This window comes from Pinus tabuliformis, chromosome 4_1 (genome assembly GCF_031772625.1).
Source record: "Pinus tabuliformis cultivar Carrire ecotype Pingquan chromosome 4_1, CPIR1, whole genome shotgun sequence".
NCBI lineage: Eukaryota > Viridiplantae > Streptophyta > Pinopsida > Pinales > Pinaceae > Pinus > Pinus tabuliformis.
In genome coordinates, this window is record NC_142303.1 from 962,352,025 (window position 1) to 962,424,113 (window position 72,089).

At 35.4% G+C, this 72,089-nt stretch overlaps 1 protein-coding gene across 12 annotated transcripts; it reads left to right on the top strand.

The window, feature by feature from the left end:
• Positions 1 to 21,636: 21,636 nt before the first annotated feature.
• LOC149179356 (uncharacterized) lies at positions 21,637 to 44,246 on the top strand. 12 transcript variants are annotated; one of them, XM_089420619.1, is made up of 11 exons: positions 21,637 to 22,161; positions 26,735 to 26,813; positions 27,176 to 27,328; positions 27,476 to 27,969; positions 28,127 to 28,228; positions 28,347 to 28,529; positions 28,748 to 28,813; positions 42,519 to 42,584; positions 42,673 to 42,741; positions 42,888 to 43,381; positions 43,740 to 44,246. In XM_089420619.1, the coding sequence occupies exons 3-10, from the start codon at positions 27,178 to 27,180 to the stop codon at positions 43,338 to 43,340; spliced, it is 1,584 nt and encodes a 527-aa protein (XP_089276745.1). In that variant the 5' UTR covers positions 21,637 to 22,161; positions 26,735 to 26,813; positions 27,176 to 27,177; the 3' UTR covers positions 43,341 to 43,381; positions 43,740 to 44,246. The 12 variants fall into 12 exon arrangements, with proteins under 12 accessions (XP_089276745.1, XP_089276744.1, XP_089276741.1 ...); XM_089420618.1 differs by having other exon boundaries at positions 21,637 to 22,157; XM_089420623.1 differs by having other exon boundaries at positions 21,640 to 22,161; positions 27,213 to 27,328.
• Positions 44,247 to 72,089: the final 27,843 nt, after the last annotated feature.

Consider the following 72,089-nt stretch of genomic DNA (forward strand, 5'->3'; position numbering starts at 1 on the left):
AAAGTAAAAATGGACTAGTTTGCTCTTGATAATTCAGAAGTTCATTACGTGTGAAGGAAGGTATGGGTCTATGTACATGTACCATATAAGGTTATTAATGAATTTTCTGGAGAATCAAAACATCAATCTACCTTATTTCTTGTTGGGTAGCGTGAAAAATATGTCTACCACTGTACAAAAGAATCTGGATGATGTAGAGCCTTGTCTTTATCATCATGGCCTTGTTAAAGTTCTGATTGAAAAACAATTGAAGGAAAGAAAGGACACATGGGAACAATTCATGATTACAAATTTCTTTCAGGACCCACCTAAACGTAGCTCAACAAGAAAAAGTAGGAGAAGAAAAACAAGTGTAAATATTCAAGATACGCCTACTAGTATAACTAAAGAAACCAATAAGGAAGAAATGTTGTCTGAAACTTTGACTGAGGTTAGAAAACAAGCAAAATAGAAAGGGAAAAGAAATATTGAAGACATTTATCAGACCCTAGAACCTTCTTCTTCAGAAGAGAAGATACTTTTTGAAAGGCTAATTCATCTTAAAGAACAGTTAGTTAAGGCAAAAGAAAAAGGAAAGGAGAAACAGAGTGTAGAAAAGGGAGATACCAGCTCACAGAATTTAAGAAGGAGCTCAAGACTTAAAGGAAAATTGAAGAAAGTGTAAATCAGAGGGGCTCACTTCATATACTTAGGAGGAGAAACACCAGAACGGTCACCAGCAATCACTCCTCCTGACCATAGTCCACAACTTTCTCCTTTTCCTCAACCAGATTTTGAAATCAGTCCAAGAAAGGCCGCGCCAGAAATAGATCCAACTCAGCAACAGATGTATGATTTTATTGAATCATTGGAAAAGATTGCAACAGAATAGGGCACTTCATATAATCAGCTTGGTACAGCTCAGGAAACTTTGATCCAATCATTAAAACAAGAATTTTTTGAACTAGAAGTCCTGAATAGACATATCAAAAGGGAAAATGAAACATTGAAAGAACAGAACAGGTTGGACAAAATCATCCATGACAATGCCATGCTGCATTTAAGATTATGGCACAAGAAAAATAGGAAATTGAAGAGGAAGAACAAGAGGTTGAGCAGAGCCCTCATCAACCTCAAATAGAGGTGCCTAATGATGAAGCCCAGGATGACAGTAACACCAAGGAAGAAGAAGAGAAGGCTAGATGTATTAGCAGAAGTCTCAGAGTAGATGAATTGAAGGAAGGGTAGTCACAGTTTTGGTTGCATGAGGACATGCAACATCTTCACAGTGGGGGTATGTTGAGCCCCAGAACTACCTCTCTTCTACATATTTTCCTAGACCTTTTCTCTTCCATTTTCCCACAACAGTGCCTCATAAGCTATCAAAGATTATTACATATTGATTCTAGGAGTGCATTTAAGTGGTTTTCTAACTATATCCTTGTGTGTGCTATTTGATTTAGATTTTGTTTATCAGCTATGGAATGTAGCCACTTTCCGCAACTGACTCGCAATTCTGTAGTTGTTTTCATTGTTCTGTAGGTTAAAGTTGTCGGCAGGTGAAACAAGGCACATGGGCAGCTCGGAAATGATCTACACATGGACAAGGTCCTATCTGTTCAACTGAATTCGTGAAGAAAGGCATTGGTCAAAGGACGGTCAAACAAGGAGTCCTACATCAAATAGGTCTTTGTTTCAGTACGTGAAAAGTCCGAGACCGTTCCTAGGTTCATGGATCCGCTTTTGACAGTTGCAGGCCATCTCCATGATGCAAATCCAACACCCACCTTCTGTAGATTGAACGTTTATTGCAACCAAGAGGCCGAACTTACGGGTTCTGTCCTGTTTATGTGTCCTCTGTTGAAGATTTTTCTCAGAAAAACAGTTATCTATTTTCCTGTATAAATAAAGCGTTTGCAACGCAAGTAGCTAGTGCAGATATTAGGATTGACGCTGTTGTTTTAGCTTTCATTTTGCTGTTGTAACGAGAAGACACTCTTTGTTTTGCAATATAAAAAATCTGTTTTCTTATGAATGTGTAAAGCGTGGTTTTGAGGTGACGGTGTGTTAACCAAAGGTTGTGCAGAGGGCCCCTGCTGGCTGAGGTTTTGCTTTTCGTTTTTGTAAAGTTTTCATGTTTCCACTGTATATTTCTCATAATTTGTTTATGGTGTTAATCGTTTTATTCCTGTACATGATTTTGCAGCATTGCATACTTTTTCACTAACATTGATCAGTGTGTTTCAGGATAGGTTATGCTTGAGCTTTTTCATATAATTTTTGCATCAAGTAGTGATATGAGATTTGCTTCTCTGCTGAACTTTTTAAGCTTTTCAATTTCAGTTGTTATGCTTTGATTTCAATGAGATTTGTTTGCTGCTATTAGCTAGTTTAGATATCAAGTTCTTCATGTTATTTGACGTTATCTCCGGTGCCATGGCTTAACCCGAGAAGTTAATTGGCGAGCTATCGGATTATAAGTGAAGTAATTTGATTTTTCTTTCATTAATCTGCAAGTAGGTAGTTTAGATATCAAGTTCTTCATGTTATTTGACGTTATCTCCGGTGCCATGGCTTAACCCGAGAAGTTAATTGGCGAGCTATCGGATTATAAGTGAAGTAATTTGATTTTGCTTTCATTAATTTGCAAATAGGTAATTTAGATATCAATTCTTCATGTTATTTGATGTTATCTCTGGTGCCATGGCTTAACCCGAGAAGTTAATTGGTGAGCTATCGGATTATAAGTGAAGTAAATTGATCTTGCTTTCATTAGTCTGCAATTTTTGGTTTTGAGTGCAATAGTTTAGATTTTATTTCTGTAATTAGATGGGTAGCAGAGACAGTGACCTCATGATCAATATTTCATCTTTTGTTTGATTTAAGTAGCTGCATATTTACATTCCTGTTCAAGTACTGATTTTATCAATAGCATGTTTTGAGATCTTTTGAAGTGCTTAGTTTTGGAAATTATCATAAGAGACATAAACCTTGTCTTAAATCTACATCCATACTTGCTCTCTAAAAATATTCTTAAAACCTGAGAATGGGATTTCCATTTGCATTAGACACCTTAGGAGACCAACAAAGACAAAACCCCAAAAACAAGATAAAAACTGAAAACAATACAAGTAAGAAAGAGGTTGCCTTGCACATACAGTGCGCCACACTTCATTAGTTTACGACTCTCGGATTGATAATTAATGTAGCAATTTAGGACATACTAAATTGACTAAACAACATTCCCTGAAGCTTTCTGTTAAACATTGAAAGGTCCCTTCTAGGAGTATTTAGAGGGGCATTGAAGTTTTAAAGTTTCCCTAAGACATAGGAAAATACTTGATCTGATTTCAAAAACATAAATCTGGTAGTGAAGGCATATTGAACCACCCGAACTCATGGGATTGAGTCATTGTGGGATTCTTAAATGTTTTACATGTTTTTCATTTTTGTTTACTGTTGGTCTCGTATTTTATTTTATTGTATTAACTATTGGATGAGGGTATGGTCATGCTATATTGTTTTGAAAATTTATGATTACTATCATAATACTCTTTTTTCCTTTATCGTTACCCTCATTCCTTTTTATTTTTTCCTTTCATTTTTCATGCTTTGGGGCCTTGGGAAAAGCAGTTAAGTATGGAAAGAAAGCCATGGAGTTTCAGGAAAGGCCTGAGAGGAACCCAACAAGGAGTATAAAACCCAGATGAAGCCTAATGCATGAATAAAGGGGTAGTGACGGTAGGCAGGATGGATGTGATAGCCAAGTGCATCAGTTGAGTCCATGAGAATAAATGGACAACAACATGAAAACCATGTGAATGCCATAAAAAGGGAAGTTTTCTAAAATTTAAAACTGCATGGCTAATACATACACACACAAATGTATTATTTGTATTATGATGTGGTGAAGGAAAAATATGTTGTCTCGTATTACATGATTTTAATCGAGAACCATCATAGTAATAAGACAAGCAAATTTATCTTTAAAATTTTATGATTATGTGGATGGAAAGAAAATAGTAATTATAATTTCCATGTTTGGGTAACCTGGTAAGGTTACTCAATGGGTTCCAGGAAACCTAGAACATCATTGGGCATATGGGCAGGAAAGGTCATTGTTAGAAATCATGAGTAATGGTGATCCTAAGAGCTACAAAGGCATTAATAAAGAAAAATATATGTAAGCTGAAAATTGCCTATATGTGAACAACATGAACAAGAAATGTTGAGTGTAATGAATCACTAAATATTGCAACAACAATAATATTAGCTAATAGTACTGATGGTGGCAACAAGGTGGAAAAAGGTAAAAGGAAGGAATTTGGATAAAAAAATTCCTTTGACCAGGTTGGAAATTGTTGTTTCACTTCTATGCATTCTTTGCATAAATGCAGGGAGTTCTCTAAACTATGATCACATTGACATATGTGAATATATGTTATGATCATAAACATGTTGATGGTTAAATGAAGGTACACAATGCCATTATATTTGATAGGTGGTTGTCAAGAATCATTCTTGTGGAAGGATGATTGGTTGTGCTCATAAAATTTGACAAATGAATATATATATGAATGGCATGTTTGGGATAACATAATACAATTATCCAATGAGATTTCACGTTGTGTGAGGAATCCATTGAGCAAGTGGGATTTCTTGTTGTTAATTGTTTTATTATCATGTGATTATGACTTTTATGTGCCCATTATGTATTATGTCTTGACAAGGAAACACTGATGGGAATCCTCGGTTGCAGGATTGGGCACATACACCACTAAGCATCATGTTGAAGCCAAGCGAGAGTTCAATGGAGCAGGGATGCTCTGATGATAGCTAGGATGAGAAAGCCCGAAGGGCTTGCTGGTTGAGAATCACAAAGCTACAATTGTACTCCCAAGGCTTATAAAACCACTAGAGACTATGCTAGTTGAGAACTTCTGAGAGGTTGAGGCACCCAAGGGCTATTGGACTGATAACAATTGATGTAGCCTATGGGGAGGGTTGAGAGAAAACGTGTGCACCACAGAGAAGTTGTTGGAAAGTGTGATCTTATTCCTATAGAAGTAACATAGTTGAAAAACCTCCTTTTTATTTATATATATATCTCTCTCCAAAAACTAAAATGGGACTCTATGTGCTCCACATGAACCCCTGTGTTATTTTGTTGCTAAGCCACTGTGGTGTAACAACAAGGAGTTGTTGAGAACACCTAAGAAATGGGATTTATTAATTATATGTGCATGAAAGGCTAAGGATTCAGATGAGCCAAGTTTAAAGACAAAGTTAAAAAACTATAGGTAGTTATGCTGAGTGCTTGCCTTGGGGCTTAGAAACCCTCATATAGTTTAGCTTAAGTTTCTGATTTACAAGAGCTTGATTTTATGATCTAATTTTAGTTTAGTTGTGATATGAAGTGAATTACTAATGCAAAGTTCACCTCATGAACAAAACTGTTGATAGAAGTATGATTTAAAATTGTTGAGAATTTCCTTATGATGAATCTCATGAAAAATTGAGTGCTTATGATGAAGGAAAATCATGGAACTGTTAGCACGAGCATATGAGGCCAATTGTAGGACAAACTACAATAGATTGAAGATATCAGAGTGTGAAATAATGCATTGGAGATGAAGAATTCAAGAAAAGGGAGAAGTTATCAAGTTGGACAAGGCATGTAAATAGGAATAAAGATCCACTGAAGAGTGGTTGAACTAATAAATTTTATACTCATTAAGTAGTTTGGAAAGCAATTGCACATGTAAAATATGATTGTCACGGAGCTGCATTTATAAAATTCACAATGATTTTATGTTTGGAGATAAGCACATTTTGTAATTGTATTTGGGTATAGAACACTGAGGATGGTGTTCCTCTAAGGGAGTGGGGTTTGTGATAGCCTCTTTGGGTTAATCCCCTATTGTAAACAATATTGTCATTTTATTATAATTAAAAAAATAGTTGAGATATGGGACACACATTTTAGAGCTTGGGGAAAGAGATTGCTTGGGAAGCTGACTGGTGTACCTTAAATGGGTTGAATGTACATTGGCTTTATCTGGAAAGGGAAGGGAAAGACCCAAACTCCTCTTGGAAAAAAATATGCAAGGAACGAGGATAAAAAATACACCACGTAGTGGACTATGCTAGCATAGTCATTGCACTGGTCAGGTGCATGTCCATGCAACCAATATACAATTGCAAGAATAATTGTGGAAGGCATAAGAATGAAGCTTCTAAAGGAGTGGGGGTCATTAATGGATTCATTTGTTTCATGGAGAGAAGAGTGTGATTAATTATGGGGATAAGCGATATGGAAGTAAATCATTGAGGGGGAGAAATTCCTGAGTATAGGAGGAAAAATGAAAAGAAAATAACACAAAGAGAGTTTGGAAGGAGGAATTCGCTTTGGTGATAGCCCAACTGAAGAAACCAATGAGGGCTTGCTGGCTAAGAATCATAGAGCAATGGATTGCCTTAAGGCTGATGAACCCACTAAAAGTGGTTTGCTTAAGGACTGATGAACCCATTGGAAAGCTTGTAGATTAAAGCAATGACTTACCTAAGGATCGATGAACCCACTAGAAGTGGCTTTCCTTAGGACTGATGAACCCGTTGGAAAGCTTGTACATTGAAGCAATTGATTGCCTAAGGACTAATGAACCCACTAGGAGTGGCTTGCCTTAGGACTAATGAACCCATTGGGAAGCTTGTGGATTGATAAACCTACTAGGTAGGAGAGAAACACCTAGGTACTTGGGGGGGATGATGAACCACTAGGTGTAGCCTTGGGGCTAATAACACTAGTGCTTGCTCTCACTGATGAACTACTTGGATAAATGGTTTCTATGATTCTACAATAACTTTTCTAGCTAATGAACCTTCCCATGTGAGAATGGAACTCCTCACCTGGAACTAAGCTGAGACTCCTTGTGTTGGAAAGAACCCCCTTTGTGGATATTGACCAAGTTAAAGGCCATGTGGTATGACAACGAATAATTGTTGAGGAAACTTGAGAGAAATGGGTCTTGTTTGTTGTGTCTAGTAGAATTGATTTGTTCCTTTAATGACTCTTCCTTGAGCTCTAAAGTTGGCTTGGGGGTGTTTGGCTGCAAGAAGGATTACAATGCAAGCTAATCTAAGGTTGGGTGGAGACTTGAAGTCCCAATCTCAATTTCCAGTTCTTATTTCAATGCAAGATAAGTGTTTACTTATGTGTTGATATATTTGAATGTTACGTACATGTTCGTTGTATTGTTTAAATGTCTAAGCTAATGATGAGGAATGTGATTTCTTGTGGGAATATGGAATGCTAATTCCTTTTGTAAAGTTTCTGAGGAATGGTTGATTCCTGTATTTGCTTCATGAGCTTGAATCTCATTAACTTCCAATCCTAAGAGATATGTGAATCTTTGTGTTGGTATGAACCTGAAATTAGTCTATGTTGTTTCATTGAATTTAATGAACACAATATTTTAGTAGGAATCACTATATATGCTTTGTGCATGTGAGCTGTCATGAATGGACATGGTTTTTGGGCATGTATTGCTATTAAATCTTAGTTCTATGCTTTGGGATTTTTGGGTTATTTTTCAATAAGTAAGGTTAATGTTTACTCATGTCTTCGGGAGAAGGATGAGCTTCCCTATGGTTATGTTGTCTATGTCAATCATGTATGTGATCTGTGCACTTTAATGATCTGAGTTATATTGTTGGTCGGGAAAATACGTTGAATCACTATTATGGTGTGCTTACATAGATTAGCCGAATAGTGATTCACAATAGTGGTTCACTCTTTCCTTTGAGTTCATTCACAGGGATTCACCCAAGGTTCAGATGGGGTATTGATTAGTCTTAAGAGTTGGAATCAACCATCTAGGTGCTTTATCAACTGTCTTTTCATAACAAGCACCATAGTGGTTTGATTCCCATTGTCTAGGTGGTCTATAAGCTATTCAACAAGCACTAGAATGACCCAAGATTTCCATTTCTAGGTGGTTTATTAGCTATATAACAAGCACCACAATGATTCAATCATACACTAAACATCTCACTAATCACACAGGCTTAGATAACACATTCCAATGACTTCACATAGTTCAAAGGGATTTCGCCCAAATTCGCAAGGGTTTAATCCTTGCATAGTGCACTATACAACATCTCATACATCACTCTGCCTTCTCCTACCAAATCCCAACCATGTACACACACTTCAATGATCAACAATGTGCTTGGAATACCATTCCACTAAGAATGCCAACACCAAAAACTATCAAATTCTTGAGAGAGAACTCGTTCTCTTCACCTGTGCACTCCTATAATATTCCTAGGATCCCCCTATATGTCATAGATGTCGAATGCTTGTCTCCTCAAACTGCTAGGGGAATGGGCACTATCCTCCAATACCTCTAGTCACATGTCATCAATTATTTTCTAATGAGTAATTTGCCTCCAATCACATCACATAATTAATTTATAGCAAGTTGAATTGCCCAAGTCTACCAACAGATTACTCGTTAACTTCAGTGATTAAATGAAATCCTAGTTTCATGGCCTTTCAAGGAAGCAAGCAATCTCCCTTAGACATTGGGATCTAAAAGTTCTTCCCCTCCTTCAGTCGATAGTCATAAGGATAAAAATTAAATTTTTAAACCACATTCTATCAACTAGTTGTGGCTATGGTGCTCATGCTGGCATTATAGTCATATTTCATATTACAAAAACAAGGCTTAATGAGGGGGTGTTACACTTGGGTCTACTTTTTCTTATATCAGCAAGAGGATATTTTGAGGATTGGGTTACATTGTAAAAGACATATTTAAGAAAAAATACTTATGATTATCATCAATTTCACTTTTAGAGAGATTGGGTGTTAAAATTGCAAATATTTATTCCAAAGTGTTTTTTTTTTTTATTATATATTATTGAGGATTTTTTTTGTATGGTTATTGATATCCTAAAAAGGATTGAATACATACTTATGATTGTTGTTAATTTCACTTCTTAGATAGTTTAAGGGTAAAAGTAGTAACTCTTGATTTAAAAGTGTTATCTTTAGATCACCGAGGATTCTCTTTGAATGGTTATTGATATTTAGAAATATATTTCTTTCATTGCATAACTTTGAGAAAGATCTTAGAGAGATCCACCCCATTAAAAATGAAGGAGAGCTTTCATTTTATTAAAGAAAGGACTTTCATGGCTTAACATGCTTATGCTTGTTGATTCTTGAGTTAAAAACATGTCAATGTTTGACAACTCAACTGGGGACACTTAATATTTATGATCTCAATGACTCTAATGATATTTCAAAGGAAGGACAACAAAAAATACAAACAAATTATAGAACTATTCCAACATTTTAGACCTTGTTATTACCTTGGCAAAAAAGGGGAAATAATTGGGATTATCCTAAGGGACTCTTTGTCAAGAAGGAAATCTTGTTCATGGAATCAATGAGTAAAGAATCAAGGATAGAAGGATCTTCATAGATACTCACAATGAATCAAAAATCCAAATAATTTCAAATAGCCTATCTTTTGCAATCTTAGAAGCCCACGAAGAAACCAAGTCCCAAACATAACAAAGGAAAACATACATAGTGGCCATAGAGAATAAGTATATAAAGAATAAACCCTTTGAGATTATAAGGTGAGAATCATCTTGCCCCAAATGTATTGGTAAAAATATTGCTTATTTTTTATGGGGATGTGATTAAATATCTATACATGCAAATTCACAAATTCTTGGGTGTATGTGACGCCCACTTCATTTTAGAAGACAATGATGTGGTGATGAGGTTTTTCCTTCAAAATCTTAGAGGGACCAAGGAGTGATTGGATTGTTTGCTTTTCAGGAATGTATATAACAAATTTCAATAACTTAAAATATGATTTTATGGATAAATATGCAAGGTTAATAGCATATTATGTTTTTCTCACAAAGGCTACTCATATTCATATGGCATGGGATGAGTGCATAAAGGATTTTAACATTTAATTTTCTTCCTTGACCTAACAAAAGGTCCTAGAAGAAAAACAACTCGACAAACCAATAATAATGATTTCTTATGATAATGTAATGCCATCAATTGTAAAATATGCTATAATTATTAGAAATATTGACACATTTGAAGATGTAATAATAAAATACTAGGCCACAGAAGAAGACATGCTCATGAAAAATAGTGTAAAAGAACAAACCACATTGAGTAAAATCCAAACATACGGATCTTGTTCCATATGATTCCATGGGTTGATGGACAAAGCTCTAAAAACCCTAGCGACAACAAGGGTTTTCCCCTATCTAGTTGATCTATGTTTAGATCACATGGATCTCTTTGTAGATCTATACTGCAGTCCAAACAATGGTGAATATTAGTGATCTGACGAAGAAGACAATATCTTTTGCAAGAATGGTTGTTGGTCCAACAAGCTCTTCTTTGGTTTCGTATAGTGCCATGATGAAATTCAGATCTGTTCTTCTGGTAGTCCAAGAAGTTCCTTCCCTTTATGTTCCTTTGAAGGAAGCTTTCTGTTGTGAAAAATATTTTTTGGAGTAACGTTTGGTCTACAGGTTTGAATGGTTTTTTTTCATGGTTGACTAATTTGCACAAATGGATCTCTGAGACATGGAAAACTCTCTTGATGGATGATCTAAATATTTATCCAATGGAATGAGGTTTTTTTTGATGTTGTTTTTGATAATATTGAGGATAGGAAGGTCAATTGCGAATCTGGGCTATGGTTTTGGAGGAGTGTCAGTCTCTTGATGCAACCTTGGCCTCCCATCTTTGATCTGGTTACAACATCATTCTCCATGACTCAAGTTTGGGTAAGGCTTACGAATCTTCCCCTACGTTATTGGAATCTCCCATCACTATCCTCTATTGGGAATGGATTCTGAAAGTTTTATTGCCCCAACCCAGAAACCAGATTTTTTATAAGACTACTTATGCTTGAATATGTGGGGAGATGGACTTCAATAAGGGTTTTCTTGTTGAGATTAATCTGATGGCTCCATACTATGTCCGAGTTTAAAAGATTGATTCTGAAAATGTTCATTTTGGTGTAGAGCGTGTTATGAAAAAAGGCATGTAATAAAAAACTACCCCAAGCATTTGTAGAACAACAAAGATCGAAAAAAAAATGAAGGCCCAAATGGTGGAAAGGAGCTTAGGGTGTTCACTATGCAATATACAAAGAATAAGAGTCTTAGGATGAGAAAGAACCAAAATATAAACAAACAATGTATACCGTCAAAGAAAATGCATCAGAGGCAACAAAAACTAGTGAGGAAAAAATGCATGCCAATGAGGATCCTCTAGACTCAATGAAAGTGGAAAAGCAACAAGTCCTCATGGAAAACATATCCCCTCTTGAATCCACAATGTATAAAGTTGGGAAGGAAACTTCTTGGGCAGATTAGGCGGATGAGGAAGAATTAAAAAATAACAATGCTCACCTGCCAAAGAATGACCCACCAGAAATAGCAGAAAACACGGGTTGGATTCAAGTTGGGAAGAAAGGAAAAAGTATTTTGCTAAGGAAAACAATAAGTCAAACTAAATCAAATCAAAAGTAGTGAAAAATGGAATGTAAGTGTGTATGGATATTGGTTTCTTTTTGGGCAAATTTTAGTTGGAAAGGGACTGAAATTTTTGTATCATGGGGTACTCGCTTAAGGGTTTGGATTAAGACTCAATCCTCAACCTTGTAACCAAATTAATCTTTAATACAAATCTCTACCTATTTCCTTACAAAAAAATCCATACATATGGAAAACTTCTCATTGTAGGACAAAAACACTTTTTCATTTGCCAAATTAGTTGGAGGGGGGATTTTTCATGGCCAATCTAATGTTATCTTAAATGTCCCTACTCTTGGAGCTCTCACATCTTTCCCATAGGACATTAAGATTGACCAATAAATATCTATGTGAAGAAATTATAGAATGTACTATTGAGAGTGAGAGATCAAGGAGTGGAAAATTGAGATCCCACCCTACCTTAAAACATCATAGCCATAGACAATATTCCAAGTATATAGAAGATCTAGAAATAAAAATACTCGCTCCAAATTATTTGTTTGATGCATACTGCTAAGACATGACTTACACAAGTGATGCCAAATTTTGAAAATGGATCACAAGTGAAAGTGGTCCATTTTGGTTTGAGTCAAACATCATAGTACACCCCTAACTTTGTTTTAGAAACGTGGTGAAAAATATCGCACAAACAATATATTTCTAATTTAAAAAATAATCATAAGAGATTAAGCCGTCACTAATGATATATAATGCGGTAAACAACCTCAACAAGATTCAAGTCACATTCCACTTGTAAAGATTATGAAAATACCTTAGCAAATGAAGATTTTATACCTGTTTTCAATGTGAAAGTACATAGTAATCATTATTAAAATTTGAAAAACAATCCACATATCATTTTTTTATGATTTTCTCATAAACTTACCTTTCACCAACTTATACATATTACAACAACTACTTAAAATCTTCTCATGAAAAAATAATTTTTATTTGATAAACCTTACGAACATAAAAACACAACTTTATTTTGCTTACTATGCATACCTTACAAACTAAACACTTTATATATATAAATAACAAATTTAAAAAGTAACATGCAAATAAATTTTAATATACATATCTTATACATTCTGATTAAGTTAATTTAAAAAAAAAAATAAAGCCTTACACATCCTCTAGAATGGTTCATTAAATTTATTTTTTCAAGTACAATAATATACGGCTAACAAATATCTTTTGAAAACTAAGAAATATCTTTTAATATAGCAAATATCAACTTTATTGCAAATATTTTGCACACCTTACCTACTTTCCAATTACTTCTGAATACTTTATATATACTCTCCAATTACTTCTAAACAATATATATATGAATATGATTAAACCAAAAAGAACATACAAATAAATTTTAATACATGCACATATATATATATATATATATATTTTAAATAAAACCTTACACATTTTCTAAAATTGTTTAAATAAAACCTTACACATTTTCTAAAATTGTTTATTAACTTTATTTCTCTAGTACATTGAATGTAACACTAACAGAATACCTTTTAATATATCAAATAATAGAATGTTAATTCTTCTTATAAATATTTTTTGGGGATTTTTCATCCCAAAAAATTTAACGTCCATTTAAAAATAAATTTGATTTTTTTATTCATTTTTTTAAAGAAATCAAAGTACGCTTAAAGCTAAGATATTTAAGAAAAATAAATAAATTATTTTAATATCCACAAGGTTAAAGATAGCCTATGGAATATATTGCTTCTTTATTTGCTTGATGTATTCGACTCTTTTTTTGTGAAGCTTCACAATAAATACTTCCAACTTCTCGACTAACCCCTCACTAAATAGATTACCCAAGAGCTAGTTGCCAACATATCTGCATAACTTTCCCTGTTGTCTTTGAAGGCCTCACATTCTAAAATGAAATGCTTTTCTGTTTCCACTTTTCTGGAAGAACAAAAAATGCATACTCTTTCCTCTCACACTTATTTTGGCCTTTTCCAGCCCCCTGTTTCACAATTGAGTTGATGAGAATTAGTCCTTAACTGAGCAATAAGAGTTTTGGCTCTCTAAGAGATATTGGCCTCTATGTATGCTTTCGGTTGATGACTATGAGTGGGATTAAACACTTCAATATAATACTTTTTCTTTCTTCCTAGCTCCTTATCCCAAGTACGTTTGTGGAACTTATCCATAACAAAAGCTTTTATCTCTTTGTTGTTTATGGGACACGTGTTCAAGCAAATACCCCATTTACCAAACCATTTGTTATTTTGCTGCATCCAAGTTTTTTTTCTGTTGCACAATCTGTCATTAAAGATAACCTTAGGTCATCTACCCTCTTCCATTTGCTCATTTTTTTTAAATACCTTATGACTTGCACCATAGCAATTGCTTCAATAGGAGCATCACCTGTTTCACTTAACAAGATAGCATAAGGAATTGCACTTTTAATCTTGAATTTGTTAATCAAACGCTTTTGAATTTTCTCAAGTTGTCTCTAATGCATGTTGGATGTACTGCTGGGCCATAGTTCACAACCATAGAGAATCACCAGAATCACTAGAAGCCCAAAAAGAGTTCAAGTGGTTTTTCAGTCCCATAACTCTACCTCTCTACACCTATTTTGAAAAGCTTAAAATGTTTTCCAACCCCCCAAAGTTATTTTCTTTCTACAACCATCCTAGCTTAGATTTTTGTTGAAGTCAATTCTGAGGTATTTGTAATCCACAACTTCTTCCAGAATGTTTCCTTTAAAGTAGAACTTAGGCTGGTTATGATTTCTTTTTTGTAGAGAAAACCACTACTTTGGTTTTTAATATAAATTTAATATAAATAAATAAATAAATTAGGTAACTAATATAAATATAAAAAAACTCCAAGGGATAGCTTACTTGGTCGAGTTCTTATTGTTAAGTATTTGGCCTATTGGGAGTCATGGGGTGAAATCTCCTAGATGCCTTGAGATTAAGCTTTACTAGTTGGTCGACGATAAATCTCTTTAAGTTGATTTACCCTTTAAAAATATTTAACATTTAAAAATATTTATTAAATATTTTAATAAAAATATATAAACTCTTTTATTTTTGAAAAATATAATTAACATTTATATTAAATATTTTAAAAATGGTGTTTTAAGTCTTATATAATGTTAATACTTAGGTGCTTTGTAAATCCCATGACTATTTTTTTGGGTAGTTTTATTAATGACTAAGATATGTATTAGGTTTTTTTTTGTATATTGAGAGGGCAATATTTATTAATATTGAGTTTAGAATATGATCTTAAGCTTTTATCACTTAAGTGCTTATTTATTTTTCAGATATATAAATATGAGTTAGCAATTTAAGATGTTTTAAAAGTGGAAGTGTAGTTCTTCATTGAATATCAATAAAGGATATTAAATGAAAGATATTAGATAATTAGGATTTGTGTTTACATCAATATAATTTTATTTTAAATACATATTTAATATGAATTGAGAGAGATCCAATTTTTTCACGTGCACTTTTTTTATGAGTCTACATTATTTAAATTTTTTCATTTTTTTTGGCCCACATAAACAAATTTCAACTTTGGTGATTGACAAACAAAATTACACATCATATTTGATATAAATTAAACTAGTTATCAAATTACCATAAACATTATAGACATTTTTATAATATAAAAAAAATTGAAGATTAATTTAATTGATTAAATCATCCATTCCAAAAATAATTAATTTAATCAACTAAATTATTCATCCAATGTATAGATAGCATATACAATGCATAATTAATTAAATGAATTATCTTGGACTATTCTCCAATACAAATTGTTTATATTTAGGTTATAAGTTACATGCTTCTAATGAAGTCACTAATTTAACTATAGTGAATGTTTATATAGACATGTGTATGTCATGAAAATTTCTTCAAATTTTAAAATAAAGATTCTTATCATATTTTATTTGAGATTTTTTATTTTTTTTATTTTTTTTTGGGTAGTTTTATTAATAACTAACATATATATTAGGTTTTTCTTATACCAATTTTAGTTTAGAATATGATCTCATGCTTTTATCATTTAAGTGTTTTTTTATTTTTTAGATATATAAATATGAGTTAGTAATTTAAGATATAAAGGCATTTGAGTATAGTAAAAGTGTAGTCTTTCACTGAGCACCAATAAAGAATATTAAATGATGAGGGTTTGTGTTTACATTAGCATAGATTTATTTTAAATACGAATCTAACATTTGCCGAGAGGGATCCAATTTCTTCACGTGCAAATTTTTTTATGAGCTTACATTATTTAAATTTTTTGTATAATTATTTAAATTTTTTCATTTTTAGATTTTTAATTTTAATTTTAATTTTGGTCCACATGAACAAAATTTCAACTTTGATGACAGCGTTACCCATCATATTTGATATAAATTAGACTGGTTATCAAGTTACCATAAATATTGTAGACATTTTTATAATATAAAAAAACTTAAAAATTAATTTAATTGATTAAATCATCCATTCAACCTATAATAAGTTTAATTAATTAAATTATTCATCCAATGTATGATTAATTTAAATTATCCTTGACTATTCTCCAATACAAACTGTTCACATTAAAGTTATAAGTTGCATGCTTCGTTTATATAATGGTTAAGAGCATGTGTTTCCTCCTAAGAGGTCACAGGTTCAAAACCAGATAGAGTATGTATGCCTTCGTAGACTTAGCAGTCAAATCGCTGAGGTGGGTCCCTTGTCCCACAAACAAGTCTCATACACCAATTTGGTGTCTGGCTTGGCTGTGACCTTAAAAATGGATATTATTATTATTATAAACATATGAATGTCAGAAAAATTTCCCCAAAATTTAAAATAAAGATTAAAGATTCTTATCATATTTTATTTGGAAAAAAAGTTGTTGTTGTTGTTTTTAAAAAAAAATTATTAATTTACCTCATATATTTTTTAAAAGAAATATGAAATAAGATGGCTTCACACTTAAATAAGAAACCTTTATTTATTAGTTAAAGGTCATTCTTACTCTTTAAAAAAGAATGATAAAATTTTTAATTAGATTTTTGTTTTAAAATAAATAAAAAAGTTAGTGATTTACCTCATATATTTATTTAAGAAAAATATGAAATGCAATGACTTCACATTTAAATAAAAAATCGTTCTTGCTGAAAGGTCATTCCTACTATTTAAAAAGTCATTCTTGGTATTTTGTTTCGTCGTTATGAGTTTACATGTTTACAATTTTTTTTTGTTTTTCTAAAATATGATTAGTTTAATTGTAACGGTTGAACTATTTGTTTAAAGTTTAGTTATCATAATTAATTTAATTATTTTCTAATAAATGTTTTTTATATAAAGATGATAGAATATACACTTCAAATAAATTTAATTCGATCACATATATAAAATATTAAAAAAATATATTTTAACTGGGAAAAAGAAAAAGTTAAATTTTCATAAAAACAAAGAAATATAATATATAATTGTTAATTTAATTTCTATATATTAAATAATATGATAGGTCACTTCTTGATATGTATGCATGTTGATCCGAAGGCATACATCACACACTTCAAATTTGATCGAGTGTACAGGCATTTCATTTGAATTGTTCCTTGGGAAAAAAAAATTGAGAAATACATTTAAAAAAAACATAAGTTGAAAATTTTTATAATTTTTTAGATTAAAAAAGATTAATTATTAATTTTCACAATATATATCTTATGTTCTTCAACACGTGTTGTTGACATCAAAGCCATATATCATGTGTTTCACATTTGATTAGACCTCTGTTATATTATTGTGAATGATTATGTTCCATGTGCACATCAGGAAAGTTTCTTAGGGAAAAAAATATGGTGATTTTCAGAGTCTTTTATTTGGAAAAAGAAAATGAAAAAATATGATTGGCGATTTGCCTTCTCTTTCTTTATATATATATGAAATATATGGTGGTTTGACATTTAAATTAGGTTGCTTACGATTTAAATTACAAATCTTCCATCTTACAACACATCTTCGATCCACGCTGTAAAATAACTGCATTATAGTTCCAGCAAAAACTAAGGAAATTTTATTTTTCCAGAATGATTGAGTTCCTTATTAGGCTATCGTGAATAGTTAGAGTTATTTGATGATGTGTATAGGTTATGGCTGTATTTTATTTAAGAAAAGAAAAGAAGTAGGTATGCTTTTTTTTTTTGAAAAATAAAATAAAAATTTTTTATTTATTAATTATTTATATAAATAAATAATTGATAATCAATTTTTTATTATATATTTTATATTAATAAAATTATAAAAATAAAAATACTAATAATAATAATTAATTATAAAAATAATATATGTATTTTATTTAAGAAAAGAAAAGAAATAGTTATGCTTTTTATTTTATTTAAAAAAAAAAATATTTATTAATTATTTATATAAATTAAATAATTGATAATTAAATCTTTATTATATATTTTATATTAATAAAATTATAAAAATCACAAATACTAATAATAATAATAATTAATTATAAAATTATTTATATATATATATATATATATATAAACATATCGCTATTTTATTATGGGGATTTTTAATGTGTTAATACTATGATTTATCGATATCACATGCCAAAAATCATAAGTCTCTTATACTACTTTTTTTAAGTAATCAATTTAATTAAAAGAGAAAAAAACATCACTATTTTGAAGATAAATTTTAACCTTTGATTTGTGTATATTATTATGAATATTCTGGAATATTTTGTAGTAATCATCAATCCATAATAAGTATCAAAACACACACTTCAACATACATATCAAGTTTTTAAAATTAAAAATATCATAAGAATTAATGAAATTATAACTTTATTATTATTTAATTTGTTGTTACAATACCATAGGCCAATACCATGGCTTTTTGTTTCAGATGAAAAAAGCAATATATTCATTCAAGATTTGTAATTACATATTCTTCATATCCCAAATAGCATTTATATAATATATATAAATATATAAAAATATAATATTTCATATATAATTGTTATATATATATATATATATATATATATACCACCACATTACTATGGGGATTCTTATTGACACCACATGCCCAAAAAATCATAACTCACTCATATTACATTTTTTTAATTAATCAATTTAATTAGAAGAGAAAAAAAGAGCATCACTATTTTGGAGATAAATCTTAACCTTTGATTTGTGTATATTATTATGAATACTCTGGAATATTTTGTAGCGTTTAAATAACTACCATCCACCTGATAATTAAATTAAAATTCTAAAAATTCCATTCCAAAATACACACACTTGTCAGCATAATTATTAAAAAACTTACATGTAATTGTTTGATATTTAACTTTCTTGCTATTTTTTGGGGGAAAAAATGTTAGTTTATGTTATATACTAGTGCAACCATATAAATTAAAAGAGTAGTCTAACTAATAGACGAAATGACCTTTTCCCTCATCATTTTTCTAGGATAATTTTGTCCAAAATTTGGTATAGATTTTTAAAAATCAAAAGTTTAAGTTGTTTGATCTTCAAAGATTGAGTGCATTTTTCAATGTGCCAAATCTATTCATGCATTCAAAAATGTATTTTAAACAACAAGAAATCACAATCTAGAAACAAATTGTAATACCAAATTTCCATAAAGAAAATAATTTCGTCTATTGGCACGAATACTACGCCTAAATTAAATGATTAATAAATTCTAATAACATCAAAACACACATTTCACCATATCTATCAAGTTTTTAAAATTAAAAATATCATAAGATTTAATGAAATTATAACTTTATTATTATTTAATTTGTAAATAGGTTTTGCTACAATACCATAAACCAATACCATGGCTTATCAAAACCACATGCACAAAAACCATAACTCATTTCATATGATACTTGTTATTTGACTTTTTTTAATAAATTTGAATTTAATTAAAAGGGAAAAAAGACATAACTACTCTCCAAATAAATCTTAATCTTTGATTGGTTTATATTACTAAAAACATTTTAAGATATTTCAGATAGATTAAATCCCTACCATTTACTTAATAATTATTGATAATTAAATTAAAATTATGGAAATACAATTCTAAAATAAACATATTTATTGATATAATTAAAAATATATAGTATGCTACTATTTTACATTTAAATAAAATCATTTAATATTTATGTTAATCTGATCTTCTCATACATGTTAATATCGAGGCCATGCATCTTGCATTTCACTTTCAAATTCAAATTCAAGATTCCCTCACTATGATATTGTGAATATGAGTGATATTGTGAATATGAGTGGTTGCTTATGGTATTGTGAATGGTATTAGGCTATCTCCACTTTCAAATTCAAGACTCCCTCATTATGATATTGTGAATAAGAGTGGTTGCTTATGATATTGTGAATGGTATTAGGCTATCTTCATATTATGGAAATTTAAAAAACCAAAAGATCGATATTAAATAAAATCATTTAATATTTATGTTAATCTGATCTTCTCATACATGTTGTTAATATCGAGGCCATGCATCTTACATTTCACTTTCAAATTCAAATTCAAAACTCCCTCACTATGATATTGTGAATATGAGTGGTTCCTTATGATATTGTGAATGGTATTAGGCTATCTACACTTTCAAATTCAAGACTCCTCATTATAATATTGTGAATAAGAGTGGTTGCTTATGATATTGTGAATGGTATTAGGCTATCTCCATATTATGAAAATTTAAAAAACCAAAAAATCAATATTTTTACTATTTAGAAATAAATATTTTATTAAAAATTTAAATTATAATTATTAATTTATTTTATTAAAAAATAATATATTTTATTTCACATTTTAATTAAACATATTTTGATGCGAAGGCCATATTCACACTTCCAAATTGATAGATTTCCTAATTAAATTGTGAATGGCTATTTGACCATGATGATATCCATGAAAATATCAAGAAAAATAAAAGATTATCACCATACTTTATTTTGGAAAAGAAATTTCCTGGAAAAAATAATTATTAAATTATTTTATATATATTAAAAAATGATCCACAATTACTCTTTTTATATATATATATATATTATGTTTTGTTATATTTTAGTAAAAGCGCTATGAAGTTATATGTATAGAATTTCTTTGAAACCTTGAAAAAAAATAAAGAAGTTTCCACTGCATTTTTGTTGAATGGAGAGGGTTTCTCACCAAATTTTATGCTGCACTTCAAAAAAAATTCAGCCAAATTCTCTTGAAAGAAAGTTAAGTTAGCCCAAGTTTCTTTAAAATATTAATTTACATCATATTTATTACAGAATATAGCATAAGATTTAAAATTTAAATTAAAAACCTTTACCAGGTCAAAAATTAAAGGTCGGTGTCTGTTGGTGAAAAGTAGTTGAGTTTCCAGGTATTTATTGAAAAAATGTTAATATTTTAATTAAAAATACTTATCTTTCAGTTAAGAATAGTTGTTAGTTTCGGTGTTTTGCCCTATATTGTGGGAATTTTAAAGAAACATACTATATTAAGATATTTATTTGTCGTATCTCTATAAGTAGAGTATATTACATATTTGGAAAAAAACCTAATGCCATCATTTATTTGCAGAGGTAACAATTTTTACTTGTGGTAATTTCCACGTACATTTGGTGGTCCTTTAGTTGTAGTAACTTTCTTTCCACGGTCAAATATAATTTCCAACACCCTTTAGTAACTTTGTTTTTTAAAAATATATTTTTAATTCTTGATTTTGAGTGAATATTTTCTAATTGGTCTGATGGGTAAAATAGTAGCTCACTCTATTTCGATGCAAATTTGGTCTTCCCCGGAAACTTAGGTGAGTGTTCAACCGGAAAATTAGTTCACTGGAAAACTGAGTGAGTTTGGGTGCATCGGAAAACTACCTGTCATCGTACCAGAAGCGCTGCTCCACCTTTATTTTAAAACTCGTTTCCTGTATGATTGCAAATTATATATTTGACTTTAAGGAAAGTGCGATCGTCCGCGTCTGGCTGTCCTTTTCACAGTTTACTGTGTGTGCGCCCAGGTGGTCACGAGCTGAGTTGAATGTAACCACGATCTCAGTTATGGAGTCCCTTCTTGATGCCAGGCTGGTATTGTCATGTACTACGATGTGACATGGCATGTATTCCGGAGTTTATAGTCAACGATGATGGATTCTGTGTGCATTTATTCTTCTTCTGCTGGCTATGGAATAATTTGTTCTCTGCTCCCTTCTTTCCTTACATGTACTCTCACTGATGAACGGTAGAGTTCGAACCCGGAACCCCTCAAAAATCATCTGTATCGTCCAGGTGAAAACATGTCTCCGACATGAGGGTTTCTTCGACGGTTTTGTTTGTAAGGTTTAAATGAAATGCAGCGGTTTATATGGACACGACGAGACTGCTGCGGAGTTAAAGATTGCTAAATTTGCCAATGTGGCTTCTCTGCTGTTAGCGTTCAATGCCAGAAAATCTTGGCTGCAGTTTTGCCAAGCTGCGACATTAAAGAAGGCTGAATTGGAAACGAAGAAAACCGTTCTTTGGTTAAATTCTGCTATTTTATAGGCGGACCTGGCCGCTGCTGGCGGTTAATGTAGGTAACGGGAACTTTATCTTGTTGTGGCTAAATTTGCCGTTCAGTGTTGTGATCGACAATTCTTGTTATTTTTTTATTTATTTACTTCAAAAATTCCACACTTATCTTTGACGGCTGCTTCTCCGGTGAGCTCGTTGGACCGTAAACCCCAGTAGGATCAGTGTACGTCGGAATGCGAAGCCTTTGTATGCTTTTCAAACATTATTTATGACTTTATTTAGGTTTTCAGTAGTCGAATCCCTAGAAGCCCATGCTCGGAACGCGGAATAACGGATAAATTTAATTTGAACGTTAATGTTATAAGTGCTTAGGAACGGATTTACAAGAAACATTTATTACTGGTTGGAAAATCGTTCCTTCACATAGGAGAAAAAATATTAACGTGAACGGCTGCGAGAATCCGCTCATTTCAGTTACGGACCTGCTGTAATGGGGGTTTCTGTGGACAGAGCTGCAGGGTTCCAGTTTTATGTATTAATAAGGAGAAATTCATGAGCAAGTATTTGTTCACCTACACTGTGAGTCTCAGCCTGCAAAATCAGAATTAGAGAGCCGTACAGGCAAGTAATGATAGTCCAGTGACATATTCTACGTATTACTTTAAATTGTAATCACGTTTGATTCTCTGGATATGTCTCTGTAGTTTCGTACTTTAGCATCCACGGATTAAAAAACATGTAAAGAGTGTGAACCTTTATTAATGGTTTATAGTTTATGTAGTCATGTGCTCAACCCTTTCGGAATCGGCCTAACGAGAGCAGGGAATGCGTGTAATTTTTTGAAAATGGGGGCGTCAATCACGCCAGGTGCTTGGCTTGGTGTATTTCTTTTCAAAACGTCGAGTAACGGCAACATAGTAGACAATTCAGCTTCCATTTCATCAAAACGTGTTGCTTTTTCAACTCAACCATGGAACTTAGGGCTTATTGCTTTTATTGATACAGTTCATTATTGTTGGTCCAATGATGTTGGTAATAAATGTCATCTGCAATGAGATTTGGCATCTTTTAGGGCGGAGGTATCTTTTTCGGGTGCCAATTAGAGTTTGCACCTATAAAAGATATGACACTGTTCATCGATTCGTTCGTAGGCATCACAGGTGCTAGGGAAATGTGATCGGAATCATTCAGTAATCCTTCTTTTAGCTTAATTTAACTTACATAATGCCTTCAGCAAATGCTCTGATCTGAACTCTGTTGTTTCTGTCTTCCCGGTAAGTACACGCCAAAATTCCCCTTTTTCAATGTCGTGAATAGTAGGAACCTTCTTTTGGCTTGACGTGGGAAATTCTTTTATCATGGCTTAGCGGCGTCCACTGGAACAAATATTTTATGCACCTGAGTCGAGTCTCAGACGAGGTTATGCCTTTGGTCTATGTAAACCCCTGAGGACAGGCCTGATCTGTAGCTTGCTATACCCGTTAGAGCGACCGACGGATGCCACTTTGGTTACGGGTATTATTATATTGGTGTAAAATAATTTTTTTTATTAATATATAAAAATAATTTTTTTATTATAATTCTTTCTGTTGTTGTTTACCTTATGTCTAACATTTTAGTTTTACAAAAGTCAGGTGTTTTAATATGAATATATATTTATTACGGCAGGAGCTTGAAAATTGTCTGGTGGATTCCTTCTTTCAATGAAGCACCAGTATCATTTGCTTGTTCTTCCTTTGGGAATGATCTATATTGAAGTCTAACATTATCCTGAAGTGAACCTTTTGGTTCTGTCAATATAGTGGAGACAGGTGTGTGCATGGTAATGATTGTATGTGCCCCTTTTTAATCTTTTGCACCAGTATAGTTTGCTTGTTCTTCCCCTGTCAATGACCTATATTGAAGTCTAACATTACTCTGAAGTGAACCTTTTGGTTTGGTCAATGTAGTGGAGAAAGGTATGTGTGTGGTAATGATTGTATGTCCCTTTTTAATCTTTTTTAAAGTCTGCTAGTAAGATTTGTTGGTCAACTTCAGTGATTAATTTTCTTTTACCAGCGGTTAAAGGACGTTCTTGAACATTTGACTTAGCTTATTGAAAATATGAATCTACCAAGTGCACGCTGTTGCTAGTTTATGAACCTAGTTTATTTATTTATTTTAATTCATGAAACAGGTTTTAGAAAAACTGGGTAGCAAATATCAATTACAGGACCATGTAATACATGCAAAGAAAATCTCCTTTACCTACTATAGTATTATGTGTTGCTCATCTTACTGTTGTTGATCTATCTTTTAATTTGATTCAGAGAAGACATCGTTACAGTCATGAAAACTTTTTATTTGTTTCCCTCGATTGATATGAAGATTAAATTAAGTTAATGATTTTGACAGCCTAATCTGTTTGGAGGATCCTAGAGGGGTTTTGTAGGCCATTTGGACATGTTGTGCTTTTCTATATAAAATTATAAATTGGATATTCTTTTTATATATTCACTATGAGTTCTGTTGGTGAATTTTATTATAGGAATTGGTTCTTCTCAACAATTGATATCTCCCTAATAGCTCGTTTTGAATCCTTGCCGTGTTTGTACTGTGCATTTTGGTATGCTTGCTATGTAATGACTTTTCTAAAAGGGGCCATGTGATACCAATAACAACTGGGACCAGCATTATTTGGTTAAGTGATGAACAATATGCTCCAAACTGTAAGATTTAACCATCCCTTTGGAGTCTTGAGCAAATTCATTGACTGTCTGAAGAATTGATTAAATTAAGGTAATGATTTTGATAGCCTAATCTGTTTGGAGGATCTTAGAGGATCTTTTGTAGGCCCTTTGGACATGTTTTGCTTTTTTATATAAAATTATAAATTGGATATTCTTTTTATATATGCACTATGAGTTCTGTTGGTGAATTTCTTTTTTAGGAATTTGTTCTTCTCAACAATTGATATCTCCCTCGTTTTGAATCCTTGCCGTGTTTGTATAGTGTATTTTGGTATGCTTGCTATGTAATAACTTTTTTAAAAGGGGCCACGTGATACCAATAACAACTGGTACCGACATTATTTGGTTAAGTGATGAACAATATGTTCCAAACTGTAAGATTTAACCATCCCTTCGGAGTCCTGAACAAATTCATTGACTCTCTGAAGAATTGATTGAATCGATTCAGGTGGAAGTCGACACATGTTTTCTTTTTGTTGAGGATTACTTCCTGCAAGGGAATAAAGGAAAGAATGCCAAAGCAACTGCTCTTTATATTGATAACTCTAGGATAGGGTATTATAAAGAAAAATATTCGTTAGATAATAAACTAGAGGTTTTGAGTCATTTTTGCCAATGATTAACAATTTGAAGCGGTCAACGTTTTTCTCTTGGATGTTCGATCAATCAAAGTTGATATGAAAATAAAGGAGAATATGGCTACATACATTCCAATTGAACATCAATTGCTTGAATGCTTTTGAAATCCTCTATAGATGTGGTTTAGTATGGAGTAAATGTTGTCATGTAATGTATGCATTTATGTACAAATAAACAAGCTTATATCTATCATTTATCAAATCTAGAGAGATCAATCTTTTAAAGTGCACACTTTTCCTCAAATTTTGTATTTTAAATATATGTTTACACCTCAAACATTCCATCTTCTCAAAATTTAATAAATTTGCATTTAAAATAAATCTAAACTAGTCTATAACAAATAAATTAAAGTACATCATTACTATATTATTTCAATTTTAATTACTATCTATGCTCAATGCATAAGCTACATTTGTGTGATATATTGAATAGTACTAGTGTTTTTGTTACAAGCCCAGATCAAGATACAAATGAATGAGAAAAATAATCAATGAAGTTATACCTTGGTTTATGTAATCCCCGAAGACAAGTCTGTTTAGTTGCTTGGTATGACACTCTGAATGACCTGCTGTTGTCTTTTTTTTTTCCTTCTAAAAGGATATTTTTTTCTCATTCATTTGTTAATAAAAGCTGTCTTAATTGTTCTTAATTTTAAGTCTTAGATAGAAAATGTATACGGCCCATCAATTTTTAGATAGAAAATTCATACTACTCTTTATTGCTGGTATGTAATCCTTAAATGCAGTAGTCATGGCATTTTATCAAACAGAAATTTAACTATTTCTGCATTTATTAACATTCCTTGGAAAAGCATTCACTACAAAAAGGTGTTCACTTTTGAGCAGTGTTGCAAAATTTGCCAAAAAATTGGTAATATTTCAATTCCTTTTGACGACTCAATACTCAAACAGAAATAACTAAAAAATAGACGTTTTTAAGAAATCGGAAGAAAATTTAATTGAATCAATTGACTGCATTTTCCAAATAAAATTCCCAAAATATATTTGCCATTTTTTCCGAGTAATTTCAAAATTTTCGTAAATTTTTGCAACATTGCTCTTGAATCATTGGACGATGCTCTTATATTGTACGATACATCTTGTGTTTCAACTTTCCATAGATGTCATATATAGCAATGGGGAGAGCTTATGTAATCATAGATGTCTATTCCAAAGGTTTTGTTTTAAAGTGTAGGATTTTATGCTCTGTTTGATTTCTAATCCTCTATCTTAGCTAATTTCTAAAACAATTTAGTTAATACTTGCAGGTGCTGAGGGAAGATTCTGATCTTGAATTTTTGACAGCAACGAGAAATGAAATCTATCAGCTAATGCCGCTTTAGCTAGGTTGTTAAATCCAAAGTTTATTTGATGCCTTTATTGTAATGTAGGAGCCTTTCATTCATTTGGCTCACTTGACATAAATGGTTGATCCACATCTGAATGATGCATGTTATGCCCAACCGCTGGATATAAAATGACAACGGTGATTTCAAATTAGAGTTATCAATGGGATCACTGCGAGTTTGAGCCCCTCAGAAATGCAGTTTATTGCTGGACAAGGAATAGTTTCATAGCATTTGTTTTCCAAGCAATTTCGTAGTATTTGTTTTCCAAGCAATTTCATAATTTGTTTTCCAAGTGAGTGGAACTCTTGAGTTCTCTAATGGATGATATTTTTGATCAATTACTTTCGCCGTCATGGGAAGAGATGAGTGGTGCTGACAGATCATCTTTGGATAGTAGTGCTGGAGGACCAACAAATTGCTTGTCCGGTGATTCTATGGGAACACCTCAAGGGAGCTCGAGATTGTCAACAATGTCAGTAACGCCGTCAAGTCATATGAGTCCAAACTTAGAAGGTCAGGCTCAAAGAAATGATGTTCAAAACAGTTCTTCTAGTGTAATTGCTGGTGAAAACAGACCGTATTTTTTGAAAAAGCTATTAGTTTGTAATCAAGCACAAAATCAAGAAGACTTGCATAATCCAGTTATGTTGTCTCCTGCAGTAAGTCAAACTGAACTTGATAGCAAGTTCTCAACGGGTGGAACTATACGAGCTCAAGAAAGCCAAAAAAATGTACAGCTTTCAGTACAGAGACAATTTCAGAATAATACTTCTGGGGGATCTGCCGTCTTGCAGTTGAACACACCTAGCCTTGTTTCTCCACATGGAGCTTCATCCCAAATTCTACCAGTCATTGGATGTGCAACAAAAGGAGCCCTTGCTATGCCCAGTTCTGCTCCAGTGGGAGCCAGTGTCAGCGAGGCATCTGTTGTCCAGTCATGTCACGGGGATACTCCCTCACCATCGCCAGTGCAGTCACATTGGGCTCAATCACACATACCTGGAGTTTCACCTATTCCCTTAGTGCCTAGGCAAGGGAAATCAGAAGCATTTATGTTGCATGCAGAAGCAATACAACGTGAAGGGCACATCTTGGGCAAACCATCTCGGCAGGAAGAAGACTTCACTGAACGAGAAAGCAGATCTGCTAATGCTGTAAGGAATGACAACTGTTCATAGAATAACAGTTTAATTTAATTTTTAGAGTGCATTCAAAATTGTTTAAGAAAAAAAAGTTTTACTTTTAATTCATTAAGAAATAGATGTTTCCTAGTTGCAGTCCTTAATTTGAATAGTCATACAATGCTTGCAGGGGCTGGACGGCCGACAGGGACCCCTATTGACCAATTATGCCAGATCACAAGTAGGTCAGACGTCATTAATGGTCACTTCAGGCTCACAACCCTGTCAGCAGGTATGCTATTTTACTAGATTCTTTTCACTTGGCATCTTCAGAGCAATCTGTATGAATTCTGTGATTTACTTTTATTTATCTAATTTGTTATTTATAAACATGCATTATTGCAATGCAGAATACTGGAGTCCAGATGCTACAATCCAGCCAGGGAAATTCTTTACAGCAGCAAGGGAATCGTTCTGTCATTTCTCAAGATCAATTAGCGGCAACTGCTGGAGCTGCTTTGAATGGAGCTCCAAGGACACGTGTGAGGGCTCGTCGAGGTCAAGCTACTGATCCACACAGTATAGCTGAGCGGGTCAGAAAATGTTCCCATTTGAAGCATTGTTACAGAATCCTCTTAATGTGTATGTACATGGCTTCTTTTGCAGTGGTTTACTTAACTACAAATAGTTTTGGAAGCCATGAAAACATTGCCGGTGCAGAGGACTAGGCCTGTCTGTATTTCTGTTTAAAACCTGTTTGTCTTGAAAAGGTGTTAGCATTTTCAGCTGATTATTGTGTTTCTTCTGGCAGGAACGCAGGGAGAGGATTGCAAAAAATTTGAAATCTTTGCAGGAGCTTGTTCCAAATGCTAATAAGGTAGATTGCGAAACTAAACACAACCTATTGAGCATGGATTTTCCACACCATTGCTAGTCTATATACAGGCTTGTTTGCAGTTACATCTCAAAGCTTTACCATTCTTTGGTCGTTGCATTTTCATAAGTGTTATCTTTGTTCCTTAATTTGCAAATGAGTATTCACTGAAATATTTTGTTTTGATCTTCCTCCTTTCTCTCTTGAATGAACTATTTTAATGTCAAATGGTTTAAATTTTTCTATATTTCATCTAAAATATACCTCCACAGGGCACATACTTGCTTTATTAAACTCTAAATTAAGTGTACTTCATGGATGAGATATGTAAGACTCAGCACGTGCTTCTTAAGGCCTTACTAATGGTTGCCGTTACTAACTATATGTTTATAGGGCTCTCTAATTTCTCAAGGACCTCCGGCAATTGAATTCAGAATAATTTCAGCTAGGTTTTGCTTTCGATTTTACTCGCAGACTGTTTTAGTGAGATAATTTATAAATATATTTGCATGATTATATGTTTAAATGTGAAAACGGATTGCAGATCATCTACCTGTGGCCAATGCAAAGCATAAAAGACATAAGCATATGATTAGAAAGGGCAAAAACTGAAGGAATGCGAATCTGAGGAAGTTTTACTGTTTAGAATGAATGATGGATAGGATCATTAAGAGTGGGTTCATTATGCTTTTGAATAGTCCCTGTTCCTTTTTACCTGTATATATGATTGCCCCTATTGAACTCTTTTTACAATGGCTTTTTGCCAGAGCACATCTGGATACTTGCATGGATTGAGTTGTAGACTGATACTGCTCTACTACTCATCGCCAAGTTTCAGTCTGTGGAATTAGTGGTCTGAAGTTTGCTATCAAGAAAATACTTCATAATGTACAGTTTTAAGCTCTAAATGTTTATGATTTACATTATAGCCAGTGTTCTTTGAACTTGTGTGTGTACTATAATTTGTAAAGCGCATTTACGTTACTGGTATCTGAAAAGGATGTCTTAATCTGGTTTTTGGGTTTCCTTAAACAAATTTTGCAACACATCTCGAGTTAGGGAGCAATCTGGCCTTTAGGGAGTTGGAGAATATTTTCCCTGTTATTGCAAATGCCTATGGTATAGTCTAGACTGTATGCAAGTGCCAACTAGGGAAAACCTGTACTTACTAATAAGTGTGGCATATCTAAAAGGCTAGTATTTATGTAACAGGGCTTATCTATCCTAGTTTAGGTGTTGATTAGATTTAGTTACAGTATTAGCCAAGTATGATTGAATTTACGAGACAGTTTACACCAAGTGAAACAGAGCATGGAAAAAGAAGACGACAATATGATGCAGGAGGAACCCCCGAGGCTCAAGTGTGAAGGTGCAAAGGATTCTGACTTGATCTTGTCTTCCTCCGAGTGAATATTTATGGTTAGAGGTGCAAATGTAAATAGATTTGAACTTAGCAGTTGCCTGTAAGTCAATTATTTGGAACAATGAATGTGTTCGTAAGAACAAGTGCATGTGTGTTTTGTGATCCTCGTCTTTATGTAAAAGACTTGGTGTTCTCTTATGTCTATGTTTTGTCGGCATCTGCTTACTGTAGTCAAAATTTCAAGGATGTCTGCTTCTTGTAATTAGTCTTGATTGCAACAAAAAGTTGTTAGCCCGGTATAGCAGACTTAGGTATGCATGAAACATTTGATAGCCTCTAGAGGGATTATCACATCTATCTGTTGCTCCAAGTCTGTTGCTAGATAGGTACTTTTCATTAAGAATGGACTATCTAAAAGTTTGGTATTTATGTATTAGAACTTCTGTATGTTGGGTTAGGAGTAGAGTAGATTAGATTAGATTCTGTTTGGTTTTAGGATTACTGAAATATGATTGAATCTAAGTGACACATATGTCCAAATAGATTCTTAAGACCCAATTGTGAAGGTTCAGAGTAATGTATCAACGTGTCTTACACTGCTCAGTTTGAATTTTGTTGAAAATGTTGGGTTAATCAATCAAGAATGGTATTGGAATTTCTCTGCCATCGCTGGGCTGTTGAACTTGGCTTTTGTTAAGTAACCAGAGTTTGTGGTTGTGGGTATGGGGATGCCATTTTTGAAATTAGGGTTCCCATAGGCATGCAAGTAAAAAAGAAAACATAACTAAAGTTTGTGTAAAACAATAAAATCTATAATGTTAGTTTTTGTAGCACCGGATGTGTTTTAGCCACAAAAATTGGTTGAGAAGCTAGAATATGTGAGATCTCCAAAACTCAAAAATAGTTTTTGGAAAGAATATGTGTCTCAGTTAGATTATTAACCGTTTTTAAAAATATTTCTTAAGTCTAAACTTAGGGAATATGGTTAATTAATTAGTCTTAATTGAGATAAGGTGAGAATAGTCTAGAAATTCACACGGATCGATCCAGAAATGATCTGAACCATCGATGAAGATTTAATGTTGGCTGCTGGAGTCCCAACAGGAAGATATAAGAAGGGATTGATGTGCTGATGGAGAAGACACTTGAGCAGTTTGATTTCTTTGGCAGATCGATTTCCTAATTAGCAGTAGTTAGTTGCCTGAGAGAGAGCTAGAGATTGAAGCAGTGAGTGCGGAATCTGGAGGAAGTTTTTCCAGATCTAGAGAGGCAGCGTAAGAGGGACAAGTTTTTCTAGTGAGACAGTGCAGAAGACTACGCAGTTGTTTCAGAGAGTGTAGTTTGATTTGCTGGGAAGAAAATTCGTTCTCAATTCTAGTGGCTAGGTAGAGGCTCTAGCGGGTCAGAGAGACGATTTCCTCAGCTACAGAAGGTAAAACGACTTCATCAGAGACCAGTCAGAGGCTTGATGTCATAGAGACTATGCAGAGGCTTTAGGAGGTCGAGTTCTCTGTAGGCAGGTTGTGCTGGGATTACTTGTGGTGGAAGGGTAATTCCCTTTAATAATTTTGCCCAAATTTACTTGCTGTGGATTGCCAGTTTCAGGCATCCAAATTCTACTTAGATTTTCACTGCTGCATAATAATAAAAACCCTCACTGCTGCACCGATTTTCCCAAGTTGGGTTTTTCTAAGGAAATTTGTCCAAAAATAATTGTCTCATATTTTGTGTGTGCTATAGCATTTTTCAATTTTCAGCACATTATTTTTCCGCAGAATTTTATTTGTGAAGGTTGCAGTGTGTTTATTTCGATATCTGCCATAGCAGATACATTGTTAAATTAATTAACAATTAGGAGATATAATATCAGTTGCTGCAATAAGATTCTATATTGGATTTCCCACATGGTATCAGAGCGCCATTGATCAGCCGGGGAGCTCAAAGGTGAAAGAAGGAATTTCTTTGTTAAGTAAGAGCAGCATGTTGAAATTCCCAGGAGCAACGCAGTTCCTTGCTAGGTTGACTTACTTGAGGAAGTTTGATTTTTCTAAGCAAAGAGGTAGAAAAAATCGATTTTCCAGATTGAGTGATTCCAAAGGCAGAGGGAGCAGCTCAAATTTTTTCATTGGGCAGATTTCTCGTTGACGCAAAGGGTTTTGCAGCAGTTCGCTAGAGCTGAACCAACGTTGGGTGGAAGAGAGGAAAGCACACTTAGAAGAGGGAAAATTTTCTCAGGGAACTTCGAGTCTCGGAAGTTCGAATTTCCAATTGCAGATTTGTAGTAGCAACTTGCAGGATCACATATTCTAGAAAGGACGAGTAGCAGCCGAGCACCGGGAAAGAGGGAGTTTTTGACATTTTCAGAGATGGCCACTGCAGGGCTTATTAGAGATTAGGATAGGTTGGATGGAGCTTCCAACTATGTCATTTGGAAGACTAGAATGTTCTTCCTTCTAGATGAATATTGCTTGAAAGCCTACATTGATAATTAGTGGCAGTTCCTAAGGATGCATATCAGCAGAAAGAATACAAGAAGGAAATAGTGTGGGTGAAGCGGTTGATCCTGGATGGAGTCATGGATCATATAGTCTCACATATAGCTGGCAAAGATATTGCCAAACAGATGTGGGATGCTCTCTTCATTTTATACCAGGGAACTTCTGAGCAACAAAAGATGTTTCTTGAGGAGAAGCTGAGATGCATCCAGATGCAAAAGGGGGAAGATATAGATTCCTTCCTTACTAGGATTTAGGGAGTCTGAGACCAACTGCCAGTTGTTGGGGTAGTGCCTGAACCCACGGAGCTAGTGCGATTGACACTTAATAGTGTCTCGGAGGATTGGTAGGTCTTTGTCCAAAGCATATTGTTCAGAGATAGGTTACCAGCGTGGGACAAGATGTGGGCCAATTGGCAGCAGCAATAGCGGATCGAAGATGGTAAAGGAGGAGGAGAATGTAGCCCTCGCATCAAAGGGTCCCAGTCAGGGGCAAGGGGAGCAAAGAAGGAAGAAAAATGACCTGTCAAAGGTCGAGTGCTTTGGGTGTGGTGAGCTCGGTCACTACAGTACCCAGTGTTCTCTCAAGAAGAAGGACAAGGAGGAGAAGCATGACTAGTAGGTAGTTTCTGTAGAGATCGACAATTTGTCTTCCAAGTTGGAGGAAGACTTCGCGATGTTTGCAGATATACCTCCAGGAGTGAGTGGGGAGATTTGGTAATGTAGTCCTAGAGATTACAAAGATTGGGCAGGGTCCTTGAGGAGTCCACCTCATGGATCAGTACCTTGCTACAGGGGCCCACAGTATTCAGTAGAAAGATGGATCAACAACAATTGATGCATTTAGAGACCGAGTGATAGTTGTAGAGACTAGTAGAAATTAGATGCTGACGAGAACAATGCAGTGTTGACAACAGTGCAGATGGCACAATTCAAAGTCAACAATAGCGCAGATTCTTCAGAGACTAGTAGCAATCAGATGCTGACGAGCACAATGCAGTGTTGACAACAGTGCAGATGGCACAATGCAGAGTCAGCAGCAGCGCAGATTCTTCAGAGACAGTGCAGAGACTAGTAGCAATCAGAGACACGAGAGATAGATGCATCATACTGAACACAATTGATTCAGTATTTTGTATGCTTTTTAGTTGCAAATGTTGCAGTTGCAGCAACAACAAATGATAGGGAGTTGCAGTGCAGATGTAGAGTTGGTAGTAGTATGGCAATGTCAGTAGCAGCATAGATGCAATAGTTTGGTTTAGCTACAATCAATGGTAGATAAATCAAAGTTAGCGTAGTGGTTGATGGGTAGTAACTAAGGAAATAACGCAATGATTAAGGGAATGGTGCATTGTTTGAGGAAACAACGCAGTGACCGAGGAAGCAGCACTGTAACTGAGGGAACAACACTGTGATTGAGGGAGTAGTGCAGTCATTTCCAACAGAGTTCCTTGCCAGACATCAGTAGCGTAACAAAGGTGATGCAGAGACAGGGCGCTGTGGCAGGATGTGTAGCACTAGAGAGAAGTTAGAACACAGTCCTCGCTAAGAGGGAGTGTTAGTTTTTATAGCATCATATATGTTCTAGGCATGAAAATTGATGGAGAAGCTAGAATACATGAGATCTCCAAACAAAACCCAGAAATCATTTTTGGAAATTCTGCCTAGAAGTGTCTCAATTAGATTATTAACCATTTTTTAAAGTCTAAACTTAGGGAATATGGTTAATTAATCAATATTATTGAGATAAGGCGAGAATAGTCTAGAAACTCATACGAATTGATCCAGAGATGATCAATGCCATCGATTAATATTTAATTTTTAGCCATTGGAGTCCCAACAGGAAGATATAAGAAGGGATCGATGTGGTGATGGAGAAGACACTTGAACAGTTTGATTTCCTTAGCAGATCAATTTCTTGAGTAGCAACAATCAATTGCCACAGAGAGAGAGCTAGAGATCGAAGCAATGAGTGAGGCAGCACAATCTAGAGGAAATTTTTCTAGATTTGGAGAGGCATTAGCAAGAGGGCCAAGTTTTACTAGTGAGGCAGTGTAGAGGGCTACGCAGTTGCTTTAGAGAGGGTAGTTCGATTTGCTGGGGAGAAAATTCATTCTTAGTTCCAGTGGCCGAGCAGAGGTTCCAGAGGGTTAGAGATACGATTTCCTCAGCAACAGAAGGCAAAACGACTTCACTAGAGACCAGTCAGAGGCTTGACGCAGTGTAGCATAGAGGCTTAAGGAGGTCGAGTTCTCTGTAGGCAGGTTGTGTCGAGATTTCTTGTGCAGGAAGGGTAACTCCAATATTTTTTCCCAGATTTTCTTGCTGTGGATGTTTCAGACATCCAAATTGTACTCAGATTTTCACTGCCGCATAATAATAAAAACCCTCACTGCTGCAATGGTTTTCCCATTTGAGTTTTTTGGGGACATTTGTCCAAAATAATTGTCTCATATTTTATGTGTGCTAGCATTTCTCAGTTTCCAAGGCATTGTTTTTTCATAGAATTTTATTTGTGAAGGTTGCAGTGTGTTTATTTCTATATCTGCTGTAGCAGATAAATTATTAAATTAATTAACAATCAGGAGAAATAATACCAGTTGCTGCAATAGGATTCCATATTGGAATTTTCACATGTAAACGCTATGATATGGACTGTAAAAGTAAATTCTCTATCATGGAATATCAACACGGCGATTTATGTGGATTGCCAGTTTCAGACATCCAGATTGTACTGAGATTTTCACTGCTGCGTAATAATAAAAATCCTCACTGCTGTACCGGTTTTCCCATTTGGGTCTTTTCGGGGACATTTGTCCAAAAATAATTGTCTCATATTTTGTGTGTGCTAACATTTCTCAGTTTCCAAGGCACTATTTTTCCGTAGAATTTTATTTGTGAAGGTTGCAGTGTGTTTATTTCTATATCTGCCGTAGTAGATAAATTGTTAAATTAATTAACAATTAGGAGAAATAATTCCAGTTGCTGCAATAGAATCCCATATTGGAATTTTCACATGTAAACCCTGTGATATGAACTGTAGAAGTAAATTCTCTACCATGGAATAACAACACGGCGATTTATGTGGTTCTGCCAAAAATTGTGGGAAGTGTACATAGTGGTGGGAAATAGGAATCTGGAGTAAGTTAGTAGTTGTACAGTAAAACCTAGTAGCTCCCACATATAAGGTGTTGGCATTATGATTCAAGTGTTGTCCTTGATGGCAACTCACTCAGAGGTTGGTACAGATGCTCAGAAGTTGGTACAGGTGATGGCAACTTACTCAGAAGACAGATCCTAATACAGCTTGCCAAGGAAGTTCATACACGCAGGTTTGTTAAGCCCAAGTCGCGTGTACACGCAGGTTGGCTTCAGAAAAAGCGCGTGTATGTGGAAAAGTACCTTTGGTCCATGGCGGTTAGTCCTTGGAAGTTGTGCCTATGGTTTCGGACCATTGTGTCTCGACGGGCGTGTCGATCCCTAGTTTTGAAGTTGATGGTATTGTGTTTCTATGGTTTTGGCTCTTGGTATTGAACAAGGCCTAAGGCTATATAAGGAGAAGATCACTAGGCAAAGAGAAGAGTGTGGGTGTCTGACGCAGTGAGAGGATCTGGTATTGCTGGTTATCTGTTCGGGACGCTTGACAAGGGTCGGATCTGACAGCAAAGGCAGAAGTAATCATTTCTAGATCTGCACGCGGGTTGCCTTTGGAGAAAGCGCGTATACACGCGGTTTTGGTACAGTGAAGTAGCGTATGCATGATAAGGGTTGATATTTCAGGTTGTTGCTGATTCTGGTGGTTGTTGCAGAGTTCTAGATTCTGGTTTGGGTTCTGTGTTCTTGATGACAGGGTTTCAGTGATTCGGTATTGGGTTGTTTAATGAATTATGATGCAAGTATGAGTTGATGATTGTATTGCGGTAATGTTTGCTTTGTACTCTTGGATCCAGTCTGAAAATTGATGAAACGTGGTCCCTGAAGGTTGTAGGGTCAGCACCTACGTACTAGTAAATGGATCAGCTAGTACAAGAGCTGAGGGGGTTGTAGCTCCCTTCCAGAAGTAGTTGGAAAACGAAAGAGAGGGTTGTAGCCCTCTGCAGGTTGTAGCCTGCATACTGGTAAAGGACTGCACCAGTATATTGTAAAAGAAGTTTCTCATTAAAGAAGAAAGAGACGAATTGCAGCAGGTGGTTTTCACCCACATTGGGTTTCCACCTTATATCATGGTGTTCATGTGTGTGGCTCTTGTGTGATGTTCTGTTCTGTTATACTGCACCTGTTTACTGTTAAATTGCTTAATAATGTTCTGATGCATTTACTGAAGATAAGATTAACTGAATCATAAGATATCTGCATATACGCTAGTTTCTTTAGACACAGTCGCGTGTACACGCGGATTCACTTAACTGAAGTCGCGTATATGTTTCTGAGTATGAAATTGAAAAGGTTTTATTGATCTGATAATACTGATTCACCCCCCCTCTCAGTATTATTTCCAACAATTGGTATCAGAGCAGGTCCTTCAGAGGAAGCTTGATCGCTTGAAGGAAAAGATCCATCAAAATGGCTAATCCAGAAAGAGAGGCACACATCAGGCCACCAGTCTTTGACGGGAACAATTTTACTCACTGGAAGATAAGAACCACTGCATATCTACAGTCTCTTGGAGCAGAAGTTTGGGGACTCGTAGAAGGAGGATACAAATTCCCATCAGCAACTCCTACAGATCCAGCAGAGAAAAAGCAATATGAGCTCAATGCCAAAGTAGTTAATGTCCTATTGAGTACTTTGACTCAATCAGAATTTATGAAGATCATGCATCTCAAATCAGCTAAGGAAATATGGGACAAAATCGTTACAAGCTACGAAGGAGATGATCAGGTAAAAATAGCGAAGCTTCAAACTCTCAGAATCCGGTATGAAACTCTTAAGATGCGAAGTAATGAAAGCGTAGCTAATTATTTCCTGCGTATGGATGAGATTGTGAATTGTATGAGGGATCTGGGTGAAGAATTTGAGGAAGTTGTCTTAGTTCAAAAGGTTTTGAGATCTCTGTCTACTAAATTTGATTCTAAAGTATCTGCCATAGAAGAAAAGGAGAATGTGCGGAAAATTACCATGTCACAGCTTCACGGGATCTTAACTGCTTTTGAAATGCGACAAGAGGTACCACCAGAGGCCGCATTCGAAGTGTCAGAGGAAGAAGATGAGGTAAATTTTGTCAAGAATCTTGAACGGGGAACTGGACGGTTCAAAGATAAGCTACCTTTCAAATGTTTTCTATGTGGTAGAGTTGGTCACTATGCTGCTAGATGTCCTCATAACAAAGAAAGGATATATGAAGAAGATGGTAGAAGCTATTATTCCCATATTAAAAGTTCATTAAATGATAGTGAAGATATTAGAAGTCTCATGGCGCACAAGAAGAAGAATGCTTCATCCAATAATAGCGAGGATATTAAAAGTCTCATGGCACATGAAGAGATGAATGCAGAAACTGAAGAAGCTGCCAAATTAAAAGAACTATTGGAAACAGAAACCAGGGTAAGGGAGAGATTGCAGGATATAGCAAAAGATCAGAGCACAACTATTCAGAGACTTGAATCAAAGATCCTCTCTCTAAAAGAAGATCTTGAAGATCAAGAACATGAAGTGATCAAACTAAAGCGACAAGTGGAAGAAGGGAGAAAAGTTGAAGAAGACCTAAGGAAGCAGTATCTGAAAAAGGAAGAACAACATCAGGTTGAGGTAAATATCTTGAAAGGTAAACTAGAAGAAAAGGATAAGCTCTTACGATTTCAAGATAGTTCTAAAGTCTTGGATGATATTCTTAATAGTCAAAGATCTCCTGCTATCAAGACTGGTCTTGGTTTTCATGAATATGGTGAAGGTGAATCTAGTTCACAAGGTGAGGCAAGAAACTCTAATGAGAAATCTGAAATGCTCAAGGAACAACCAAGGAAAGAAATTCCTCAAGGAAGATCCTTTACTCCTAACTATGGACGTGATAGACGATTATTTCCTCCGCTGAATAATGTTGAATGTTATGTATGTCATAATCTTGGACATGTTGCAGCCAGATGCAGAAGTAGAATGGTTCAAGAAAGATCATCGCATTCCAGGCATTTCAGAGGGTATTGCTTTGCCTGCAATGCATATGGACACAAAGCAATTGATTGTGATAGAAGGAACATGAAAAATATAAGGTGTTATACATGCAACAACTATGGGCATAAAGCAAGGGAATGCAGGAGCAGATTTCAAAATTCAAGACAAGGGGACCATACATCATCACAGTTGCAGGAATTGAAGAAGACAGAGACAGAAAGGTGTGGGATAACTCAGTCAACTGACATAACAGACACAGGGGAATCTGAAAGTGATGAAATTCAGTATTCCATCCTGCATACGCTGATATAATGAAGACAAGTCGCGTATATACGCGAGTTACAGGCTGCAAAGTCGCGTATATGGAGAAGGGGCAGCAGAACAGACCCAGGTTCAGTCATGGTTGGCTCAGGCTCAGGGGGAGCAGAACAGACTCAGGAAATGGTTCAGACATGGTTGGCTCACACTCAGGGGGAGAATATTCTTCAAATAATGCATTGTTGGCATTATGGTTAGAAGTTGTTGATAAAGTCTATGAAGCTAAATGATACATCTTACTATGGTATTGCAGGCTGATGCTTATGGTACAGATCATGATGCTGTTGGTGGCTTTCATAAGTCTTGGTCTAGATATTTCGTCTCTATGTCATGTATCTCTTGTGATATCTCTTTTTATGGTGTCAAGGTCATGTAACGGCCTATGTTGGTTTCCCCACTATGCCTGGGATGAATGATGAATGTATGTTGAGTCTTTTGGTGATAGGAAGGTCTTCTATGATGTATAAGTCCTTGTTCTTCTTGAAGAACATCTTTTGCAGATCTTGCCTACAGTCAAGGGGAGCATGAACAGCACAATTCAGCAAGAGCAGGATGGATAGATTGGTACACTTTGGCATACACAAAGGGGGAGCACAGTTGGAGATTTCAGCGAGTACTCAGGGGGAGTATGGACAGCAGAAGGTATACCAAAGAAGAGAATATCTTGGTCCGCCCTTTGCCCTTGATGTCAAAGGGGGAGAATGACTTGGTGTGGTGGTTGCCATCAAGTCCAAAGGGGGAGATTGTTGGCATTATGATTCAAGTGTTGTCCTTGATGGCAACTCACTCAGAGGTTGGTACAGATGCTCAGAAGTTGGTACAGGTGATGGCAACTTACTCAAAAGACAGATCCTAGTACAGCTTGCCAAGGAAGTTCATACACGCAGGTTTGTTAAGCCCAAGTCGCGTGTACACGCAGGTTGGCTTCAGAAAAAGCGCGTGTATGTGGAAAAGTACCTTTGGTCCATGGCGGTTAGTCCTTGGAAGTTGTGCCTATGGTTTCGGACCATTGTGTCTCGACGGGCGTGTCGATCCCTAGTTTTGAAGTTGATGGTATTGTGTTTCTATGGTTTTGGCTCTTGGTATTGAACAAGGCCTAAGGCTATATAAGGAGAAGATCACTAGGCAAAGAGAAGAGTGTGGGTGTCTGACGCAGTGAGAGGATCTGGTATTGCTGGTTATCTGTTCGGGACGCTTGACAAGGGTCGGATCTGACAGCAAAGGCAGAAGTAATCATTTCTAGATCTGCACGCGGGTTGCCTTTGGAGAAAGCGCGTATACACGCGGTTTTGGTACAGTGAAGTAGCGTATGCATGATAAGGGTTGATATTTCAGGTTGTTGCTGATTCTGGTGGTTGTTGTAGAGTTCTAGATTCTGGTTTGGGTTCTGTGTTCTTGATGACAGGGTTTCAGTGATTCGGTATTGGGTTGTTTAATGAATTATGATGCAAGTATGAGTTGATGATTGTATTGCGGTAATGTTTGCTTTGTACTCTTGGATCCAGTCTGAAAATTGATGAAACGTGGTCCCTGAAGGTTGTAGGGTCAGCACCTACGTACTAGTAAATGGATCAGCTAGTACAAGAGCTGAGGGGGTTGTAGCTCCCTTCCAGAAGTAGTTGGAAAACGAAAGAGAGGGTTGTAGCCCTCTGCAGGTTGTAGCCTGCATACTGGTAAAGGACTGCACCAGTATATTGTAAAAGAAGTTTCTCATTAAAGAAGAAAGAGACGAATTGCAGCAGGTGGTTTTCACCCACATTGGGTTTCCACCTTATATCATGGTGTTCATGTGTGTGGCTCTTGTGTGATGTTCTGTTCTGTTATACTGCACCTGTTTACTGTTAAATTGCTTAATAATGTTCTGATGCATTTACTGAAGATAAGATTAACTGAATCATAAGATATCTGCATATACGCTAGTTTCTTTAGACACAGTCGCGTGTACACGCGGATTCGCTTAACTGAAGTCGCGTATATGTTTCTGAGTATGAAATTGAAAAGGTTTTATTGATCTGATAATACTGATTCACCCCCCCTCTCAGTATTATTTCCAACATAAGGTAATAGAAAACACAAATCCGATGTTTATGTGATTACTGGATGTAAAATACAGACACTTAGAGTTAGAATAGCGTACTGCATAGATTCGTGTAGCATATCATATGACATGGAAAATGCAAATCAGACCCTAAATCAGATTTTTGGGCATTGAGATTATGGACTAGACCTTAAGAATGAGAATACCAGGAATGGGATTAGACTCTGCAAATCAGAATTTTGGAGTGTTTCAAGGGGATGTTCCTTGAGTTTCGTTGGGGACATCTCCCAAAGCTGGGGATGTGTCCCCTGGCAACTCAGGGTTTTCACAATCCATGCTGTTTTAGGTTTGTTTGAGCAAATATTTACTGTGAAAGGTACAAATGCAAATAGATTTGTATGTTGCACGGGCACCTGCTTGTAAGTTGCCTTCCCGAAACAATGAATGTGTTTGTATGATCAGGTGCATGTATTTGTGATCTTCCCATTTACTTAAAGAGTTGGTGTTGTTCTAGGTTTATGTTTTGTAGTTTCCTACTGTAGTTTAGACTTTAAGGACGGCTGCTTCATTCAATGGATCTTCAGTGCAATGGAAAGTTGTTAGCCTGCTCTAGCAGCTTATGCGTTTTAAAAATTTGATAGCCCTGCATCACTTGGCCTGGCCTATTTTACCAATCTGCCTGGTCGTTCTGCTGGACTTCCGTTCTGCCATGTCCATTGTGCCTGGCTTGGTGGACTTCTCTCATCCACTGTGCGTGTCTGGTTTGCTATGCCCATCGAGCACCTTAGATCGGTTATTTCTGTATGGTATGTTATTCCCTGATTGTATATCACCTCTCTGCTATGTGCACATGCTCTCATATACTGAACAATCTTATCACAATTGGCAGTGCGTTCACGCTTATCTTGATAAACCAAAAAGGTAGACAGAATGGGATATCAGAAGGATTGATGTAATAAGTTGACATGAAGAGGATCAAGCCTATTACGGAATACTGGAGATTTAAAAATTGAATTGCACATGTTATCATTAAAGGGATCAAGTTTCAATAAAATCACACCCTGTTGTATATACAAAGAAATTCTGGAATTAGAAGTTGCTGAAAATGTCAAGAAACTAAGTTGACAATAAGTCTTAATAAGATATCCTTTAAATATGGTCAATGTATATTAACTGGCATGACATAATGCATTTTGTTTTTTTTGTGTATTGTAGGGCAGAGAATGTTTGTACTTCTTTATTGACATCATGGGAGGATGGTGATTAATAAGAATCCAAGGGATAATATTTTTTTGAGTGTTTTGTTTGTGTAAGTGGTTGTTACCTAAAGATTCTAAACCACTGTCCCACATAGAAAGCTTGCTAAATATGCTTTTAATGTATGCAGACAGACAAAGCGTCCATGCTGGATGAAATCATTGACTATGTCAAATTTCTACAGCTGCAAGTAAAGGTTGTAACTTCGACCGATTTTTTTTGCAAGATTGATATTCTGCAGCCTATGGAATAGTTTTTGTTCTTAAAACTTAACTGTTTTGCAGGTTTTGAGTATGAGTAGGCTTGGTGGTGCAGGTGCTGTTGCGCCTCTAATTGCTGATGTTCCAGCTGAGGTACACACCTGATTGTTGAATTTTTTTTATTCCCAGTCATAGTTAGCAAATAGATTAAGTAGCTTGGATGACTGCAATTCTGTTAGTGGAACAATGATTTGTGATTTACTTTGGTTGTTGATGCCATCCTTTGTGTGTTTCCTCAGGGATCTGGCAGCCTGGCATCAGCGGCTCTGGGTCAAGCTGGTGGTTCACTATCGCAGGATAGTTTAGCCTTCGAGCAAAATGTTGTGAAGCTCATGGAGAAGGATATGACTGCAGCCATGCAGTATTTGCAAAATAAAGGGCTTTGTTTGATGCCAATTGCATTGGCAACTGCTATATCGAGTTCAACTGGAAAGCCATTATTGGGTTCTGGGATAACAAATTCTGTTGACAGTATCAGTGACAGACAAACCTCAGGCAAGCAGCCTGCTTCATTAGCTGTCAATAGTTGCTCAGGTGCTGTTGGAATGGGATCGGCTGGATTCGGCAGTGATTTCCTTTTAAAGGAAAACACACTTGAAAAGAGAGGAAGAGAAGTAGTTCCCACTGCTGAGTCAAATGGTGCGGAGTTTGGGATACTATCTAGCCTGCCTAAACTTAGGAGAAAGGAATAGAGAAGATATCTGAGGCCAATAAAAGTTGCTTCTAACTTAAAGTAAGTTCCATGCTGGAGAATTCTACTTTTGATTGTAGACATTTTTGTTCTGCAACATGTGTTATATTTTCACATTCCCTTATCTAAACAATGATTGTTTCCAGAAATTACAAACATTGTTCATGAATTACTGCTTCTTATGAAAAATAATTGTATGAATGTTTTGTGGATTTACATTGTTTTCAATTAATTTTGTTTCTTGCGAATCATTTTTGCATGCATCTTTAAGCCCTTGGAAACGAAAATAAAAATAATTTTATTAATATCTGACTTTGTCAAACTTTTGTTACTAGTGGTTAATTATGATTGAATTGATGCCTATTTTCTTGGAGCTGAAGTTTTGTTTCCATGTTAACAGGGGTTATCCAATATATGAAAAGTATACTGGTGGTTCACATACGAAACGACGTGGGCTAGGAGCATCTCTAATGGAGTTTTTTGCAATGTTGATTTTGCTTATCATCTTAAACTGTAATCTCCCAGCTACCATGAACTAGCTGTTTGTTGGCAATCTTAGATCTCTGCAAATAGCATAGTAATTAACCACTTTCTAACAAGAACCAGAGGACAGAAATTGCCGTGGTTTTTACATGTCCGTTAGTCTTTTCTCGATTTTTGTTTAAGTAGGAGTAGTTGTTTTTATTCAAGTATGAAGATTCAATTGTATAATCTTCTGGTTTTTTAAGAGCCCCAGGGATTAGTATTAAACATATCAATCGGGTGGGTTTTGGTGTGGGAAGGCTTTTTAATTATTCACGTCCTTCTCATGCAAGTCAATATTATATTCGAAAACGTTTACCGTGAGGGTTTTGGAATTCTCAACATGGTGTTAATTATATTCAAATACAAATGAAAGTTTCTTTTTTACCTGACCATTAACAGTTTCAGAAATTTTAGCTGTATTTGGTAAACATACACCCTTGATTCATTGTTTTAAAAAGTTTTTCTTTTTTTAAAAGAACATACACCTCTTGATTCATATTTGTAAAAAGAATTAGCTTCAGCAAGTCTTTTGGTACACGCACATAGGAGAAACATGCCCCGGGGGGCTGCATTGTATAGTATGGCCCTGGCAACTGGAAAGGAACCTGGTGGATAGCTGGAAACTTTATTTACCTCACCTGTGATTGAACACCACATTGGTGTTTATTTATAAAACGTTAGAATCTAGAGCACAGCAACATTTGATTACAGAGACATAATATTCAGGATTTTGCTTACAGTCAGCATGTGCATTTTGATTTTCAAAGATAATGCTGTTATATCATAGGTCAAATTTTCATGGATATAATACTATAGTCCGAGTGCTATAAATTTAGGAATCTTGTAGAACAAAATGTCTGTCCATTTTGCTTCTGTAAAACACTGATAAGGTCCATTGATGCTGGCAATGTTGGTGAAGCACTGTACATTGAAGATTATTTTATTGGAAAGTCGTTATTAATGCACAAAGTAGTTATAAGAGTTTTCATTAGAGTAGCTAAACAAATCTGAGTGTATGGAAAACTTACAGCTCGAAGACCCATTGATGCTGAACCGAGTTGTCTCTGTAATTGCAGAACTGTTCAGGGAAGTTTCTCTCTTACCTTTGCTATGCCCTGGCCTCTATCTTATTCTTTAACATAGCTATGCCCGGGCCTCTAAAATATCATTTCATTATAGGCCCAGGCATCTGGTCTTACTACCTTCATATGAAGCTATTTAAAAGTATAAATTCATAAATTTAAGAATGTAGAAGCAACTTCAAAATAGAAGGATTTCGGACTTCTACAAGAATTTCCCTTTACAGGGTTTAATTTTCTTGGAATATTCCTTCACATATTGTGGGGGTGAATTTTCATTTTTCAGATGGTTATTAAATATTTTCTGTATACTTGTGGAGGCATAATTAAATGAATAGTTAATTTGTGTTTCGATTAAGATCAACCGTGTTTGAACGTATTCATTATTGTCAATGGGTTTCTGAAACGGTGAATGTTAGGAGGGCCTATTTTTAGAAAAATTGTTTTATTTTTGTTTTCTCAAGGAACATTTCTAACATTTAAATATTAGAGAATATTTAGCTTGGTTGAAAATTATCAATCTTTACATTTATAAGTGGTTATAGGATTGTGTACCATAAATATTTGTGGTTATAGGAATGTCACAGAAATATTTATGAAAATACTATATAATAGATGGACATTGAATGACCTGAGAATAAAGTTCTTAATAATAAGATATGGATATTATTTTTTTAATTATATTTGTTTTTGTTAACTATGTGTTGTTTTTCCTGGTATTTTATTGAAAAATGTTTGTTTGTTTGTTTGGTTTTTTTTTTTTTTTTTTTTTTTAATATTAATGAATATTTAATTTTATTATTATTATTTAAATTTATCGTAAATAATAATATTATTATATTTATTAGTTTCTAGTTTAGAGTATGTTTTAAAATTGCTTTTACTTGGTTAAGAGTTTGTTTTCCTTGGACTTATGGAAACAAGTTAATGGTCCAAGATCTAGAAGTATCTGGTAGGAATGAAACCCTGCCCCCTTGGGGACCACCAATGGGTAACTATAGGTGACTTTTCTTGAATAACAATGATGGTAGGAATGAAAGCCTACCCCCTTAGGGACCACCAATGGATAATTATAGTTGACTTTTCTTGAATAACAATGATGGTAGGAATGAAAGCATGCCCCCTTAGGGACCACCAATGGATAATTATAGGTGACTTTTCTTGAATAACAATGATGAGTGAATGATGAGTGAACTTGCATCCGTGGATTGCAGCTAGTGATGATTGTCCAACTATTAGTTATGATAAGCTTTCCCTTGTTTGAAAAAAAATCATTGTATTTATAAGTTATATATTTAGAAATATGTAACATAAATACTTGTATAAAAGTATATGTTTTGGAGTTCAAAGTTAGGTTTATCTCATGAAATTATTAAATAGAAGAAAACCGAACCAAATAAATAATGAAGAATGAAGAGAAATAAAAAAAACCAAGAAATTAAAAAAAATGAATATATATCTATATATATATATTGCTTTGTATTGTAAAAAGGTTGGTTACAAGGCCCATACCTTTTACATTTTTTTTGTATTATTAGAGGCTTCATAGTTTCAATACATCTTTAGCGGGTTTTTCTCGCTTCTGTGAGTTCTTTTCACTATAATTCTACATTGGAATTTGTCACAAATTCTACAAAAAGCCCAAAAAAGAAAGCGTATTTGCAGAGTACTTCAGTGGTTGCGTCCTAGTTCTCCTTTGCCATGTGGAGCATTTTCTCCCTCTATTTAGGTGGATCATGACCCTATGAACCATGAAACTCTAGAACACGAAATTTCAGAACTTGTTGTCTTTTGCCTGCTTTTGCCTCTTTCATCTTAGTCTCAGACTCACTCACAAAGAGGGTATCCATTCCATTGACCTTGAACTTCAAAAATAACAACTCAACTTCAATGACTGCCAGTTTCTTATCGAGCTTACTCTACAACCATTCACACCTCTTTTTTAGCAACTTGAACCTTGCATTCTTCTCCTTCTCCACCAATTCCAGCCTTCAGTTTGAAATCTCCATCATCCCTACAATTGCCTTTGACAAATTATCCATTGATTTTCGCCATCGCTCTTGAACATTCTCCTTTGGTTGTAGCTCATGAACCATTAGTTTCTTTTCGACCTCATCACTCTAGAACATATGATTAACCAAAACTTGAAATCAGATGGAGTGCCCCAGGAGGCTTGTTCAATAAATACTATCAAAACTTGGAGCCTAAGGCACCATCGCATATGAAGAGGATATAATTCCATAATTGCTTGAATCGGGATGTCATAGGACAATTTGCTCCTATCCAAGAATTTAAGGCTTGACCAATATGAAGCAAATTACATTTAATCGTGAAATGTTGTAGATAAAGGTTATGGTCGCATACGAGTAAATAACACTCACATCCCACTCAAACCAAAGAATTCACCTCAACCATTTGTCGAGTTGGAAACACACTTCGACTCATATGGAGATATATGTTGTACACATGGACACCATGTGTAGTAAAATGCCTACGATTGCGACCACGTGAAGAATGCTTGGGACCAACAACACCTCGTATGGCGATTTGACCAAAAAATCTCCTTTGTATTTTTTCCATGGGATGAAGGCCAAGATGGCCATCCTTCGCACAGAAAGATTTGTGTGCTCCTTATGGCATTGTTGAGAAAAACTTTTGGGATTGATTTAGCTCCATAATTCCTAGCCCCAAATTTGCTCCAATATTGGCAACTTTATCCACTTTTGAGTTCAAATGTCTGTAAATGTGAAAGAAATCTATCTCCTCAAATTTCCTCATCTTATTAGCGAACCTTCTCAATATTGCATAGTTGATTTTTTCTCCCACTTGCTTTAATTTAAATACTTGCCTAATTACAATTATAGAATCTACTAAAAATAATAATCCTTTTATTCCTTTATTGATTGCTAATTCCAATCCTTTCCATAGAGCAAAAAGTTCAGCCTAAATGTTTGTTTGTGTCCAACTCTCAGGAAAAGATAATTTCTTTTTGTTTAGTGGGGCAAAAGATTGTCCCTCCTACTCTTGCTGCCCCTAATAATAGAATTATATATTAATATACATGATTAATTTATTTTAACATAATAATAAATCATTATCATAACACCACCCTTGATCCATCTTTAACTCTGGATCTATGAAACACAAAGAAGAATGAAATCTTTTAAGGTGTAAACTTATATTTTGAGTAAATAACTTGAGGAAATATTTTCACTTTGAGATAATTGATCCCTTTGAATAGATTTGCGTTGAGAGATACTCTTTAACTCAATATGGAAGAGAAGTTTTTTATGAAACCAACTCACAAAAAGATAGAAAAGATAGATCAACGCCTTAGCATTTAGCCTCTTTGAGGGGGCAACCTCCTTTACATTACATAAATGAACAATTCTTGGATGATGCAAATGACAAGACTTCTTTTCTATATATAGGGGTCTAAGGGGTCATAATATAATCAGAGTCGACATAACAATAATAATGTAAGGGCATAATAATAATAATAGTGGATTTCTATGGGGCACAATAGTAACAATATGGGGACTACATGGGTACAACAATATAATAAGGGGGTTGTACTAATAACAATAAGGGGTTACACTAGTAGTATAGGGGCTTAACATGTCCCTCTCTTTCAAAAAGTGTTGTCCTCAACACTTGAGCAGTTCTTGATAGTTTTATATACAATTCTTGTCCTCCCATGTGGAATCTTTAGCAGGTAAGTTTTTCCATTTGATGAGATACTCTGAAATTGATCGATTTCGTAGCTGCCGGGTTCTTGTTTCTCTGACTACTCTAGGTTCCAATATGATTTTTCCTTTTTCTTCAAGTTCTAACAATATTGTTTGAATTGGGACCTTTTGCAAATTTTGAATGAGTGGTTGTACTTTTTCGTCCTTCTTCCATTCATCCATTACTTCGTTTATCTAATCTGGTTGGATAATATAAATAGCACAAAACAATGCTTTCACATCCTCATCCTTTCTTGAAAGTGCATTTGCAACAAAATTTTGCTTCCATTTTCTATAGATAATGTCAAAGTCATAACCCAATATATTTGTGACACATTTTTTCTGTTCTTCTAAAGATAATAGTTGTTCTAAAAAGTATTTAAGACTATCATGATCCATTTTTACCTTGAAGTGTCTTCCCATTCGGTAAGGTTGCCATTTCTTAAGTGCACGTAGTATTGCCAACATTTCCTTCTCATAAATAGATTGCTTGAGATGTAACAGTAAAAATACCCAATCACCTACATCAAAACATTTTTCACTATGATGTTGATCTACCTGTTGTTTCATTCGATTTTGCACCAAAGTGGCGTTATCCTTTAAAAGTTGGAGAACTTGTTGTTGATGCTTGATATGATCTTTCACTGCTTGAACCTTTTTCTTCTTGATATGTCCTTCTATCTTTAGAGTTTGAGTAGTGGTAATTTCTTCCAATCCTTTACAAGATATGGTCGGATTCATTTCTTGATGCTCGATGTGATCTTTCACTTCTTGAATATTTTTCTTCTTGATATGTCCTTCTATCTTGATAGTTTGAGGAGTGGTAATTCCGACCAATGAATTACAAGATATGGTTGGATTCATTTATTCTTTCTCGACGTGATCTTTCACTTCTTGCACCTTTTTCTTCTTAATATGTCCTTCTATCTTGAGAGTTTGAGGAGTTGTAATTCTTGCCAATGCTTTACAAGATATGGTCTGATTCATTTCTTCTTTCTTTGGGGTTGGGTCTTGTTGAAGCCCCAAAAATCGGGTCTACAACAAGGGGGATACCCACTCGGTCTGGACCTTGGTTAGCAGTTCCTTTTCCGTTTGGTGTAGTGGGTCCGACTGGGGATATGGGACTAGTTTTCCAATTTATGTGTGTGTGTGTGTTGAGAATTGATATCTCCTTTCTAATAACTTCTAAGTAAAATGCTTTTATTCTAAATCTAATTTAACAACATGCAATTGTATTCTAATAAACAGAAATATCTAATTCTAAAACTACCCCGGGATTTTATCTTTCAATTATGCGATCTAAGATAGTTTCTACAACAATTGGTAATAAAGATCATTCAATCGCTATAAGAAAAGAATTCAATAAAGATGAACTGTTTCGTATGAAAAGTTAGCCGAACAGTTGTGAAAAACATATCACATAATAAGTCACTCATATATTAAGCATAAATAAATAGTTATCACCGTACAAAAATGCCAAATAATAACTCAAGCATTTAAGCATTCATACATAAATAACTGAACATGAATATCACCATAACACATAAGCAGAATTTGTTAAGAGATAAAAGTACCATTTATAACGAGTCCTACTCATGAGTTCCAACAATAATGATCTATCTCTTCTTAATCTAACATCCACTAAGAGTACAAAAGTGCAACATCAGTAGTAGATATCAAATACAGATATCAATAAATCATGTTCCATTCATTCATCAAAACCTATTCGGAGGGTGCAAAAGTGCATGTTCTGAGGATAAGTTTTTGATAAATTTCAGGACCTTTCTTTAAATGCATGAGAAGGGTTTAAATATTACTAGCTAAACCTAAAAATATTTTATTACAAAAATATAGGAGGCGATTTAAATGACCGTCCCCACTTTAGGCAAAAATAAAGCAAAACTAAAACTAAAACTGAATCTAAAACTAAAACTAACAACTAACTATCTATGTATCTGTTCCTTGTAGTTGCAAGCATTCAACATTTGCTTGAGGAGAGTCGGCTGGCCGACTTCCGACTTTAGCTGTCATGTGAAAACGGAATCGGCAAGAGCTGGCGCCATCTTCTCGGTAGAATTAATGATACATTTGAGAGTCATGCACTAGCTGTGTGGTTTTACCAAGTACGTCCAGTAAGAATTCGAATTCAACTTGGTTAACCTTTTGATGGACTCTACTTTTTCTTGAGCCTTCTGTCTCCAGTGTGTCGTAGATGCTGTACATTTGGTATATATCCTAGAGTGGTCTCTGATATTAGATTTTCCCTGTGCAAATTTTCATTGATGCAGTCAATGATATTGTTTGCTGCTATGGCTGCTTCTTCTGCCGATTGTTCTGATTTCATGATTTGTGCATCCCATTTGTTAAAGAGCATTTCTTTGTGGGTTTCATTGATTATGGGTATGCCTGCCTTTTTTCCTTCCTCTATTTCCTGCCAAGACAAATATTCAGTAACTCTTCTATCAATTAAATCATAATCATGTCGCAAATCCACGACTTGATTAGTAATTCTATCGCTTATTTTGCAATAAGAGCTCCATTGTGATATTTTTTTGCACAATGTTTCTTGCTGCTGTAGTAGTTGATCATTTAAGGAAATGGATTCTGTGACGAATTCTGTAAGCTTAGGATCATCCTTGTGCATCTCTTGCATAACCTGTAACTGTTTTTCTCTTTCGGCCAAACTGTTCTGGTATCCTAGCTGCATTTGTTGAAAGTCCTGCTGTAGTCTTTCAAGCTGTTTCTGTGCTTCACTGTTGGCGCTGGCTTGTTGTAGCTGTTGCTACAAAACCTGTATTTGATCTTCTTTTTCTTTCAGTATTTGCTGTACCTCAGATGCTTTATCAATGGTCGCAGAAGCATATGCTCCTGCGATCTGAGATAATTTAGTGAGATTTTTAGTAGGATCAGTGGTGGGATCTTGCCAAAGGATGTCTAATTGCTCTGCATCATGAGAAAGCATACTTTCCAATTTCCTCTTCTTTTTTTGTCTTCTCACTACCGCCTTATGCCGCGGACTATAAAATACATCAAGAGGAGGAATTTCTTCTATTTTGAGCATAAGTTTAGAAGATGGGGTAATGGGAATATGTTCCATTTTTGGGATATTACTGATTGTTTCTGTGACTATATCATTCACTGTCTGTACATTACTTTCAGGTGTCTTTGTGCTCTGTCCTTCAGTATTGATTAAGTCATTGAATGTTTCCCATTCTTTATCTAGCTTAGTTTTGATTGGTGGTGGCTGAATGATGAGAGGGGGAAGAGAGGTCAAAACCTGTTGTTCTGGGTGCTCCTTAGACTGGGCAGTATCTCTTACTGACCCTTCACTTTTATTATGGTCACTTTTAGACCTCTTGGACTGTTCTGACGTTTCTCTCCCAGACTTAGATTTAGACCTATATGTGCTTGAACTTCCACTGAGACTGATACTGGGAGTTGGTTCCCTTACGGGTTCCAAGTGTAATTTATCCAAAGGGATATTAGCTAACCTTCTTTCTCTGTACATTTTGAACTCTTGAAATTCTGCTGGAGGAAATCGCATTTGGGCCGAATGCAGAATTTCTTTAAGTGTACTTTTCTGTTGAAACATATCATCAAAAAGATCATCTTCTTTAGAAAACACTTTTATTTTGACTGCAGTAGTGAAATTCTTAACGATATCAGAAGGGTTGAACGGTCTTCCTGGAAATTTGAACAATCGTAGACATAACATGTTGTTTACTTCTTTGAATGCATGGCCTAAATAAAATAGTGAAAAGGCCCCACAGGCCACAGGAAATTGCGGCCAAATGGCCTTTTTCTTGTCCTTCAAATCTTTACTCATACCTCCTTCTCCGCAGGTCTGATAAGCAATCTCTCGCGCTAGTAGTTTATCAGGAACATATAAAGGTAGGACATGAGGGGAAGCGAGACTTCCGAATACCCTGATATATGTGAAAAGTTCTTCTCCAAACCATCTCGTGATAGGGAGCATATCGACCTCCGCTTCGGGAGAGAATCTTGGAGGGTCTTTATCATACAACATTTTGTACAGAGGTAGCATGATTCCATGACAAATCTTGTAGAAATACGGAATGAACTTGGAATCCCATAATTCTTAAGGGCAAGGTTGATCCCGTTACTATAAGAGAAGTCTATAGCAGTAGTACCCACTCATTTGACTAAGTGATTCATTAAGCAAGTAGGGCTACCAGGTCTAGGTATTCAGGTGGGTGAGTTTGGAAAGCAAGGTAGGTGTTCCCAATTTGGTTTGCTTACCAATGGAAGTGGTTACCAACAATGGTTACACAATTCAGGTTCGATGTGACCAATATGAATGGGTAAGGGGTCTTGTGTAGTCCATTTCCAGCCCATTGGAGGAAATTTGGAAATATAACATATTGCATCCATCACATAAGCAGATAAGTAGAAAGGGGGATAAATCCTCTGAGCGGTAGTTCTTTTGGAACGGTAATTCAAAATCGCTGTGGCTAAATTTTCGGACAATATCTTAGCCCAATCCACAATAGTAGCATTAGTGGCGGCATCCAATAATGGTAACCATTCAGATGAAAATTTGTTAACGTCTGGCTTTCCAAAAAATCTACAAAGCATAGCACAAACAAAACAATATGGGGAGGTGAGAGAACCAGTACTATACATACCGTGCTTATTCTTTTTTAATGGTTCGTCCCTTCTTGACCAGTCCTTGGTGCATTCTGCCAAATATTCATTTTATTTAGCGAATTTCTCCATGAACTGTTTGTTATAAGTCGCATGTGGCTCTGGTAGATGATACATGAGCCTCAAATCTTGTGGAGTGAACGAGCCAATGAGTCCTTGACCCTGAGTCTTAAATTGTCTATTCGTGATATCAACACTATCCAATACCCATTTGATCATGTCTGTGTATGGAAGAATTTTGGGCCTTGCCACTATCCGGTGCAAGAAAGAACATAGTAGTTCTGTAATAGACGCTTCAGATGACCCGTGTGAGCCAGCAATAGCTATAACCTCCATTATTTTGGGGTTTTCTTCCTCAAGTAGACTATACATGCCTTCCCAAGTAGTAATACTGACATCTTTGTTACAGGTGGTGTCTGTGTATAAGGGCGTCATCTCTTTATCTTCAGAACTCGGAGCTTTACCCTTCATTCCCATAATATTCTGAAGACTGCTATGTAAGCTTCTCTGTTCTTTGCTCCTGCAGTTTACAAATGAGGCAAGAATAATGATAAGAAAAAGGTGACGGGAAAGCTTTAAATGTCGAAAACATATAAAATATATCACCTTACGTGAAATGGCTCCTCGATCAGATCAAAACCATATTTCATTAATGATTGCCAACTAACTCATTAATTAACATTAACACGCATAACTGGGCATCGGTTTATGGAAAAAGCTTTCTCGAACAACAAGCCCTGTAGATCTGTGATAAGGTGATTTTGCGATTTGCTTCGCAATATCGTAGATCGCAATATCGCAGATCGTAATATCGCAAATTCGTTGCATGTGGCAATCATCCGTTACAATGTGTTTTCTGCGAAATGCGATTTGCGAGATGCGCCATCGCATATCGGCGGTTTGAGGCATTTCAGCTTAAGTGATATTTGAGGCATGCGATGCGATGAGGGTCTTTTGATGCGTGATTTCGCATCGCGATTTCGCAATCTTAGGATTCCGCTTGTAGGAAGGCATCCATTACCTTTTTGCGATGCGACGCTTTTTATTAAGGGAACAATTTTGTTCGAACTTATCATAAAACTCAAGTCTTTTTGGGATTTTCGGGTATTCTCCTAGGTTTTATGATAGTAAGATTTATTCAAAAAGGAAATACAAGTCCTAATTTATTTTTTTGAATTTTATGGATAAGGGTCCCCACTTATTTAGTATTAGAAATAAAACTAAATAAGAAGGGGGGTTGTTGCTAGCCACAACAATTGGCGATTCACTTGGAAGAACCAGTTATCTCTGCTTTTCTTTTGAATTTTCTAAACTTCAAAACAAAATTTTTCTAGAAAATCAAACTTTATTATAGAAAGATAAAGTACACCATGCTTTCAACTGTCAATGATAGTTTGTTTCTTCTATGTCAACTTTGTTTATTTACTTCCTAGAGCTAGTCATTGTATTTACATCAGCCACTACTTGGTTTATAAAGATAAAAACAAAGGCTTCTCTGTAAATTAGTTTTAAATATGCTCATTTGTCGTAGGTAGAGCCTTTGCTGCCAGTAGGCGTTTATAGCCTTGATAGGGTTACTTGTTACCCAGTAATGATCCTGTATCCTACTTAGAGAAACATACGATTTTCAAAGGGAAATCCATATTCACACTTATTGTTTTTTATTTTCTTTTAATCCTTAAAGAACAATGCTTTGGTTTCGTAGCCGAATTATGACAGTGCCACTCACTTGATTTATAACTTTGCTGAACAAGCTGGCTCGTGATGAGACCCCTTGTCTTTTGATTGCAACAATCTCAAGTCATTGCCCTATTGTGGTATGTAGTTTTGGTAAAGTCAGCAAGCTATAATGTCTATGATCATGATAAGTCGGCTCGTGATGAGACCTCTTATTCTTTAAGTTAAAGTGTGTCGCTGGATTATTCCTTGAAGCTCGTAATTCCCTAGGTGGGGAGGAAGTCATTCTTTCCTTAAGAATAGATCTGGATGACAATGGTAGAGTTTTTGGAGAGAGCTTTTCTACAGAGAATCTTTGTTTTGTTATTGATACCTTTCATTTGACTGATATAAAACAAATTCCAACTAAAGGTCGTTTTTTTATCAAAATTTACAAAGTTGAAACTAGTATCATTTTGAAGCTTATATCCCTTTGACTGTATCTTTCAATAATAATGTTCAATTTTCTAAATCAGTCCTATTTATACAAGCAAAAAAACAAAATTTTAAAAGAAATACTTGTCTTTTTCGTGAATTCCAAATGTAACCATTTACAACTGGTTTTATTATCAAAATAAAGGAAAAAATTAATCTACAAAAATAGAAGAATGATCTCCTATGGAAAGTATTTTTTGAGGATCTGTCCGTTAACAGGTAAAGATTCTCTTTTTCCTGTTAAATCCTGTAACATAAAGGTAGATGGACCTATGATTTCTGTGATTTGGAAAGGGCCAAGCCACATTCGTTGAAACTTTGTATGTTTTCCCTTTTCCTCATGATCTCCTATCTAAAAGTCTTTTCTGGGCATCATGTTTGAGTCAAAAGAAGCTTTTACTAATACTTGGTGATGTGCATGAGTTATTTTAGCCTGTTCTCTTTGCTCTTCTAGCTTAAGGATTTGCAGCTGCCTTAGTTGTAATGAAGAAGTTGGTGTTTCGTCGATAAATTGAATTAAGGCCAATGAGGGAATCGCTAGATGAGTTGGAATGACCACTTATTTCGCATAAACCAAATTAAAGGGAGAAGTGCCAATGGAGGCTTTCTGCATTATTCAGTTTGCCCATAGAGCATATGTTAAAGATTTGTGCCAATTCTTGTGAGTTTGATCAGTAGTTCGCTTAATGATTTTGATTAGGTTTTTATTTCTTGATTAAGCTAACCCGTTCCCTTGCGGATAATAATTGGCAGAGTATTTAAGTTTAAAACCTCTTTTGAGCGTAAATTCAGTCATAGCATTGCCAGAAAAATACAATGCATTATCAAACATTAATGCAGAGGGTAAACCAAACCTGGTGATTATGAACTAATCTATGAAATCAACGATGTGTTCGGCATTGGCTGTCTTGAGAGGAACTGCTTTTACCCATTTAGTAAAATAATCTGTAGCTGTAAGGATATATCTATGCTGTTTAGAAGAGTGAGGAACGATCTCACTTATTATATCCAATCCCCATTGATCAAAAGGTTGTTCAACATTGACTGGTTGCAAAGGCAATGATGGTTTCTTTTGTCTTCCAGTAGCAGTTTGACAAACTTGACATTTCCTCATGTAGCTATGCGCATCTTTAAATAGTGTAGGTCAATAGTATTCTGCACACAATATTTTATGTGCTGTAGTATCTCTAGCATAATGTCCACCTGCTGGTCCATCATGGAGTTCCTGCAACACTTTTTCAGCTTTAGCTTTCTCAAGACATCGAAGGAGAACAAAATCATAATTTATCCTAAAAAGTACATCGTTTACAAGCTGATATTGCTTAGCCTTCAACCTTAGGGCTCTTTTCTTTGTATAATCTAGGTTTGAAGGAGCATATCCATTCTTTAGATAAAATATGATATCAACGTATAATTATTCAAGATTGTTTAGGCTTACCTCATACATTTGTATTTCTGAAGATGGTAATTCGGAAATAAGCGATGCTCCAGCGAGCGTTTTACAAAAGCCTTGACCTTTTATAATATTTGTTGGTTTCATTTCGACGTCGTATTTTTGTAAGGCAGTAACCCAATTGGCTCTTTTTTCACCCACATCTTTCTTTACTAAAAGATTTCTTACCGCTAGAAATGGCACAATGATTTTTGTATGGGTTTTAAGTAAGAAGGGTCTGAAATGTTTGATTACTTTGAAAACAGCATAAGCTTGCTTCTCGACGTCTGAATAATTTAATTCATCCCCTTGTAGATTTGAACTGAAAAAGGCAATTGGGGCTTCCGCTTTGTCTTGATTTGCTTGAGTGAGTATTGCAGCATATGATCTATCAAAGGCAAATGTATATAAAATGAAAGGGTCAGAAAAATTTGGAGTTGCTAAAGATGGAGCATTAACAATCACTTGTTTAATCAGATTGAATGCTTCATATTCGTCTTGGCCCCATTTGAAGATTGAATTCTTTTTAATCATTGCTTGTAAGGGAGATATGATTCTTGAAAAGTCGGGAACAAATCTCTTTACAAAATTAATCTGGCCAAGGAAAGATTGCATAGCTTTCTTGTTGTGAGGTAAGGGTATTTCGGAAATCTCCTTGATTCTGTCGGGATCAATATGGATTCCATATTTTGACACTATAAATCCAAGAAGTTTTCCTTCACTTAATGAAAAAAAGGACTTTTTCGGGTTAAGTGAAATTTCGTACCTTTGGCAACGTTGGAAGATCTGTTTCAAATCTCTGAGATGATTACCTCGTTTTTTGGAATATACAGTTATATCATCCAAGTAGATTACTACTGATTTTTTTACTAATCCCTTAAATGCGATGTCCATGGCTCTTTGAAATGTGGCGCCAGCGTTGATCAGACCAAAAGGCATCTTTTGATATGCATAAGTGCCCCATTTGGTTCTGAATGTAGTCTTTAATTGATCATAAGGGTGGACCAAAACTTGGTTGTAGCCGGATAAACCATCCAAAAAGGACATTAATTCTGATCCTACAACTGCTTGTAATATTTGCTCCATGGGAGGAAAAGGAAAATTATCCTTTTGGCAGGGTTTGTTAAGATTTCGAAAGTCAATGCAAATTCTAATATCTTCGTTTTTCTTTCTAACGGGAACCATATTGGAAACCCATTTAGAATGTCGAACGGGAAAAATGATTTTGGCTTTCAATAATTTATTGAGCTCAGATTTAATCTGGTTTTCTAGGTTAGGATGAATCTTTATCAACTTTTGTTGGATAGGTTTTTCATCATCTATCATTGGGATCGTATGCTGAATGATAGCAGTGTCGTAAGTCTTAAGTTCATCATAGTTCCAGGCAAAGATGCTTTTGTATTGTTTCAAGAGATGAACGTATGCTAATCTTTCTTCAGGGGCTAGGCCAAGACCTAGATTAATATTCTGTGGCTTGGTATTAGTTCCTAGATTTACTAATTCATAGTTTAGAGTTGAACTTTGAAGTTTTGAATTGGTATATCTTTTGAATTGGTCTTTCAAATCATATAAGTCTTCCAATTTGACCACTGATTTTGGCATAGCACTATTAGTGCTATCTTGTTGCAATTGTTTGTCATGTTGGCCTTCATCTATAATCTGATTATTGTAGGATCCGTCCGATGTGAGGAAGCTTACAATATCATGATCATCGTTGAAAATTCTCCAATTGGTAATGTTATCAGGAATCGAGGGTCTAAAAATTAATTCAATTGAGAATCTATCCAGGCTAAAGTCTTCTGAGGGAATGAGCTTGGAAGCTACGTTTGCCAAGAGATCAACACTAACATTTTGGAGTCTAGGAATTGATGAAATATTGAATGCTATAAAATGTTTAGTCAGATCTTGTACTAAAGATTGATAATGCTTTAAATGACCTGATAGACGATGTATAGTATTTATACCTGTCTAATTACAATCTCAGAATCTCCAAAAACTTGTAGATACTTGATATCTAGTCCGATTGCTTTGTATAATCCTTGGATTAAAGCCTCATATTCTGCAGTATTATTGGTACAATCGAACTCGAGTTTGAAAGTTAACATAATTTTGTTTCCCTCTGGACTGATTAATATGCATCCTTCTCCTGCTCCTTCGTTAGACTTAGAACCATCAAAAAATAACTTCCAAAATAAAGATTTATTTACAGGACTATCTATAAAATTAACACATTTAGAATTATTTGTTTGAGAAATTTTTTCCACTTGAGATAAAACAAAATGTTCTAAGTAAGGTGAAGTATGAGCATTAAAATTTCCTAAGAAAGAATCTACAGAATAGTTGCCAATTATATTGTTGCTGTATGCTACAGGGTCATTTTCTCCTTCCAATTCTGTTATTATGTATTTTTGATGTCTTTCTTGCTCAACCTTTATTTGATTTGGTTTGCCATTGTAAGGGAGCCACATATGCGACCAATCGGTTGCAAAATATCCATGAATATTTTCAGACCAATCCCTGCTAAGAATTAAGCCATAGAATTTAGGAATGTCTGCAACTAAAATATCGATAACTTGACATATCTTTGGATTAGATGACAACCTTATGGTAACTTGATTCAGTTCTCCGATTACTTCAACCTGCGACCGGTCCAGCTGAACTATGCACACTGCAGATTTTTGGGTTTGAACGTTCAGCTTTGCACATATTGATTTAGGTAAGATATTGGATGAACCTTCTGAATCAACTAAACAATTATGCAATTTTTTATTGAAAATTTCATAAGTAAGAAGAAATGGTGGAGTATGAGATCTTGACCTTCTTCCAATTAGAGCGATGTCGTTAGGATCAACTTACCAGTGATAGTATTTGGAGGTCTTCCCATCTCGTGGGAAGCTTGTGAGATTACAGCGGCAGGCAGAGGTGCAACTGGTATTGCGTGAAATTCTTTCAAAAGGAGCTTTTGTTGATGTTTTAACTTGCTCAATTCATAAAAAGTAATGTTAGCCCTAATCTTCTTCATGTCTTCTATGATATTATACTCCATCTCATCAGAAATAATCAATGTTTTAGATGGAGTTGGTGAATCTATTTGGACTGGGCTTGTTTGAGTCGCTTTGGGTGACGTTTTATTAGCTGCGACTTTATCCTTAGTCATTAAGCTTGCGCTCTTTGTCTTAGGAGTAGGTTGAGGAGGATCGAGTTGATTTCTACTTCTAGTACTGACTAGTGATGCCTCTTGATCCTCTTCATTTGGGAGGATAAAATCCCACATTCCGTGTACTTCTACAATTTCTTCTTCATCAGTAGGCTCTTTGTTGGAAATTTCCTCTTCTTCTTCCTCTGATACAACATTAGTAATAACATTGGGAGGCTTCGAATCAGTTGAAGGATTTCTTCTATAAGGCTTGTAAGGATTTTTAGAAGAAGCCTCTACTACTTGTTTCTTTATGTCAACCATTTCGTTAGACATGGTTTTCAAAACTTTCTGCAATCCCTTTAAATCAAATGGGTATTTGGGCTGTTTTTTCTTTGGATCTTCTTTAAAAGTAACCTTCTTAGATTTTCATTCATCAACGACGTTTTTTTTCTAAGGCTATGATACGTTTCTATGCCACTATTGCTTCCTTCATATTGTCAGCTAAAGTTGTTTTGTTAGCTCTATCAACGAAGATTGCTATGTTTGATGGTAGAGAAGATATGTACCATTCACTTCGAACTGCTTCGCTAGGTTTGGAAGCGGTAGGAATTTTGTTCAAAAGTTTATTAAAACACGAATTAAAATCTTTGACAGGTTCCCTTGATTCAGCCCTAAGGTTAGACAGGTCATTGATTAGTGTCACAGTGGACCTGTCATCACCGAACTTAGTCAAGAATTGTTCTTGGAAAATATCCCAACTAGTGATAGATCCAGATGGTAATGAGAAATACCATGATCCAACTGCTCCTTGCAAAGTGTAAGGAAAGAGCCTAACAACAACGTCTTCATTAGTAACCCCATTTAGATTTATGGATAACATAAAGTTGTTTATGTTTTCTTCTGCTAGCATGCCTACTTCAGGATTAAACTTAGGCAACCATTTTTTGGGATGGGTCGGTAATTGACTCAAGGGCGTAGGCATTAAGACTGCCCCTAGATTATTCCATGGAGTTTGGGCCATTGTTGAACTACTAATAGAGGAAAGCGCAGAAGATGATCCCTGTAGTTGGGAAGATGAGGATATTACAGTTCCAGATGATTGAGAAGGAGATGTCGAAGTTCCAGTGGCCCGATGGACGATAATTTGAAGTGGAGTGGATGGTTGACTTCGCAGTGGAGAGGTTGAGATGGATGATGATGACGAAAGAGTCTCACTATCAGACCCTTTAGGTGATTTCCTTGCTCTCTTCCTTGTAGGTAGAGGTAATTTAGTTGGTTCGATACCAAACTTTTCACTCTGCAATCTGGTAAGGGGATGAGAAGGGTTATATTGCGAAGTCACACTACCTTGAGATTTTTCAGATTTTTGAGGAGATATTGAAAATCACTGAAGTTTATGGATCAAAGAGTCAACTTCAGGAGGTTCAATAGTAGATTTCTCTGAAATATTATGGTTTATGGCAGTGGTTGTTGTTCTATTGACTTCTCACTCAAAATTTAAAGATTCTAAATGTGATGGAGAAGTCGGGGGAGATGGTGAGGGTGATTTACTCTTAGAATGGTATTTAGATTTAGATTTACTTGCCATTCATAGTTCGGAGGCCCTCCTTCTAGCGCCAAATATGTTGAAGCCCTGAAAATCAGGTCTACAACAAGGGGGATATGGGACCAGTTTTCCAATTTATGTGTGTGTGTGTGTGTTGAGAATTGATATTTCCTTTCTAATAGCTTCTAAGTAAAATGCTTTTATTCTAAATCTAATTTAACGACATGTAATTGTATTCTAATAAACAGAAATATCTAATTCTAAAACTACCCAGGGATTTGATCTTTCAATTGTGCGATCTAAAATAGTTTCTACAACATTGGTAATAAAGATCATTTAATCCCTATAAGAAAAGAATTCAATAAAGATGAACTGTTTCATATAAAAAGTTAGCCGAACAGTTGTGAAAAACATATCATAGAATAAGTCACTCATATATTAAGCATAAATAAATGGATATCACCGTACAAAAGTGCCAAATGATAACTCAAGCATTTATATATAAATAACTGAACATGAATATCACCATAACACATAAGAAAAATTTGTTAAGAGATAAAAGTACCATTTATAATGAGTCCTACTCATGAGTTCTAGCAATAATGATCTATCCCTTCTTAATCTAACATCCACTAAGAGTACAAAAGTGCAACATCAGTAGTAGATATTAAACGTAGATATCAATAAATCCTATTCCATTCATTCATCAAAACCTCCTTGGAGGGTGCAAAGTGCATGTTCTGAAGACAAGTTTTTGATAAATTTAAGAACCCTTCTCTAAATGTATGAGAAGGGTTTAAATACTACTAGCTAAACCTAAAAATAGTTTATTACAAAAATTTAAGAGGCGGTTTAAATGATTGTCCTCACTTTAGGCAAAAATAAAGCAAAATTAAAATTAAAACTGAATCTAAAACTAAAACTAACAACTAACTATCTATGTATCTGTTCCTTGTAGTCGCAAGCATTCAGCATTTGCTTGAGGAGAGTTGGCTGGACGACTTCCGACTTTAGTTGTCCTGAGAAAACGGAATCGGTAAGAGCTGGCACCATCTTTTCGGTAGAATTAATGATACATTTGAGAGTCATGCACTGGCTGTGTGGTTTTACCAAGTACGTCCAGTAAAAATCCGAATTCAACTTGGTTAACCTTTTGATGGACTCTGCTTTTTCTTGAGCCTTCTGTCTCCAGCTTGTCTGTACATGTTGTACATTTGGTAGATATCCTGGAGTGGTCTCTGATATTAGATTTACCCTGTGCAAATTTTTATTGATGCAGTCAATGATATTGTTTGCTGCTGTGGCTGCTTCTTTTGGCGATTGCTCTGCTTTCCTGATCTGTGCATCCCATTTGTTAAAGAGCATTTCTTTGTGGGTTTCATTGATTATGGGTGCACCTGCCTTTTTTCCTCCTTCTGATTCCTGCCAAGCCAAATATTCAGTAACTCTTCTATCAATTAAATCATAATCATGTCGCAAATCCACGACTTGATTAGTAATTCTATCGCTTATTTCACAATAAGAGCTCCATTGTGATATTCTTTGGCACAATGTTTCTTGCTGCTGCAGTAGTTGATCATTTAAGGAATTGGATTCTGTGATGAATTTTGTAAGCTTAGGATCATCCTTGTGCATCTCTTGCATAACTTGTAACTGTTTTTCTCTTTCGGCCAAACTGTTCTGGTATCCTAGCTGCATTTTTTGAAAGTCCTGCTATAGTCTTTCAAGCTGTTTCTGTGCCTCACTGTTGGTGCTGGCTTGTTGTAGCTGTCGCTGCAAAAATTGTATTTGATCTTCTTTTTCTTTCAGTATTTGCTGTACCTCAGATGCTTTATCAATGGTTGCAGAAGCATATGCTCCTGCGATCTGAGATAATTTAGTGAGATTTTCAGTAGGATTAGCGGTGGGATCTTGCCAAACGATGTCTAATTGCTCTGCATCATGAGAAAGCATACTTTCCAATTTCCTCTTCTTTCTTTATCTTCTCACTATCGCCTTATGCCGCAGACTATAAAATACATCAAGAGGAGGAATTTCCTCTATTTTGAGCATAAGTTCAGAAGATGGGGTAATGGGAATATATTCCATTTCTGGGATATTGTTGATTGTTTCTGTGACTATATCATTCATTGTCTGTACATTACTTTCAGGTGTCTTTGTGCTCTGTCCTTTAGTATTGATTAAGTCATTGAATGTTTCCCATTCTTTATCCAGCTCAGTTCTGATTGGTGGTGGCTGGATGATGAGAGGGGGAAGATTTACCTGTGGAGAGGTCAAAACCTGTTGTTCTGGGTGCTCCTTAGACTAGGCAGTATCTCTTATTGGCCCTTCACTTTTATTATGATCACTTTCGGACCTCTTGGAGTATTCTGATGTTTCTCTCCCAGACTTAGATTTAGACCTGTCCATGCTTGAACTTCCATTGAGACTGATACTGGGAGTTCTTTCCCTTATGGGTTCCAAGCGTAATTTATCCAAAGGGATATTAGCTAACCTTCTTTCTCTGTACATTTTGAACTCTTGAATTTTTTTGGAGGAAATCGCATTTGGGCCGAATGCAAAACTTCTTTAAGTGTATTTTTCTGTTGAAACATATCATCAAAAGATCATCTTCTTTAGAAAACACTTTTATTTTGAATGCAGTAGTGAAATTATTAACGATATCAGAAGGGTTGAACGGTTTTCCTAGAAATTTGAACAATCGTAGACATAACATGTTGTTTACTTCTTTGAATGCATGATCTAAATCAAAAGTGAAAATGCCCCACAGGCCACAGGAAATTGCGGCCAAATGGCCTTTTTCTTGTCCTTCAAATCTTTACTCATACCTCCTTCTTCGAAGGTCTGATAAGAAATCTCTCGCGCTAGTAGTTTATTAGGAACATATAAAGGTAGGACATGAGGGGAAGCGAGTCTTCGAATACCTTGACATATGTAAAAATTTCTTCTCCAAACCATCTCGCGACAGGGAGCATATCGACCTCTTATTCGAGAGAAAATCTTGGAGGGTCTTTATCATACAACATTTTGTACAGAGGTAGCATGATTCCATGACAAATCTTGTAGAAATACGGAATGAACTTGGAATCCCATAATTATTTGTGACCAATATGAATGGGTAAGGGGTCTTGAGTAGTCCATTTCCAGCCCATTAGAGGAAACTTGGAAATATAACAGATTGCATCCATCACATAAGCAGATAAGTAGAAAGGGGTATAAATCCTCTGAGCGGTAGTTCTTTTGGAACGGTAATTCAAAATAGTTGTGGCTAAATTGTCAGACAATATCTTAGCCCAATCCACAATAGTATTATTAGTGGCAGCATCCAATAATGGCAGCCATTCAGATGAAAATTTGTTAACGTCTGGCTTTTCAAAAAGTCTATAGAGCATAGTAGCAGCAAAGCAATATGGGGAGGTAAGAGAACCAGCACTATACATACCATTCTTATCCTTTTTTAATGGTTCATCCCTTCTTGACCAGTCATTGGTGTATTCTACCAAATCTTCATTTTCTTTAGCGAACTTCTCCATAAACTGTTTGTTATAAGTCGCCTGTGGCTCTGGTAGATGATACATGAGCCTCAAATCTTGTGGAGTGAACGAGCCAATGAGTCCTTGACCCTGAGTCTTAAATTGTCTATTCATGATATTAGCACTATCCAGTACCCATTTGATCATGTCTGTGTATGGAAGAATTTTGGGCCTCGCCGCTATTCGGTGCAAGAAAGAACATGCTAGTTCTGTAATAGACGCTTCAGATGACCCGTGTGAGCTAGTAGTAGTTATAACCTCCATTATTCTGGGGTTTCTTCCTCGAGTAGACTATACATGCCTTCCCAGGTAGTAATACCGACATCTTTGTTATAGGTGGTGTCTGTGTATAAGGGCGTCATCTCTTTATCTTCAAAACTTGGAGCTTTACCCTTCTTTCCCATAATATTCTGAAGACTGCGATGTAAGCTTCTCTGCTCTTTGCTCCTGCAGTTTACAAATGAGACACGAATAATGATAAGAAAAAGGTGACATGAAAGCTTTAAATGCCGAAAACATATAAAATATATCACCTTACGTGAAATGGCTCCTCGATTAGATCAAAACCATATTTCATTAATGATTTCCAACTAACTCATTAATTAACATTAACGTGCATAACTAGGCATCGGTTTATGGAAAAATCTTTCTCGAACAATGAGCCCTGTAGATCTGTGACAAGGCAATTTTGCGATTTGCTTCGCAATATCGCAGATCACAATATCGCAAATTCATTGTGTGTGGAAATCATCCGTTACAATGTGTTTTCTGCGAAATGAAAATTGCGAGATGCCCCATTGCATATCGACGGTTTGATGCATTTCAGCTTAAGTGATATTTGAGGCATGCGATGCGATGAGGCTCTTTTGATGCATGATTTCGTAATCTTAGGATTCCGCTTGTAGGAAGGCATCCATTACCTTTTTGTGATGCGACGCTTTTTATTAAGGGAACGGTTTTGTTCGAACTTATCATAAAACTCAAGTCTTTTTGGGATTTTCAGATATTCTCCTACGTTTTATGATAGTAAGATTTATTCAAAAAGGAAATACAAGTCCTAAATTATTTTTTTGAATTTTATGGATAAGGGTCCCCACTTATTTAGTATTAGAAATAAAACCAAATAAGAAGGGGGGTTGTTGCTGGCCACAACAAGTCCTGGTGTATATCCTCTTCTTTTGATGTTTCTTGATCCTTTTCTTCCTCCTCTTCATACTCTATGTAAAATAATTTCTTCTCAGCACACTTACGACCCTTAGTGCATTTGCTATCACAATTGTAACAAAGCCCTTTTTCTCTTTTTTCTTCCAATTGTTATCTTGTAACCCTTATAGGTTGTTGAAGGCTAGGAGAAACAAGACTTCCATCTTTAGAGTTGTGAGGGGTAGACTTCCTTTCGAATTGTTGTGGTGTTGCTCTAAAGAAGGTGTTTCTCTTTGTATCCTCATAATGTGATATCATTTCCTCCGTGAAAATTGACCACGTAACAAGTTGTTTACGAGAACAAAACCCTTTATACCATAAAAACTGATTCGGTTCTAAATATGAAGATGCAATACAAACCTTTTGTAACAATGGTACACCATATAGATCAAAATATTGCTCCATTTGAAGTATCCAATTTACTGGATCCTTGCCATCAAACTTCCTCATATCACCTTTTCTTGATTTTAGGAGTTCGATCTTGAAATGACTATAACTCTGTAATTTCGGTTCTTCCTATTCTGAAATTGCGACCTGCAGTAGCCCTTTGTGTCCTCTTTCCAATGCCACCAGTATGATCAAATTTAGATTCTCCAAGAAAGAGTTATGAACAATCTCCTAAGATGACCTAATTATATACCTTTTCAGAAGATCGAACTTGTATGAAGTGCCATGTGTCACTGTGTTAACCTTAGGATCTGAAAAATATACATAGGAAACTACAGTCTATTCTCTTTCTGTAACTTCTTACGAAATTTCTATATGATGCTCAAAACAAAAGTTATGAATATTCTCCTCAAGTCACCTATTTGGAATGTAATTCAGGAGTCTGCAAAAAGACCAACTTCCTCAGATCATATCTCCACAAATATAGCACAAAAAGCTCGGAAATTTGGATTCGAGTTTTGACTCGATTTCGTTTCAAATGGGTTTTTTTTTTGCTTCTGAAACGTCGCAGAAAAAAAAGTTATAGCGAAAATGCCACGATGACCAATTTGGAGCAGCGAAACCCTAGAATCCAAATCTCTAATACCAAATGTTATGAAACCAACTCACAAGAAGATAGAAAAGATAGATCAATGCCTTAGAATTCAGCCTCTTTGAGGGGGAAACCTCCTTTACATTACACAAATGAACAATTCTTCGATGATACGAATGACAAGACCTCCTTTCTATATATAGGTGTTACACAGTAATTTGTCACCGTCCTTGTTACCCCTTCTCCCGCACATTGGAGGACTTATTCCGAGAACTGTGAAAAGTGACATAACCTGAAAACACTTGCATTGTATCCCCTTGAGTATGTACTTCATATGCCCTGAAGACACCTTCTGCAAAATACCCATAAAAATAGCCCTTTTTCCATTGGCGCGGTTCCACTGTGTATCACTCGCGCTAATGGGGGAAATCCTACAAAGAGGGTGTGCCAGCTGGTGCTCTGTCTCAGAGTCGCACTCGCGCTAGCCGAGTTGGGTAACGTTTTTAACAAATAAATTTACGAAGGTTCTTCCTAACCTATTCATGAACTGATTCCATCTTGAGTTAGTTTAGTTGGGCTTTGAATCTCCATAGAAGGGAAGTAGTTCTCCACCTCTCATGGAAGCTTCTTAGTGATAAAGCCAATCCCATGAATCTTGTGGATGACCCTAACTCCTTCTCCTCTATCTATAAAAGCTTTTCCTTTTGCCTTTGACAAGTTAGAGTCTCCAAGTTCCAAATTCTAAGTCTCAAAGTCTGAGAATTGCCAATTTCATGCTACAAGGAGCTTTATTCATTCCCATGATGCTAAATCTAAAGTGAGGAGATTCTTGTCCAAGTAACCAAGGAGAGAGAGGCTTGTTCCCCATTCCCAACAAGCTTTGAAAGGCATGTGCTGTTGATCACCCAACCAAAGGAGGATTTGACGTCAGAACTATGGTTGTATTCTTCTTTGTTGTTTATCAATAATAGACGACTATTATTATGGTTCCACTCTTATTGTCTTTGTAATGATTATTGAGTTATATCCTTTCTGACTGATATATAGTTGCATCTATTGGATTTTATGCTTGTGTTTGTGTCGTTCTTTTCATGTGTAGGTGTCCGTTCACGGGGATTGTGGGGATTGTGATCAGCTGGAGCCAAGGAACGGGAGCGACGACTCTTCTACAAGTACTAGCGTTGGAATCCAGGTAGGCCCTCATCATCAGTCTTTGATTTGCAATTAGGAACCTGCGTGTTAGCGTTGTTTGATTGTTGCTAGACCCCTTTTGGGCTCGTAGGGATCGCCTCTGTCCGCAGATCCTTACTGGATGGCTGCACCCATACCTTGGATCTGGCTTTTTATGTACTCTGCTATGGATGGCTGCGCCCATACCACATACATCATGTACTTGAGATATCAGTTGTACTTCTTCATGCAGGTTCTCCGGTGGCAGTGTTTTCAGTTGGCCATGTTCTTGTAAAGCATTTCACCCCTCTCTCTCTCTCGTGCTTCATGCTTTAGGGGGCATCTGTTACACAATAATTTGTCACCGTCCCTGTTACCCCTTCTCCCGCACATTGGAGGACTTATTCCGGGACCTGTGAGAAGTGACATAACCTGAAAACACTTGCATTGTATCCCCTTGAGTATGTACTTCATATGCCCTGAAGAAACCTTCTGCAAAATACCCATAAAAATAGCCCTTTTTCCATTGGCGCAGTTCCACTGTGTATCACTCGTGTCAATGGGGGAAATCTTACAAAGAGGGCGCACTAGCTGGCGCTCTGTCTCAGAGTCGCACTCACGCCAGCCGAATTGGGTAACGTTTTTAACAAACAAACTTACGAAGGTTCTTCCTAACCTATTCATGAACTGATACCATCTTGAGTTAGTTTAGTTGGGCTTCGAATCTCCATAGAAGGGAAGTAGTTCTCCACCTCTCATGGAAGCTTCTTAGTGATAAAGCCAATTCCATGAATCTTGTGGATGACCCTAACTCCTTCTCCTCTATCTATAAAAGCTTGTCCTTTTTCCTTTGACAAGTGAGAGTCTCCAAGTTCCAAATTCTAAGTCTCAAAGTCTGAGAATTTCCAAGTTCATGCTACAAGGAGCATTATTCATTCCCATGAGGCTAAATCTAAAGTGAGGAGATTCTTGTCCAAGTAACCAAGGAGAGAGAGGCTTGTTCCCCATTCCCAACAAGCTTTGAAAGGCATGTGCTGTTGATCACCCAACCAAAGGAGGCTTTGACGTCAAAACTATGGTTGTATTCTTATTTGTTGTTTATCAACAATAGACGACTATCATTATGGTTCCACTCTTATTGTCTTTGTAATGATGATTGAGTTATATCCCTTCTGATCGATATATAGTTGCATCTATTGGATTTTATGCTTGTGTTTGTGTCGTTGTTTTCATGTGCAGGTGTCCGTTCACGGGGATCGTGGGGATTGTGACCAGCCGGAGCCAAGGAACGGGAGCGACAACTCTTCTACAAGTACTAGCGTTGGAATCCAGGTAGGCCCTCATCATCGGTCTTTGATTTGCAATTAGGAAACTGCGTGTTAGCGTTGTTTGATTGTTGCTAGACCCCATTTGGGCTAGTAGGGATCGCCTCTGTCCGCAGAGAGGATTTACCTCCACAACAATAGGTGTCTACGGGGTCATAATATAATCAGAGCCGACATAACAATAATAATGTAAGGGCACAATAATAACGGGCTTCTATGGGGCACAATAGTAACAATATGGGGACTACATGGGTACAACAATATAATAAGAGAGTTGTACTAATAACAATAAGGGGTTACACTAGTAGTATAGGGGCCTAACAAAGTTGTAATGTTATGTAAATATTGACTTGGTCAAATTTAAAAAGAAAAAAAATAAAATAAAATTGGAGAGGTCAAATTATTTAAAATAAAATTAAAATAAAAAAATTATAACAATCTAATGCTTATATATTTTTTATGGTAGTTTAGGTAAAATTGAAGTCATAGAATCAATTAGGCTTGAGGTTTTGACAACCCATCATTTTGCAAATAATATTCTTATGTAATATAGCATATTTAAAGGCTTGAAGACTCCTTTGTAATTTGTCTTTGGACCATATATATATATATATATATATATATATATATATATATAACTTAGATCCCTCTTAACTAAAGATTTATCAAGTGGCGAGAGGGATCAAATTTTTCAAGGTGCAAACCTTTCCTCAAATTTTGCACTAAAAAAAGAGTTTAGATTTAGAGTTGATATATATATATATATATATATATATATATATATATATATATATATATATATATATATATATATATATATATATATATATACACCAAAAGAAAATTGCAAAGGAGTTTTTACGCCTTTAAATAGGCTATATGACAGAAAAATACCATTGGTAAAACCACGAGTTGTCAAAAATTGGAGCCCGAAAATTGCAAACGACAAATTGACTTTATGACCCCAATTTTACTTGAATTATCGTAGCAATATTTATAAACATCAGTTTGTTATATATTTTTTAATTTTCATTCAATTGAGTCGAAATGTTTACATGACATTATGACATCTCTCCCATATTGGGTGGGAGAATGCCACTCGGTGCAAAAATAGTGACTAGCCTAGATCCATATTAACTTTGGACTAACAAGTGTCAAGAAGGATCAAATCTCTTAAAGTTCAACCCTCTTTTATGAGTACAAAACTTGAGAAAAGATTTGTACCTTGAAAGAGATTTGATTCCTCTCGCCACTTGATAGATACATAGTTAAGATGGATCTAGGCTTGTTATCTATATATATAAATGATGGGTTGGAAAATGTAGACTCCAAAGGTCGCCAACAGTGAATTGACCCTTTCAATTTATAAACATTAATTTGTAACAATTTAATTTTAAATAATTTGAATTTGATTTTTTTTAAATTTTTATTTGATGAAATAAATATGTTTACCAACACCTCTTCCATACAATAAATATTATTTACTAATAGTATTGCATTAAAACATAATGATAGTGCTATATATAAATATACATAATTAATATACTCTAATATAATAATAAATCATTATTATAGTAAAATAGTAATAAATATCATTTACTATAATATATTAGTACAAATTGTTCACAATTTTAGTGAGCCTCCTATCCTTTCGATCAATTTTTAGATATTCATGATTTGGAGCCATTTGTACAAGCTTCAGGCAACCAAATTGGGAAACAACAATGAATGAAGAATATCACTCCTTGATGGAAAACAATACTTGGGAACTTGTACCTCTTCCAAAAGGAAGAAAATTTTCCAGATGCAAGTGGGGTATATAGAACTATGTATGAATTAGATGGAAGTGTTGAAGGATATAAGGCCCAATTAGTTTCTACGATTCTCTCAGGTTGAAGGAATTAACTATAATGGAACCTTTTCCCTTGTTTCTAAAATGAATTCCAACTACCTTGCTCTAGCCCTTACTGCCTCATAATGATGGTAGGTCCATTAATGGAAGTTAAAACTTCCTTCTTGTGAGGGGATCTGCAAGAGGAAATATACATGGAACAACCTCCTCACTGTGTTTAGAGTGACTTGTTGACGATGCTAGATACTGCCAACATACAGGGGATCTCTCTGATATAAGATCCAAATTAGACCTCACACTGTTTGGTGTAGGAGTCCCATTCAGAAATACAACCCAACCGCCATTTACTTAAAGGTTTGCCTTGGCTTAAGAAATTAGAATGAGTGAGCATGAGAGTGTGCCTTGTGAATGTTCAATTATAGA

Bases quoted from the DNA above. Each gene is read 5' to 3' on its own strand.
- LOC149179356 (XM_089420615.1), top strand. From the start codon at position 27,133: ATGGATGATATTTTTGATCAATTACTTTCGCCGTCATGGGAAGAGATG. The intron at 27,970-28,126 runs GTAAGGAATGAC...CAATGCTTGCAG, and splicing joins AAAGCAGATCTGCTAATGCT to GGGCTGGACGGCCGACAGGG. The intron at 28,814-42,518 runs GTAGATTGCGAA...TAATGTATGCAG, and splicing joins TTGTTCCAAATGCTAATAAG to ACAGACAAAGCGTCCATGCT.